This window comes from Bufo bufo, chromosome 2 (assembly GCF_905171765.1).
Source record: "Bufo bufo chromosome 2, aBufBuf1.1, whole genome shotgun sequence".
Taxonomy (NCBI): domain Eukaryota; kingdom Metazoa; phylum Chordata; class Amphibia; order Anura; family Bufonidae; genus Bufo; species Bufo bufo.
In genome coordinates, this window is record NC_053390.1 from 835690997 (window position 1) to 835763085 (window position 72089).

Consider the following 72089-nt stretch of genomic DNA (forward strand, 5'->3'; position numbering starts at 1 on the left):
TGCAAGGTAAAGGGGCCCCTAATAGGTAATGGCCCTATGGGCCTAGGGGTAAACCCTTGGGTGGACCGTACTGGTCCCGGCATGATAATTGTGGGATGTAAGACAGTTGGTACCGCTGCCGCAAGCGGTCCGGTGGGCTCGGTGCAGCAACTCACAGGAATAACGGGTCTTCCTTGGGGCCTTGACGGAGCAACATTAGCAGACGGTGGTTTACGGGTGGTGACAGGCACCCTTACCTCGTCCTTCTTTGGCGGCGTCTGGATCCTGGCGGTCGCGATCTTGCGCAGCTCCCGCAACTTCTCCTCCAGCCGGACAATCTGTTCACCGATGCTCCCCGTGTCAGAGTCGCTGTCATCTGCTGGCGCCGCCGGCGCAGGTACAGTCAACGATGGCTCGGACTCGGCCTCTGCAGGTTCTGGTGATGCATCGGGTCTCCGACGCCTCCGGATGTTCTCAAAGGTATTGCGAAGTCCTTTTAAGTTTTCCATATCTTGTATGGTCTTCTCCCGACGAGGCAGCTCGGGGGAAGGATAGGGGCTCACCCATTTTTCCAACACGGTTGGCTGCCAGAAGACGTTAGGCCCAATGAAGGAGCTCCGCTCCTGGAAGGCGTGATGGGCCGGCTCTGGAGAGCGTTCCGGTTCCCGCTCGCAGCCAGAGTAGTCTTCTTCTGCCTCCCAGTCCTCAGGTTCTCGCTTGGGACGGGTCACGGCAGTCGCATAAGGGCCTCTCAGGCTCTCGGCAGGGGTGAACTCCACTTCCTCTCCCTCGCGGAGGCTGTGCTGATAGGAAGGGAGGTAGTCTCTCTTGACAGATCTTCTGTTAACATATAGATCTCTGCCAGTCAGGTAATCTTGTATGAACCCGTAGCCACGGGTTTTGTCAAAGGACACCACCAACCCCTTTCTCCTTTCCAGGCGGGGCTGGGTGTCGGTGTGTCGTTCATGGATAGTCTTGGTCAATTCCTCATAATAGATTTTAGTCTTTGTATTCCGCTTTATAGCGGCCTCCCGGATCTCTGCCATTAGTGAAGACCACTTGAAAGAGGGTTAAAAGAAGTCTCTCCAGGAGCCATAGCAGGGCTCCGGTTCTTTCTCCCGTGGCGGGCAGGCGGGTTTCTCCGTTCCCGGAGAGTAGGCCGGTGGAGCCTCCTCTGGCTCTACACCAATATCATCCATTTTTGGGATCTCAGGCGCGGACGTTGCAGCAAAGCTCTGTTCACTCTCCAACATGCTCGATCCTTCTCTGGAGAGCGATAGGGTCGCGTCAATTAGATCAGCCAGCTCCTCCCATTGCACTGGGAGGCCGCCCCCCAGGTATTCCAGTATATGGAAGGCGGAGTCCATGCTAGCCGACATGCAAATGTCCAGATAAGCAGTGGCGCCTGACCTTGAACTCCTTCCCGCTATTTCCTCAGAAAGGCGCCAATTTTTCCCGCCTTTTCGGGACGAAGATGACGCAACAGTTATTTCAGTAGCCTCAGCGGCCATCTTTGGGTATAAACGCTGTCTATTCACTGACAGCAAGCAGGATGATGAAAAGTCCACAAAACCACACTCCGATGTGGCGATTTCCTTCCTCTTGATAGCGCAACACTGCACAGCGCTTTTTGGAGGTTTTAGGCACACTTTGGGTATGTTTTTCAGTCCACAAAGTCCACTTTAATAAAACAGGCAATTTGTCACTTTGGTCACAGGGCAACTGTATAAGACACAAAGTTCACGCTTCTTGCACTGGAAAGCGTGCGTATCCTGTTCGTGACGCCAAAAGAGAAGGTGCAGCGTACTCAAGTTAGGTATAGAAATGTTCCTGGGTGTTGTAGTGCAATAGACACTAACCTGAGACAGCTGACTCTCTGCAAGGGCAGGTGATGATGAGAAATGTTCGTGACGCCAGTGCCAATTAAACGGTGGCACGCCGTTTGCTGATAGCAGGAATAATTGAGGAACCACGTGATGTTAAAGCAGAACTCAAACTTTAGTAGTCATCATATAGGGACATTAACGGAAACGCAGTTCCTTTGCAGACAGTTGATTTTCAATACAGTTGATGCAGGCAATATATATATAGCAAGGTGACTTCAGAGTGTTAAACACAGGACTTGTAGTACAGGCAGCTTGCACTCTATTCCTGACTGATCCTGGAACATATAAACTCTTCTCCAAGGTCCAATGCCCTAGCTCTGGCGTATATCCTTGGTTTTATCTTTATCAAGTACCTCCTCTGTTGTCTTGAGTACCTCTTGCTTTTCTGAGCTTTGCCTCTGTCTCTCTCTCAGCTTCCTCAGACTCTAGAAACTTCTGCACTCGAGGTGTTCCTGCTTCTGCATAGATGAACTCAGGAGGGGAACCTTCTCTTTGAATCTGGAACCCGGTTACAGGGACTGCAATACCCTCTCCTGGTCCGCAGGCTTCCGGCCTGGACTTGACTCTGACATAGTCTAAACTCCAACTGCTGTAGACTGGCTTTAGACTAGACTGACCTTCCTTTCCCTGACTGGGCCTTATATAAACTAGGGCTCCCTAGCTCCCTCTAGTGACTAAGAGCTGAAATGACACCCCTAGCAGGCCTGTACATGCAAGTTTCACAGTAACAGGGAAATACATAGCATTACATTACATTACATTTTATAAAGATAACTTATACCAACTTCCCCATGAATAAGGAGGACGACAGCACACAAGTGACCCTCCTGTAGTGACGGGCATTACAGTCCCCGTACACTACATAACCCCCTTTTTTTTGCAGATTTACAATGCTGGAGATGTGGCACTCCAGCGAGTCGTGCACTCCTGATTAGCCTGTCTGCCCCATAGGCTGATTTTAATTATTTTCAGTATAAAGCTGTAGCCTGCTCTCACTACATTCATTGGAAGCTGTCTAGCACCAGGAAGGGTATAGAGTGGGCTCAGCATGCATGTTTGTAGCTGCATCCCTTGTAATGGAGGCCATTTTGGCACAAAAAATGGAAAAAGGCAGAGTGGATCCAACATGCATGTGGGTCCAACACTCCCTGAATTTTATGGCGGTCATTATGGCGCATAACAGGTAGTATTTAGTGTTAGGACCCGTCTAACAGAGATCGCCTTGACGTTCGGCAGACGGGCTTAGATGGTTTTGTACTGGCTGAACTTACAGGACTGTAAGTACAGATCCAACAGTCATTCATGGTGCCGTATAAAAGCATTGTCCCATTCATCATTCAGTGGACGAAACACTTCTGACACGCTATGGGTCAGAGCCACTGTCAGCAGGAGGACCTTCATCCTGTGGTTCCAAGACTTTCTTGCAGTGAGAAGCGTGTATCTAGTTGGGTTTTCCTTCAACCTTTACAGCGGTGTGGGTGGAAAGGCACCATCGAATCTTGGAACTAGTCCTTTTCTCACATGCCTTTTTATCACCATCCAGTCCCCGGGCTGCAAGTTGTGAGTTCCTACTGAGTCAGGATCTGCAAGTGAAGCAAACACCTGTTTATGGTGTATTCTAGCCTTTTTGTGAGGGCCCGTATGTAACTGGTCAGACTGTCATTATTCATCTGCAGCTGCTGGGAAAGTACAACCCTAACCTGGGGGCACTTCCAAACAGGATCTCAAATGGGGACAACCCTGTCCTCTTGTTTGGGGTAGTCCTTACTGCCTCACTGAATATATAGCCAGAGGCAAGCACTCTGTCCAGGGCCTCTGGATCTCCCGCACAGGTTTTTATCCGTTCAAGTGCTCTACTCGAAAAGCTTGGATCACCCCTAATGCTTGCATAACTTCCCTGATCACTTCAACTGCAAAATGAGAACCTCTATCTGACTCAATAAGTTCAGGAACACCATACCTGCATATCAGTTCACTGACCAGTTTCTTTGCCGTATTCTTGGCATTTGCTTTGGCTATTGGGAAAGCTTCCGGCCAACCTGAAAAGAGATCAACACACACGAGAACAAATTCATACACTCCTACCTTTGGTAGTTGTATATAGTCTATCTGTAGTCTCTGAAACTGGTAAAGTGGCCTGGGGGTGTACTTGCTTGGAGTCTTCACCACTTGACCAGGGTTATTCAGTGCACAGAGAAAATCCTGGAGCAATCCACCCTGTATTAACCACACTTACCATGGCACTTTTCGATAGGTGAGTGGGCCCGTGGGCCTCCTGAGCCATGGCTGGGTACAGAGAGCGTGGTAGACAAATTTTGTCCTTGTTTTTCCATACTCCTTGGTCATCTGGCCTAGCCCCTTGTTTAGTCCACAGTTCTTTCTCTTCAAGTGGGGCCTGTTCAAACAACTTAATTAAAATGTCTTTAGATATATCCAGAGGCTTTAAGGCTCTTACCAGAGTGGCATCAGCATTTATTGGCTGGAGCGCAGCTTGTTTGGCCATCTTGTCAACTCTGCCATTGCCTTTTGCCTCTGCCGTGCAACTTCTTCTGGCAACAGTAAAGAGTTCATCAGTTCAAGCAAAGAGTCTTTGTTTTTAATGGGCTGACCTGCAGAGGTTAGAAAGTCTCTAGCCCGCCATATGGGTCCATAGTCCTGTGCAATACCAAAACCATACCTTGATTCTGTATAGATGTTCACCTTCTTCCTCTGAGCCAATTTACATGCCTCAGTGAGTGCCTTCAGCTCTGCCTCCTGCGCAGACATGTGCGGAGGGAGTGGTTCAGCAACGGCTACCTCATGCTGCGTGACCACTGCATATCCAGTATGGAACCGGACATCCTCTCCCATATTCCTGCTTACATCTACAAAACACTCAAAATCAGGGTTATCAAGAGGTCTTTCATGAGAAAATCCAGAAGTTTCTTGTTGCATCAACTGTATACAATCATGAGGAACATTTTCAGCTAAATCAGACAAAAGGCTACCTGTGCTACCCTCCCCCATTTCTGAATCTGTAATTGGTAACAAAGTAGTAGGATTCGGAGTAGTACATCTTTTGAAAGAAATGAGGAGTGCACATTGGAGTCTGAGTTGTCTAGTCATAGAAATATGTATTGGTTGCACCTGTGTGAGAAGGCCCTGTATGTCATGAGGTGTTTGCACAATTGCATGTTTCCATTCCCCCCCCTCCCTGCACTTCCTGAAACTCAAACTGATTGCTAAAGAGGAAATTGTGGGGAAGGGGGTGCGTGTGGGTGCTATCTATACACAGAAACTGCCATGTCTTCACAGCTGCTCATTAATTTCATTGCCTGCACTGCCACATCTGCCCTGACACAGGAGAGGGCGCCGCGGGCAACAGGGTCTAACCTGGCTGACTGTGACCCTGTATTTCAGAACAGAACAAGTTAAATTCCTCATCATATTTTGGAATACCGAGGGCTGGGGCTGAGGTTATGCACAGCTTCATTGTATGAAAATTATTCACTGCCTCTTCTGTCAGGTGAAATTGGTCAGATAACAGACAATCACACAGAGTCTGCATTAACATGGAGGCATGTCTAATCCAGTATGACACCAGTCCCAAAAACACCCTCAGGCTTTGGCTCCTTTGGGCACTTGAATCCTTTCAAAAGCCTCCCTTCTATCTGGGCTTTTCAAAATTGTCACCTTGTTAACTACTCTAGGAACATGAACCATCCTGTAACTGACAGGCGGCTCCTTAACTGGGTTTCTTCTTTAGTAACAATTGGGTAACAACCGTACTGTCTTATCTTTAGTTTAACTGGCTCAGATTCATGGACAAAAACTGTTTCTCCCATAAATCCTACAGCCGGTACACAACAAAGGGTTAACTGATAAGGCTGCAAGAAACTCTTTCCTACTCTCTCTCTCACTATTTTTCTGGCAGTTCTCCTCTTTTGCTCTCCAGACTTATTTGGTATTGTCCCCATGGTCTGTCTCAGTCCAATCCCAGGATTTGGGTCTGGCTCACAAGGCACTTTAACACCCCAAATCCTGAATTACATAATTTGCCGACCGGGCTTCCCCTAGGTCCTCCTCCCTCGGATCATAATCCTTCTGGTACACCTAGTTAAAACATACCCTAGGTCCTCCCTCCTCAGACAGTCTTTCTAGTTCACCTACTCTAGGTCATCCTCTCTCGGACAGTCCTTCTGGTTCACCTAGTCAGGACTTATGCACAGACCACCTTGGGGACCCACCAGGTCTATAGTTGCACCCCCTCTTTAACAACAAGCAGGGATCACCTCACTGGCAGACATGATTTTTGCCCGGCTTCCACGGTTGGCCTGCAGGTCAGACCACCCCCTCTGCCCCCTCGTCAGGCAATTCCTTCAGACTCTCACAGGCAGAAATCTCTTGTAGTCTCCGTCAGTCCCGTCCCTGCGCTCAAAGCGGAATTCTCTTGCCCTGGCTAATTCATACCTGGGAGGCGCCTGACACACAACACAAACCACAGAAAACACATAGAAGAATATCCACAGTAGAGTAAATTTTCCTTCTCAGTCTGAAGTTCTAAAGACCCAAAATGTCAACACCAGTTACTACTCACAGTATGATCATCGTCCAGCAGACAGACAGCCGTGATGTAACGAAACAAAGCAACTGGAGGCAGGCAAGATTGCTTACCTTCTCATGGGGCCGCGGTCTCCTCCTCAAGTGCCTTTCGTAACGCCCCGGAGGTCATTTATGTTGGCTACCGATGCTTCATTCTCTCTCAAACACCCAGTTTCAACCTCACAAACTACTTTTATTCATATGTCAACACTCCTTTGCAACCATGATCCCTAATCCAACCAACATAAGTTTGGTTGAACTTTTCCCACACTTCCACTAGAGTTTTTGCTGTCTTGTAACCCTCTGGGACACTATGATTATTAGCCATATCTGTCAGTTGTCCACAAGTTTTGTTATTCAACACCAAAGAATACAATTTCCTGACGTCAGTTTCTCCTAGTCCTTACCTAGAGCTTCCTCACTTGTACCAGTGTACTCTAGAAGACTAAAATTATTTTTCCAGCCAACCCAACTCAGTTTTCCACAGAACTTCCCAACTATATACCTAGTGTATTCTGCACTGAGCCTCAGCTTATTCAACCCCTCAGGGGGTTCCAGGGCTCCTGATTTCCCTTTTTGGTGTTCTTAGTTATTTTCCGCAAAACATACCGGACAACAGATATCTATGTCAGCAATCCCAGTCTACTGTCTCAAACGTCATAGTCAAAAGTCTTACCCAATAATAATAGGAATATCATCTCTTTAGAGTTCTTTACCAAAAACAGGCTGGACTGTAAATCAGCTTTTTAGACTCCAACTCCACACCGATTTGGACCGACAGGAGATGAGGCACAGATTTTAGCAAGATAAAGAATCTTACCTTGGAGCGCTGCTTTAAGTGGATCTGTCCGTCCTCTGACCGTCTGACCGTGGTTATTGGGGTGTTTAGGGAGAGCCAGTTAGTCCAGCCCCACGTTGGGGGCCAAGTTTTGTGAGGGCAATTACCACTGCGTCTATGATTATGGGTTCCGAATTAAAATAGCGTATGTGCACAGAGAAGGCTGATACAGACACACAATGGTTGTAATCAGTCATCTTCTTTATTGTAAATTAGCAGACAATCTTATACCATGATTATCGGTAGACGCCCAACAGACGTGCGTCACATAAAACTATGAAGACAGAAGAAATGAAACATCTTTATCAGAAAAGAGGATGTGAACTTAGCGCAGCAGAAGCTAGCATTTATAAAAATAGAACAGGAAGGGGGGGAAGTTGTCAGTTAACCTCTAATTGAACCCTGGTTCAGATATATATAGGATATACAAGATGGAGTTCTATCTCTCACAGTTTACCACCAAAAAGCAGACAGCCTGACCTTTTAAATGTCTGGTTTTCTGTTGTTATGTCTGGAAACTTGTTTTTGTCTGGAAAACCTGCTGTGTCATTGACATTGAGTATCATTGAAGCTCTAATGTAAGTCTATGAGAGACGGAAAGTGTTGCAATGTATCTGTTTGTGCTGAGTTTCTCCATTCCACCCCTCCCACTAGAAGGTTTTAGTCTATGGTCAGAGTAAAACTTAACGTTTAATTAGAGCAATTAGAAAAATAGGTCCCAAGATGACAGATAACAACAAATTATATATATACATTCGGAGCAACACGGCGGTATACCAAACGGATGCAAGAAGTGCCAATATCAGATAAATGATGCTCGGCGGCACCAAATAAGTAACCGGTTGGTCCTACCACACAGATGAGAAGCTCCAGAGTCAGCAATTGTCCGGCCGGTGTTGATTGATGTGCACACCGTTGCTGGCGGCAATTGCGTAACACAGGGTGGTTGGCAGAACTGGCTGGCCCTAGAATTACCCTAGAAACCTACGCTGGCCTATGTGACCGGATGACGGGGACCCGCCACCAGTCACCAACAGGAACCTCACCCTGGAATTATACGCCCTAGAAAGCCCTTGCTTACCTGGTCCCTACATGCATGTTTCGCTAGGAGAGATGAGTAACAAGCTCATCAGGGGAAACACGGGAGCTTGGGCTGAACCTGTGCAGGGTGCACTGACAATAATGTCAATGGTGCGCTCTGCACAGACACAAAATACCCCACAATCCAGATGTAGATCTAAGTGGGCGAATTAGCTATAGGAGGAAAGGAGGGTGTCAAGATATAGAGCCCTCTCCTAACAGCTCACTGAGACGCATGGACTGATGTAGCCTAGGTAGCACTTGAGAGACGCTACCTTTTAAAGTGAAAGCCAGCTTCAAAATGAGGCTTGGCTAAAGACACGCCCACCTCAGTCAGAGCGAGCGGTGGACGTCCGCGCATGCGCGGAACGATGCTACGCACAGAGAGAGGAAGGCAGGGAAGCGGACGTTAGTGACTGGAATGACGTCACCACGCCACAACTCGCAGATGCACGCGAGATGACGCGACGGTTGCCTAGCAAACAGGACGCTATTCCCAGGCACCGTCGGACCGCACAGCTCCAGATATGTTGCTGCGCTTTTGATATAGATAAGGTATTAATGGCATGAAGATAAAACATTATAAGAATCAAGGCTATGTTGGCAGTATACGAACACATGTAAGAGGGGCATAAGGGAAATGACATCAGGAGAAGGGACAGGTAAACGAGGACGGAGGGGGAAGGGGAAGGTAGTGGTATATACCTAGGCTACATCAGTCCATGCGTCTCAGTGAGCTGTTAGGAGAGGGCTCTATATCTTGACACCCTCCTTTCCTCCTATAGCTAATTCGCCCACTTAGATCTACATCTGGATTGTGGGGTATTTTGTGTCTGTGTAGAGCGCACCATTGACATTATTGTCAGTGCACCCTGCACAGGTCCAGCCCAAGCTCCCATGTTTCCCCTGATGAGCTTGTTACTCATCTCTCCTAGCGAAACATGCATGTAGGGACCAGGTAAGCAAGGGCTTTCTAGGGCGCATAATTCCAGGGTGAGGTTCCTGTTGGTGACTGGTGGCGGGTCCCCGTCATCCGGTCACATAGGCCAGCGTAGGTTTCTAGGGTAATTCTAGGGCCAGCCAGTTCTGCCAACCACCCTGTGTTACGCAATTGCCGCCAGCAACGGTGTGCACATCAATCAACACCGGCCGGACAATTGCTGACTCTGGAGCTTCTCATCTGTGTGGTAGGACCAACCGGTTACTTATTTGGTGCCGCCGAGCATCATTTATCTGATATTGGCACTTCTTGCATCCGTTTGGTATACCGCCGTGTTGCTCCGAATGTATATATATAATTTGTTGTTATCTGTCATCTTGGGACCTATTTTTCTAATTGCTCTAATTAAACGTTAAGTTTTACTCTGACCATAGACTACTTCCTCTGTTTGATCCAGGTGGTCACCCACAATATTCAAATTGCTATTTTGTACTCAAGGTTTTAGTCTAGCAAAAACTGTATATAAGGAGAGCAGTCAGAGCCCCTAGTGTTCTGCAGATAGGGACCAGTGCTTGGAAGAGGAGACTCTGCCAGACTACTGAGTGACCAGAAAAAGATGCTGAGATGGGGATTCGCTGTCACAGACCCTGGACCTCCAGCCTTGGACCAGGGTACAAGCCTTCTGAAGAGAAAGAGGGATAGCTAGCTCAGGCCTTTCCACAGCATCAAACCCTTCTTCTGCCAGGAAGGAGACTGGAGAAGCCAGCCCTATGCCTCACCTGTATTGTTTTGTACCTGAATCTCTCCACTAAAGAAGCCCCCTGGTTACTGCAGACCCTGACTCTCTGGACTTATTTCCAGTTATGGTTCAACACACCTTAACATCCCTTCTGGAGAGCAGCGACACGTGGTGACATCTCGACGGTGTCCGGGTGACCCAGCATAGCGTTGGGCCCACCCCAAACCCGGCCACTGCAAAAGCCACCCTCCAAATAGTACACCAGTGGTAATAAGGCTCCCTACAGTGCCCTCAGTACTAATAAGGCTCCCTATAGGGCACCTCTAATAATATATAAGGCACTTCTATAGAGCCCTCAGTAGTAGTAATGCCCCCATCCCTGCCCACAGTATTTATAATGTTCCATTGTAAATAACATCACTCCTTACCCTCCAGTCTTCTATAATAGGCAGTCCCATGTAAATAACACCAGTCCTCTCCCACCCGTCTTCTATACCATGCAGTCCCATGTAAATAACACCAGTCCTCTACCTCCAGTCCTATGTAAATAACTTATCTTCCTTACAGTTCTCTATAACATACAGTCCCATGTAAATAACTTAAATCCCCTCTTTCACAACCCTCCAACAGATAGTCCAATATAAATAACATCACTTCATACCCTCCAGTCTTCTATAATATCCAGTCCCATGTAAATAATACTGGTCCTCTCCCACCAGTCTTCTATATGATATAGTCCCATGTAAATAACCTCTCTTCCTTACAGTCTTCTATACCATGGAATCCCATGTAAAAAAACATATCCCTTTCTTATAGTCTTCTATAATATACAGTCCCATGTAAATAACACCCCTCCCTTCCCTTCAGCCCCTTTAACATACAGTCCCAGTTAAATAATAAGCAGGGAGGAGGTATAATGGGGAGAACCACATCTCCCAGCATTTCTATGGCTCTCACATTCATTTCATGGCATCACAGGTCTCCACTGCTGAGCACTGCCTCTTTCTGCACTAGTCACATGATGGTGAACTCATCACAGGTCCTACCACCACTGCCATTGTTGAAAAGATCACATGATGGTGAACTCATCACAGGTCCTACCACCACTGCCATTGTTGAAAAGATCACATGACTATGATGTCATCACAGGTCCTACCACCACTTCCATGTTGAAAAGATCACATGACTATGATGTCATCACAGGTCCTACCACCATTTCCACCGTTGAAAAGATCACATGACTATGATGTCATCGCAGGTCCTTCAGCTATGGAGTATAGGCAGAACGGGCAGCAGATTCATAGTAAGTCCTAATCAGGCCCCCTAAAACTCTGCCCCTCCTGACCTCCCCCCTAAGGTGCCCAGGTTACCCTGTTGGCAGAGGTAGGGAATGAAAAATATGATAAAATAAAAAAAATAAAAAACCTCTGCTCGTACTGGAAAGGGCCCCCTCCCTTGCTGGGCCCCTGTGCAGGTAAACCAGCTGCACAGGCGGTATATCCGCACCTGGATCTTATAAGTACTGATAGATATTATATTCTGCAGTAACATAAGAAAGTTTATCTTGTGTCTTTTGTCTTCTGTGTGACTAGTGGCATGTAGGTCATCATTGTCTCCTATGTGGGAGAAGGAACGAGTAAGAAGCCCCTAAAAGCCCACCAAATAGTTGCCCATACCAGTCGAAATCCACATGTATTCTGCCTCACATTCTCTTCAACCACGTGTTAGTTCACACACAGATGCATATTTGAAATCCATATGATATAAGACGGTATTGACATGTATCAGTAGTAAAGTCACAGCAAGTGGACTGGCAGTTCTTTCCTTGAAGACACTTTGCTGGTCATCTAACTGGCTTTCTGAGAATAACTAAAAAAAAATCTGGTGACTCATTCTTCAGTCAGCCTCATCAGTTTATCATAATCACTACAAGGTCAGGGACTTCATAGAGGTAATGTGTTGATAGCATTTGTATGATGTGTGATTAAACTGCCTCGGGAGAAGTATTAGAACAGCATGGTAAGTGGCAGAATTAATGTCACACCCCTCTAATAAAGTCCTAGTGGTGATTATGATAAAACAGATTAGGCAGATTGAAGCATGAGTCACCAGTATTTAATGGTGGAGATTTTTTGTACAAGTTATTGTAACTGAGAAAGCCAGTTGGAAGACTAGTAAGGTGTTGTCACGGCCTATGGTGTACGCCGTGACACTGTTCGCCGGTGGCAACATGTTGCTGTTGTAAAAGTGTCAAGGGTTTTGCTGTGTGCGCGCCGTGACTTGCTGGCCACGCATGCTGTTGTCTGTGGCAACCTGTTGCCTTTTTGCTTGTGTGTGCAATTCCCCTTTAAGTAGTGTCTCCCTGCTGTGTGGTGTGTGTGGGGTTAATTCACTGGCTGGAGCAAAGTGGTGAGTTGGGTGTGGTCTCAGGTCTCTTTATATACTTTGGCCTTGAGACTGAGATCAAGTTTTGGTTTCTCTGCCTTGCATGAGAGATGCCTGCTCTGTGCATGGATGAGTTCTGAGGGCCATCCAAGTGTTGGTGTTTGTCCCTGCATGTGTGCAAGACGTCTCTCTTTGTGTGTGTTACCTTCGAAAGGGGGTCCCATTGGTTTCCCGGAGGGGTGAACCTAAAGATATATGCAGCCTTGCATCGGTGTCTGCGTGGGGGTCCAGGTTGTTTTGGTGTTTTTCCATCTTTTCTGAGGCAGGTAAGTGTTTGATGTTCAGTTGTTACACTGTGTTCTTACCTGCTGTGCAGTTGCTGCATTGTCTTTCTCCCTGTCAGCTACTGGGCCGCTGGAGACACCTTTCATCCGTGGTGATGGATGAACAGGAGGTCTCTGCTCTGTCACGATTTTGAGGGCGATGCAGGGATTCCTAGACTTCTAGGTTCGTGGGTATGAGCCCCCTTACCATTGAAGGCGGCTCATACAGCCAGGAGACTAGGACTATTTTAGGGAAGCTATAAGAGGTGACATTGTACGGTGGGGAGTTTCCCCCACTCCCCACCGTGACAGGTGTCTTCAAGGAACAAAATAAAAGTCCAGTTGGTTTGACTTATTACTACTGATATACCATGACCTGGATGATCGAGAACCTTCACACAAGCATTGACATGCCTTGCAATTTCCATGAGATTGGAAGGGGTGAATCAGTGGGTGGATGTGTGACAGTGCACATTGTAAATTAATGGCAGAATCCAAGGCTTAGCTTCTTTCAAACCTGCAATGTGAACATACCCCAAGAGCTCATCTCTAGTTACAGAAAGGTCAAAGCCCAGTACAAGTTTCTGTCCATATAAAATCAGAACATATAAACACCAAGATCTAGAAAACGAGTCAAAAGATCATGTATTCACAGCATTCGCTGTTCCTAGAAATTTGGGGGTACAAGTTATGACTTTATATCATACGTGTAATAGGTGACAGTCACATCTACCAGTCTTCCAAATGGGTCTGACACCGGCTTGGATTTTGTTTTTCTAAACCCCAATTTCAGGTAGAGCTTATGAGCCGCATGTTGTATGGTCGAGGTATTTAAAGTCACGTGTTCATATCCACGTTGATGGGCATAGTCAATGACGTGCATGCAAAGCCTTCTAGCAATCCCCTTGTGCCGGTGCTCCTTGGCCACAGACAGTCGTCTCAGTTCCACTTCATGAGGAGATCCTTGGACAGGTTTGACACCAACCATACCAACAACCCGACCATTGACTTCTGCCACCCAAAAGCAGGAGTTCTGCCCAGACATGTAGGACTCTTCTATGTTCTGTAAGTCCAACTTGTGGGCCTTCTTTATAATCTTATGAAAGAAAAATTCAAGAAGAAGGCGAGCTCCAGCCAAAAGGGCCACCACACCTAACGAAGACACAAGGAAAGAGCTGAAGACCAAGTAGAAGGTGATAAACGACACAAGGATAATCACATGAACCTGATGAAGCCCCAGCAGATACATGCTGGTACTGGGGAGGTAGTCCATTATCCCCCGGGCAAATATCTCAAGTACGACGTCATAGTCTCTGTTCTTGTAAGTTCTTATCAAAACGTTCGCCATCGTCTGTAATAATGCATAAGACACAGAACAGTCAGTACAAGGAACTTGATAATTCAAGGGTAACAAGAAGGATTTAATAGATTGACCTGAAGAGATGAGTCCTGTCTGACAGAAAAAATGTGGATATACATATGAGAGCAGAGCCTGGGGTCAATCATTAACTGTGGTCAGGACGTTCGCGCACATTACAGGGGCCGTTCATAATCTTGGTTGTGATAATGAGGCTTCTATCATCTCTAATCTCATACATGAGCAAAGTCTGTACAAGTCCTACCACGACTCAGTATGAAGAACTCCCACTACATATAGTCTATAACATTATTACTTACCGAATCACTTTTGTATATTTATGTGTCTGTAATAACCCTTCCTCCATCCCCAAAGCTTTATACTGCAGCTTTTCTCTATTAAAGGGGTTGTCCAGCTTTCTTGAGCTGTTTTTCAAACCCCTCAACGTGGCTGGTCCGCAGTGGTGAGGATACTTGCCTGATCCCCACTGCTGGATTCCAGCTCTATCGCTTCCCATTTTGTGCTGCTGGTCCATAGCTACCCGTGTCAACATCCAGTTTGATACAGGTCACATGACCTCTGGATTTCACCCAGGTGTCACATGACCCGTGTCAAACAGGATGTTGATGCGGGTAGCTTTGGGACCAATGGTGCACAAGGGGAAGCAATGGAGCTGGAGGCAAGATGTGGGGATCAGGTAATGTCACGGTGGGAAGTGGGGGGAAACCCCCACCATACAATGTCAGGTATAATGCGGAAGCAGCTAGGCCAGGATACCAGAATCATGGAGCAGGTCACCTCCTAAAGAGTCCCTAATCCCCGCCCTAACTCCTCACCGTATGAGCAGACCTGGATAGTAGGACGGCTCATACCCAGGATACCTAGGACCCTGAGTCGCCCTGATAATCCCTCACATAGGAGCAGGGGAGAGACGACCTGTTCTTCCACGACTCGGATGAACAGGAGTCTCAACCGGCCTAGTTGCAGAGAAATGCCAAGTGGAACAGCAGGTAAGTTTCCAGTGGCGGGGATAACCACTGAACCTAGAACCCAGGAAGGCATGGTAACTTACCCCTGGCAGCTGCTGGACGACAAAACAGAAGACCACACCAAGGTAAACTGGAACCCATAAAAACATACTGCAATCCAAACACCAAACAGATGCAGTATGTACTGACACACAGGAACCAGCACTCCAGCAACAGCTCACAGACTTGACATTTGGTTCACCCCTCCAGTAAACCATGAGACCCCCTTCCGGAGGCCACGACAGACAAACAGGGGAACATCTAGCATCCATGCCGGACAGAATAATACACCAAACACTGACCCGACACTGAATAACAACTAGACGAACAACCACCCCAGAACATATACCCACACCAAACATAACCACAGGTAAGGTAGGGAGAATGGAGGAGACATAAGGAAGACATCACTGGAGACATCGGGATAACATAGATGACCACAAGGGTGGCCCTCACTGGAGAGATGGAACACCCTGGACTGGAGCAGAGCTCCAGCACCAACCACAGCTGAAGTACAACTGACTCCAGCCAGGAAACCACAGAAGATATAAGCCAAGTGACCACACCCAGTCAGGGAGTTAACCCTTACAGCACCAGACAACTTAAAGGGGAAGTGCACACACAAGCATTCTAAACCACATGTTACCACCGGCAACAGCATGCGTGGCAACCATGTCACGGCAATCACCCAGAAGGCCGAGACACTGCCACCGCATGCTCTCACAGCAACACGTTGCCGCGGGCAACCGCAAGTGTGTCAACAGTGTCACAGCGTACACCATAGGCCGTGACAGGTAAGTATGCCCACCACCGCAGCTCTGGCCATGCTGGGAGGCTCTATTACAGCAAAGACAGAATAATTATAAACTACAAATAACCAAAGATTATCAGGAACCAGTGGCATATGGACTGTGGGGAGGAGCCTCGAACTGTGGGAGGGGCCACGCTAAGGAGGAGGAGCCTGACTAAGGTGAGGACCAAATAAGTAGGGGGCTTTCTAACAGCAGTTCTTGTCACCACCATTACTGCCCTTCCAGGATGGTCCTGCTTTCCTCGAGCCCTGAAAAGAGACTGTGGCTATCATGTATCTTATATAATACATAGTGTCAGGAGCCTGGAAAGCTGGGTGAGGAGGTGTTGTGGCAGCCCTTCTGTTGTCACCCAGCCTTTTCAGAAATAATTACGAGGAGGACTGTGTCCTTCATGGCCGGCAGCCCACATCAGAGGGGTAGAGTCCGGTCCGGAGTGTGGGGGGGGGTTGTGAGACCGACCTGCGGTGGAGGTGACATCTTCTCCCGACTCGTCCTGCAGACAATGAGCAGTCACGGTGCGTTCCTTATCATAGTGACCTCTAGAACCTTCCTGACTCCACCTCCACAGCTGAAGGCTCCAGTATAATGTCATCGATGGAGGTGAAGGGTTAATTTCCAACACGTGGGACAGTGGAAAAAGTGAGGGGAGTAGTGGTGGCTTTTACCCCCTTAACCCAAACCACCAGGTACATATTCCCCTCAGGTATCCAGGACAATATTTACACTAGCCTCATAGATTTCCTGCGAGCTGACATGACACAATCACAGTCGTGAGCACCTTCATGCAACTTTGAGACACCATGTGGGCGTCAGACCCAATCAGACGATCCATCTAGGAACAAAACTTCTAAAAAGGTGTTCAAAACCGAACACAAAGTACCAACATGAGAGGCAGTAAGAGAAGAAACAGTGAATAGAAAAGACATTAAAGGGGCTGTCTCATGACAATAGGACAGGGAATAAGTGCATGATCAGTGGGGATCTGACCGCTGGGGTCCCCACCAATCACAAGGGCCCATGCTCTCTGTTCGAATGGAGCGGTGTATGTCTGTCACTCCATGTGGGACTGGTGGAGATAGTTGGGTACAAGCGGACAGGGGGCAAGTTGTTAAAATGGCTGTCGCATTACATATGGAAATCACTCAATTGTGTAGCGTCCGCAGTAGAGCGTCCACAGTAGAGGATCCGCCGGAGAACATCTGCAGTAGAGTGTCCTCAGTAGAGTGTCTGTAGTAGAGCGTCCGCAGTAGAGTTTCCTCAGTAGAATGTCTGCAGTAGAGCGTCCGCATAGAGTGTCCTGAGTAGAGCCCGCAGTAGAGCGTCCTCAATAGAGGGTCCACAGTAGAGTGTCTGCAGTAGAGCGTCCACAGTAGAGTCCTCAGTAGTGCGTCCACAATAGAGCATCCGCAGTAGAGTGTTCTCAATAGAGTGTCCACAGTAGAGTGTCCGCAGTAGAGTGTCCACAGTAGTGCGTCCTCAGTAGAGTGTCCACAGTAGAGCATCCGCAATAGAGCATCCGCAGTACAGCCTCCTCAATAGAGTGTCCACAGTAGAGTGTCCGCAGTAGAGTGTCCACAGTAGAGCATCCGCAGTAGTGTGTCTGCAGTAGAGCGTCCTCAGTAGTGTGTCTTCAGTAGAGTGTCCACAGTAGAGTGTCCACAGTAGAGCATCCGCAGTAGAGTGTCCACAGTAGAGCATCCGCAGTAGTGTGTCTGCAGTAGAGCGTCCTCAGTAGTGTGTCTTCAGTAGAGCGTCCACAGTAGCACTTCAGGACTTCAAATGTCTTGTAGAACTTCAGTTCCTGAGCAATGACCCCAGATCACATCTACACGGAGGGGACTACTTACAGCCACACATAAAAGTAATCAGTATACAGCTTGTGTGCAGCCTGTGCCATGCTGGTAGTCACCTGTAGGTGTCACCGATGTGAAGAAGTTTCTTCCCAGGACACAATATTTTCCAGGACAGCATGAAGAATAAAACCATCACATCAAAGACGCTCCTGAATACAGAAACATTCAATCTGACTTTGTAAAAGTTGCAAAAGGTGAATTACAAGCGAACAGTTAAAGTCTTCGTTAGGGAGGAGAGCCCCTTTAAATCACTGAACTTCTTAATGGAACTGATATGAGACGGAGACCAGAGTTGGTTACTGGAACCTTCTATCATGAAAATAGTACTGACGAATCAGACAACAAGCCAGTGTCTCAGGCCTTCTCCACTCCAGGACCCCGACCTGAAGCCATCAGTGGGGTGCACCAGTTTCTTCTCCACTGGAAGCTGCTGACCCTCAGACCGTCTTCCAGATCGAAGTCTTAAACTGGCCATAAACATAAGATATCTGCAATCTAACAGGAGTCCATCAATCAGTCTCCTCAGGGGAAACAATGATCCCTGTAGGGGAATCAACAAGTTTCTCAGGTCATAAGCTTTGTTCCATTGGAGCTTTAGAAGTATCCCGCAGGGGGAGTGCTGGCATAAGGAGGATGGGAGTGGTAGTGGTGGCACGGAGTGTTAAAAGTTGCTCACGGTGGCTGCCCTTACACTGGCACTCTCTGGGCATTGGATGGAGACAATGAATGGGCTTGTAGATTGCAATAAAATTCACTAAAATTGATGTTGAGGGTTGTAGTATAAGTAGCAGCAAAGGCACAGTTCAGAGATATTTTACAAATCATTTTTTTCCTCAATGGTGTTGCATAGGTAGCGCGTCTGTTGGTGTTAGTAGTCGCCTCGCTCTCTTATACACTTTTCCGTCTCTCCAAGTAACTACGGGCATATACAGTACAGACCAAAAGTTTGGACACACCTTCTCATTCAAAGAGTTTTATTTATTTTCATGACTATGAAGGCATCAAAACTATAAATTAACACATGTGGAATTATATACATAACAAACAAGTGTGAAACAACTGAAAATATGTCATATTCTAGGTTCTTCAAAGTAGATTGTGACGGATGGTGTACAGGAAACAAGACAATGCAATATAATCAATGACTCACTGGATCCACAACTAAGGAACAAAAGGGAGACCCCTGCATGAGACCTGCCACTCTCCCTGACTGCTCAGCCTATGCGAACACCCCAAAGGTGGATGGGCGCATATCCACGTACCTCGGCTATCTAATACCTGAAGACCCTACAATAGTGAGGGGACACGACCACCGGCTCCCTACACTAGACACGGAGGGAGTCAGGGTCTCCTGAAATCCAGCAGACAGAAAATCACAAACAAAGGAACAGCACTTATCTTGCAGAGGACTGAGAAATAGAAACAGCATGCACACACACTCCAGGAAGTTGTATAAGCCGCACACTACTGCATTATGGGGAGGAATTTAAAGGGAAGCAATCAGTCCAACTGCATGACAGCTGAGATAGGCTAACGAGATGAGGAACTGAAACCAAAACAAAGAAAACTCAAGGAGGAGGTTCTGAACGGTTTCTGTCAGAGCTTCTCAGCTGTCTGGTTGTGACATAGATCTTCTGACCCAATCAGAAGATCCATCTAGGAAAAAAACTTCTAAAAATGTGTTCAAAACCAAACACAAAATACCAACATGAGAGGCAGTAAGAGAAGAAACGGTGAATAGAAAAGACATTAAAGGGGCTGTCTCATGACAATAGGACAGGGAATAAGTGCATGATCAGTGGGGATCTGACCGCTGGGGCCCCCGCCAATTACAAGGGCCCATGCTCTCTGTTCGAATGGAGCAGTGTATGTCTGTCACTCCATGTGGGACTGGTGGAGATAGTTGGGTACAAGCGGACAGGGGGCAAGTTGTTAAAATGGCTGTCGCATTACATATGGAAATCACTCAATTGTGTAGCGTCCGCAGTAGAGAGTCCACAGTAGAGGATCCGCCGGAGAACATCTGCAGTAGAGTGTCCTCAGTAGAGTGTCTGTAGTAAAGCGTCCGCAGTAGAGTCTCCTCAGTAGAATGTCTGCAGTAGAGTGTCCGCATATAGTGTCCTGAGTAGAGCATTCGCAGTAGAGCGTCCTCAATAGAGGGTCCACAGTAGAGTGTCTGCAGTAGAGCGTCCACAGTAGAGTCCTCAGTAGTCCGTCCGCAATAGAGCATCCGCAGTAGAGCGTTCTCAATAGAGTGTCCACAGTAGAGTGTCCACAGTAGAGCGTCCTCAGTAGAGCATCCGCAATAGAGCATCCGCAGTACAGCCTCCTCAATAGAGTGTCCACAGTAGAGTGTCCGCAGTAGAGTGTCCACAGTAGAGTGTCCACAGTAGAGCATCCGCAGTAGAGTGTCCACAGTAGAGCATCCGCAGTAGTGTGTCTGCAGTAGAGCGTCCTCAGAGTGTCCACAGTAGAGCGTCCTCAGTAGAGTGTCCACAGTAGAGCATCCGCAATAGTAGAGTACTGCGGACGCTCTACTACCTCTATGCGGACACTCTACTGCAGACATTCTACTGAGGAGACTCTACTGCGGACGCTCGACTACCTCTTGAAGCTCATCAAGAGAATGCCAAGAGTGTGCAAAGCAGTAATCAAAGCAAAAGGTGGCTACTTTGAAGAACCTAGAATATGACATATTTTCAGTTGTTTCACACTTGTTTGTTATGTATATAATTCCACATGTGTTAATTCATAGTTTTGATGCCTTCATAGTCATGAAAATAAAGAAAACTCTTTGAATGAGAAGGTGTGTCCAAACTTTTGGTCTGTACTGTAAATCCATTCTTACTGTTTCTTCCTGCAGTTCCCGAGATGAGGGTGGAGATTTTAGATATGGGTGGCCAGTCTGTCTCCAAGTCTCACAGCAGTAAAGTCTGAATGTCATAAATGAGCAGTATCTTACTGACATGATTGTAAACCTTCTGAAGATATCTCTTCTCCTTCTCTCGGGGTAGTTACTCTTCTCCAGTTCCAGGACTGGTGTTTTCCTGGGAAAGGCTTTGCTTCTTATAGGCCTAGTCATCAGGAGCCCTCCCTCACAGGTCTGGCTCCTAGCTTTGCTTATCTAAATATACTTTATCATACACAAGGGATCTGCAGTGGATGAAGGCGGTGGGCAGCCAGGGAAGCAGCCACGCGGTTACATGACTGATGCTATCTACATTCCTACGGACGTGGAGACTGCCAGGACTAATGCCTACACAGACAGGAGAGGGGCCTCGAAATAAAGAGCTGGGGAAACCACTGAGACGATATACAGTGGAAAGTTCAACAGAAAGTGCACAACCCCTCTACCTGTTATATTGAGCCGCCAGCGCTGATCACCCTCCCTAATCCCTCCCTAGTATTATGCATATAAATAAGGCCAAATTTACACCGGCATCGGCGGCTCCGCTGCATCACAGATCTGTCAAAAAGCCAGGACAATAGGGAAGTAGTTGGGGCCACTGCAGGCCAGACATGCCTCCTGCTGCCATCCTCTGGGCAGGCCACCGGGCTTGCTCTGCCCCTCTGCGCAGACTGTGACCTGCTTTCCAGGTAGGCTTTCCTCCTGTGTCTATAGGTCAGACACGTAGGCCTTTTAGGAGGAAGAAGGATCAGGCATGCCTACAGGCACAGGAGGACGGGCCAAGCTGTCAAGCAGGCCGAAGTCTGAGCAGGTGGATAGAGTGAGCCCAGTGGTCAGACCCCCCCAGGGGATGTAAGAGGTAATCTGTTTGTAAGAGGAGAGTCCCTAGGTTGGCACCCACCTATAAGAGTCCTTTATCTTCTGCATCTCCTGATCCTGAACCTATGCCACTGGACATGGTCCAATTATCTGAGGAGGAAAGTCTGCATAGACACAGTAAGACTTATTGCTTGTTTTGCGGAGCCAAAGCACACTATTTGCACACCTGCCCTCTCAAGACAGGAAACTCCAGAACCTAGGATCAGTCGGGGAGATGACCCAGGGTGAAGACAAGCTCTCTCCAAACTTATCACCTCCTGTGTCCTATGGTGAGATTTGGTTTTCTGTGTAGGCTTTCCTGGACTCTAGCTTATCAGGAAACTTCCTGCATTAACGTGACTGTGTAAAGAGAAATGCTGTTTACAGTGCTTTGAAAAAGTATTCATACCCCTTTAACTTTTCCCATATTTTTTTACGTTACACCCACAAACTTGTATTTTATCGAATTTTTATCTAATCGACCAACACAAAGTACAAGTCTGTGTGAAGTGAAAAGAAAATGATACATGGTTTTCAAAATGTTTAACAAATAAAAATCTGGACAGTGTGGCGTGCATATGTATTCAGGCCCCCTGAGTCAATACTTTGTAGGACCACCTTTCACTGCAACTACAGCTGCAGGTCTTTTGGGGTATGTCTCCACCGGCATTGTACATCCAGAAGCTGAAATCTTTGCCCATTCCTTTTTGCATAATAGCTCATGCTCAGTCAGATTGGATGGAGAGCGTCTGTGAAGAGCAATTTTCCAGTCTTGCCACAGATTCTCATTCGGATTTAGGTCTGGACTGTGACTGGGCTATTCTAACACATGAAGATGCTTTGATCTAAACCATTCCATAGCTTTGGCTGGATGTTGAGGGTTGTTGTACTGCTGGAAGATGACCTCTGCCCAAGTCTCAAGTCTTTTGCAGCCTCTACCAGGCTTTCCTCTAGGATTATCCTGCATTTAGCTCCATCCATCTTCCCATCTACTCTGACCAGCTTCCCTGTCCGTTCTGAAAAGCATCCCCGCAGCATGATGCTGCCACCACCATGTATCATGGTGGGGATGGTGTGTGCAGGGTTAGGTTTCTGCCACGCATAGCATTTTGCATTTAGGCCAAAAAGTTCACCTTTGGTCTCATCTGACCAGATCACCTTTTTCTATATGTTTGCTGTGTCCTCTACATGGCTTGTGTTAAACTGCAAATGGGACTTCTTATGGCTTACTTTCAGAAATGTCTTTCTTCTTACCACTGTTCCATAAAGGCCAGATTTTTTTAGTACATGACTAATAATTGTCCTGAGGACAGATTCTCCCACCTTAGCTGTGGATCTCTGCAGCTCCTCCACAGTGACTATGGGCCTCTTGGCTGCTTCTCTAATTAGTGCTCTCCTTTTGGGTGGTCAGTTTAGGTGGACGGCCATGTGTTGGTAGGTTTGCAGTTGTGCCATACTTCTTCCATTTTCAGATGATTGATTGAACAGTGCTCCGTGAGATGTTCAGAACTTGGGATATTATTTTATAACCTCACCCTGCTTTACACTTCTCCACAACTTTATCCCTGACCTGTCTGGTGTGTTCTTTGGCTTTCTTGATGTTTCATCACCAATGTTTTCTAAGAAACCTATGAGGCCTTCACAGAACAGCTGGAGTTATACTTAGAAGACAATACACACAGATGGACTCTATTTACTACTGAGGTAACTTCTGAAGGTGATTGGTCACACTGGATTTTATTTAGGGGTATCAGAGTACGGAGGATGAATACAAATACATGCCACACTTTGCCAATCATTACAGACAATTAATTCCTCACTTTTCCACTTTACTGCCCCTATTTCTGCCCTTAACTGGAACAGGGTGAATGCCAAAGTGTGGTGTCCTAAAGCTGCATGGGCTTTCCGGTCTCCCAAGCAAGCCTTTTCCTGTGGAACAATACTTCATGTAATGTAACGTGAATTCAAAAGTTTAAGAATTAATAAGCTTATGCAGGCTAAGTGAATAAATATATTCACTAAGTGTGATTACATATAAGAATAATAAAAAGTAAATATATCACTAGCCCAATTATGCAATATTATGGGGTGAGGTGTTATAACACATGGCTGTCTACCACGTTATAGCACATGGCCGACAACCCAGGGTGTAGAAGAGATAGGGCAAATCAATACTTACATCCTACCTAGAATGAAGTTCTAGGTGGAGTCCCCCGAATGTATGTGTGTCACAGAGTTTAAACCTTTTAACCCCTCCTCCAGTGTGCAGCACGCGTGTGTCTTCACTCAGGAATGTGGCATTATCAGCACAATGGGGGATGGGTACTACATTACAAGGCACATCATTACACAGAATCTACAGGTGAAACAAAAAAAATATGAATATTGTGCAAAAGTTCATTCATTTCAGTAATGCAACTTACTTAGAACATTCTGGACACAAGTTATGTCCTAATATCATACGTGTAATAGGTGGCACATCTGCCAGTCTTCCGATTGGACCTGTGACCGGCTTGGATTTAGCTTTCCTAAAGCCCACGTTCGGATAGAGATTATAAGCTGCATGTTGCATGTTTGATGTATTTCAAGTCACACGTTCATATCCACATTGACGGCCAAAGTCAATGACGTGTGTGCAAAGCCTTCTAGCAATCCCCTTGTGCCGATACTCCTTGGCCACAGACAGTCGTCTCAGTTCTATGTCATGAGGAGATCCTTGGACAGGCTTAACACCAACCATACCAACAACCCGACCATTGACTTCTGCCACCTAAAAGCAGGAGTTCTGGCCAGACATGTAGGACTCTTCAATGTACTGTAAGGGCTCATGCACACGACAGTATGTATTTTGCGGTCTGCAATAAACTGAACCGCAAAAAATACGGATGACATCCGTGTGCATTCTGTATTTTGCGGAATGGAACAGCTGGCCCTTCATAGAACAGTACTATCCTCGTCCGTAATGCAGACAATAATAGGACATGTTCTTATCAAGACGTCCACCATCGTCTGTAATGCATAAGACACAGAACAGTCAATATTTGCACCCAGTGATCCCCAACCATGTAGTGCATGGGCACCAATGCCAGAGATGGGGCAGTGGTCAGCAGCGCGGAGTGGGGGGCGCGACTGGTGGAGAAAACTGAGCGTAGCGATGGCAATGCCCCACTTGCATTAATAAGCTTTTACATAACAAATGTGAATGTCCCCCCCCCCCCCCCACTTAGTGCTTCTGGCCTGTATTATAATGTCTCTCCCATAGTTCCCCATGTATTATAATGCCCCCACTTGTATGCCCCCTGCTTCATAATGCCCCCACTTGTATGCCCTCTGCATCATAATGCCCCGTGTTATAATTTCTCCTTGTAGTACTCCCTGTTTTATAATGCCCCCACTGTAGTGCCCCTTGTATTTTAATACCCCCTGTAATATAATATCTCCAGTAGTGTCCGTCCAGCATTATGATGTCCCTCCTCTGGTACTCGCTCCATTATAATTTCTCTCCTGTTGTGCTTTGGCCTGTATTATAATGGCAATACAGTCGAAGACTGAGGCGGCTACAAGAGCTAATTGCTGTTCATAATGGGAGAGATCGATGCAGCAGAAAGGACACATCCCCAGTTGTGATAGGGATATAGCAGCAGCAGAAAGGACACATCCCCAGTTGGGATAGGGATATAGCAGCAGCAGAAAGGACACACCCCAGTTGTGATAGGGATATAGCAGCAGCAGAAAGGACACATCCCCAGTTGTGATAGGGATATAGCAGCAGCAGAAAGGACACATCCCCAGTTGTGATAGGGATATAGCAGCAGCAGAAAGGACACATCCCCAGTTGTGATAGGGATATAGCAGCAGCAGAAAGGACACAGACCCTGAGCTGTCAGTTCGAAATAAATCTAGCAGAGAAAATGGAGCAGTGAATGTGGAGATCTCTGGATCCGTGTGAGGTGCAGGGCCGGTTGTAGCTTTGTTAGACGGAGATTGTCATATCCTATGTGATGTCTAACATTCATTTTTACCCCGGTTAGGGGTGAAATCTGTCGTTTAAATCCACAGCACTTCCACAACATAATAGGCACGCAGCAGATTTGAAATCCACAGCATGCTGTTTTTTTTCTGCAGATTTTTGACAGCGTCCCCCGTCCCCCCCAGATACTCCAAAAATGTTATTATTCAACCCATGACAGCGGTAGGTATACAAAGTAAAGTCATCATCTGACTGTGAGACTAGGCTTCACCGAGGGCATGATCTGACTGACTGACTGATCTGATGACTGAGGGTGTCACACGCAAGGACTCATCACTACAACCACCGTGACTACAGCGTCCACCCGGACACACATTTTGACTACACAGTCCTTATCTGGAGATTTACGCGTGTTCACACCTGCGCTGCCGACATCGTCAAAAATCTCCATATGGGTCATATCTGATGGGAAACATAGCGCAGCATGCAGAGTTTTTCTTCTCGTCAGACTGATGGAACTGTGGTGGACTCTATAAAGCCAATAGGAGTCCATCATATGACAAGAAACCAAAAATGGCCGTACATGTGACCTCAGCCAGACAAATTACATAAACATATCGGGGGTCATTAATCAAAGACCACCAGCGTATTTCATAGTCCCTCTGCTGAATTTGCCGGGTCGATGGTCGCCCCCACCGCGCCCTAGTGGTGACAACAGCATAAATACACAAAATATGTCACATAGGCATCCAAAAAGTCAAAAACAAGACTGAAAAACATGACTACACTGTAGTGTACAGTCATACATGGCACAGGATTACATACATACATTACACACATATATGACACAGGCATACATACATGTAACACACACAGATACATGGGCAGTATGGTCCATCAGTCTACCAGACAAAATTTTTTGATGGAATCTGCAGTGGAGGCCCCTCAACGGACCCCCTGAAGCAGATGTCAACAAGCCCGTACACAAGCACAGACGTATATACACACACAGATTACACAAGCAGTCATAAATATATACACACAGATTACACAAGCAGTCATACATATACACACACAGATTACACAAGCGGTCATACATATACACACACAGATTACACAAGCAGTCATACATATACACACACAGATTACACAAGCGGTCATACATATACACACACAGATTACACAAGCAGTCATACATATACACACACAGATTACACAAGCGGTCATACATATACACACACAGATTACACAATCGGGCATACATATATTACACACACAGATTACACAAGCAGTCATACATATACACACACAGATTACACAAGCGGTCATACATATACACACACAGATTACACAATCGGGCATACATATATTACACACACAGATTACACAAGCAGGCATGCATATATACACACACACACAGAATACACAATCGGGCATACATACAGTTGCAAGAAAAAGTATGTGAACCCTTTGGAATGATATGGATTTCTGCACAAATTGGTCCTAAAATGTGATCTGATCCTTATCTAAGTCTCAACAATAGACAATCACAGTCGGCTTAAACTAATAACACACAAAGAATTAAATGTTACCATGTTTGTATTGAACACACCATGTAAACATTCACAGTGCAGGTAGAAAAAGTATGTGAACCCCTAGACTAATGACATCTCCAAGAGCTAATTGGAGTGAGGTGTCAACCAAGTGGAGTCCAATCAATGAGATGAGATTGGAGGTGTTGGTTACAGCTGCCCTATAAAGAACACACACCAGTTCTGGGTTTGCTTTTCACAAGAAGCATTGCCTGATGTGAATGATGCCTCGCACAAAAGAGCTCTCAGAAGACCTACGATTAAGAATTGTTGACTTGCATAAAGCTGGAAAGGGTTATAAAAGTATCTCCAAAAGCCTTGCTGTTCATCAGTCCACGGTAAGACAAATTGTCTATAAATGGAGGACGTTCCACACTGCTGCTACTCTCCCTAGGAGTGGCCGTCCTGTAAAGATGACTGCAAGAGCACAGCGCAGACTGCTCAATGAGGTGAAGAAGAATCCTAGAGTGTCAGCTAAAGACTTACAAAAGTCTCTGGCATATGATAACATCCCTGTTAGCGAATCTACGATACGTAAAACACTAAACAAGAATGGATTTCATGGGAGGACACCACAGAGGAAGCCACTGCTGTCCAAAAAACCATTGCTGCACTTTTACAGTTTGCACAAGAGCACCTGGATGTTCCACAGCAGTACTGGCAAAATATTCTGTGAACAGATGAAACCAAAGTTGAGTTGTTTGGAAGAAACACACAACACTATGTGTGGAGAAAAAGAGGCACAGCACACCAACCTCAAAACCTCATCCCAACTGTGAGGTATGGTGGTGGGGGCATCATGGTTTGGGGCTGCTTTGCTGCATCAGGGCCTGGACGGATTGCTATCATCGAAGGAAAAATGAATTCCCAAGTTTATCAAGACATTTTGCAGGAAAATTTAAGGCCATCTGTCCACCAGCTGAAGCTCAACAGAAGATGGGTATTGCAACAGGACAACGACCCAAAGCATAGAAGTAAATCAACAACAGAATGGCTTAAACAGAAGAAAATACGCCTTCTGGAATGGCCCAGTCAGAGTCCTGACTCAACCCGATGGAGATGCTGTGGCATGACCTCAAGAAAGTGATTCACACCAGACATCCCAAGAATATTGCTGAACTGAAACAGTTCTGTAAAGAGGAATGGTCAAGAATTACTCCGGACCGTTGTGCACGTCTGATCTGCAACTACAGGAAACGTTTGGTTGAAGTTATTGCTGCCAAAAGAAGTTCAACCAGTTATTAAATCCAAGGGTTCACATACTTTTTCCACCTGCACTGTGAATGTTTACATGGTGTGTTCAATAAAAACATGGTAACATTTAACTCTTTGTGTGTTATTAGTTGAAGCAGACTGTGATTGTCTATTGTTGTGACTTAGATGAAGATCAGATCACATTTTATGACCAATTTGTGCAGAAATCCATATCATTCCAAAGGGTTCACATACTTTTTCTTGCAACTGTATATACACATAGATTTCACAAGCAGTCATACATACACACACACACACACACACACACACAGAATACACAATCGGGCATACATATATTACACACACACACACACACACAGATTACACAAGCAGTCATACATAGATACACACAGATTACACAAGCAGTCATACATAGATACACACAGATTACACAAGCAGTCATACATAGATACACACAGATTACACAAGCAGTCATACATATATACACACACAGATTACACAAGCAGTCATAAATATATACACACAGATTACACAAGCAGTCATACATATATACACACAGATTACACAAGCAGTCATACATACACACACACACACACACACACAGAATACACAATCGGGCATACATATATTACACACACACACACACACACAGATTACACAAGCAGTCATACATAGATACACACAGATTACACAAGCAGTCATACATAGATACACACAGATTACACAAGCAGTCATACATATATACACACAGATTACACAAGCAGTCATACATATACACACACAGATTACACAAGCAGTCATACATAGATACACACAGATTACACAAGCAGTCATACATATATACACACACAGATTACACAAGCAGTCATAAATATATACACACAGATTACACAAGCAGTCATACATATATACACACAGATTACACAAGCAGTCATACATACACACACACACACACACACACACAGAATACACAATCGGGCATACATATATTACACACACACACACACACACAGATTACACAAGCAGTCATACATAGATACACACAGATTACACAAGCAGTCATACATAGATACACACAGATTACACAAGCAGTCATACATATATACACACAGATTACACAAGCAGTCATACATATACACACACAGATTACACAAGCAGTCATACATAGATACACACAGATTACACAAGCAGTCATACATATATACACACACAGATTACACAAGCGGTCATACATATATACACACACACACACAGAATACACAATCAGGCATACATATATTACACACACATACACTTGTATACACGTAGATTACAAAGACACACCATAGGGAGAGGGTCATCAATCTTCTTCATCTACGTCAGGATGGTGCATGCAAGGGGTGCACCACCAATGAGGCCAGGTGAGGCAACGAGGTACGGGCAAGAGAGGGCAGCCGAAAGGCCATGGGCAATGAGCGCTTTCATTGTGACAAAGGGGTTATGTTAAAAAACTGCCATGGGGGGGCAGCCTTTTTAAGTTTTCACCTCAGGTAGCAGAAAGGCTATGAACACCCCTGGGTCCATGATGGAGTAGTCTTTGGCAGCCCTGGGAGGATATCCTCTCCCAGTTCCTGTATATAGCATGTTACATAAGCATACGTACATATACACACACATATATTACACAGTTACACACTCACCTTCTGTGCAGACTAGACTCCAGCGTAGGTCAATCCATAGAAGAGCTACACGGGAGGACATCTTCTCCTCAGCCCAGCAGTGCAGACTCTCTTCCCCCTTTCTCTGTTCCGACTGCCAACGTACCAGGACAGGTAAGAGGAGCTCAGCGGGGGAAGGGGGCGTTATTAAGGAAGCACTGGGGAGGCTCCTTAAAGGGGTTGTCTCACCTCCGTAATCCACTTTATATCCATTCCTTGGCCTCCAGTAAACATTTCTTGAATATACTTTAATTTTCAAATGTGGATGTAACTCCTGTAAATGTCATGTTTATAACCGAAAATCAGTGAATGAAGAGGTCAGATCTGGGTGTGTCTGCGCTCTGGATTATCTAGAGTATAAGCAAAATTCTGAGAGAATAATCCTAAAACATAACATTTATTATTATATGCTAAATAAAATCCTAAATAAAGTGTGCAAAAGTTGGTATACAAGGGATGAATAAAGGTGTAGACCACTAGGTAAAGTGGTCCATGGTCACCCCAGTATCAAATATGATTAAAGTGCACGGCGGCACTGAGTAGGTAACCAGTGTGTCCTACCTTTTCTGGATGTCCGCATTTCCAAAAAATCTGATGGTGAACTCGCTACAACTGTATTTCGCAAGACCACGGCCACCAACTCGGTCCTGCATTGGCAGAGTAGCCATCCCCTACCACTTAAGAGAGGTATACCCTATGGACAATACCTGCGTTTACGCAGAAACTGCTCTGATGAGGAAGAATATTTACATCAGGCAGCTGACCTTAGACAAAGATTTAGGGCCAGGGTTTCCCCGACAAGGTTTTGAGAGGGGCCTTTCAGAGGGCAACTAACACCCCCAGAGAGACTTTGCTTACTCCAAAGACTAGACAGGAGGGTGACAGGAAGGTGAGATTCATTACTACTTTTGACGGCTCTGCCAATGAATCAAGGGAGATTTTGGCACGACACTGGCCTATTCTACTTATGGATCCAGATGTCCGAGAAGTACTGCATGAACACCCACAGGTGACGTTTAGAAGAGGCCAAAGCCTTAAGGACTTATTGGTGCACAGCCATCTTGCACCTCCAGCTAGACCAAGTACGTGGCTGAGTCGTCGCCCTGTGGGCTGTTTCAGATGCAGTGGCTGTGTGGCCTGTGGCAACATAGACCAGGGAAAAACCTTTTACAGTACCAATCTCCAACGCAGTTTTGACATTAAAGATTTCATCTCATGCAGAACTGTTGGTGTAATATATAAAATCACATGTATCTGCCAAAAAGAATATATTGGCAAGACTAAGCGCGAGCTACGTAGACGCATAGGAGAACATCTCCTGGATATTGAGAAGCCTCGCGACACCCCAGTGGCCCGCCATGTCTGTGATTTACACCAAGGCAACCCCAAGGCCATTAGAGCCATGGGTATTGAGGCTGTCAGCCCCCCCAAGAGAGGGGGTGACTGGGACAAGATCATTTTACAACGTGAGTCACGGTGGATATTTCTTCTAAAGACTGTCGCACCAAATGGCCTTAACGAGCAGCTGAATTACAGCTGCTTTCTGTAGAATGATTTTTTGGTCTTGTCACCGTCACAACTTGTCCTTGGGGTGGTATCTGATTAAACCATCACGTTTATGCATCAACTGTCATTCCTTAATGCATTTACTGTCACCTCCCTGTCATTATCAATTCATTTTGCACATCTATGTCTAGTATGAATTTTGTATGGGTATCACCCGCTAGTACTATTCTTTTGTGTCAGTTTCTAGATCAATAATTAATACTGACTAAGACCCTATATGAGATATTAATTTATCATCCATGACCACCTGCTTTGACCTGTCTCCCCGTTTGTATCTCTATTCTTTAGCTGTACCTATCCAACATAGGATAAATGGCCGCAAATATCTTTAAATTAGAACCGATTGTGGTTCATCATATTCAGCTATACTCTCGTTTGTCCGATCGATTGTATTTCGCTGAATATTAAGAAGTAATCGACACTTGAATTGCTTCTCATTTCTTCTGCTGTTCTGTACAGCCTCCGCGATCTCGCGATATCCAATGCGAGCTCGCGCATGCGCAGGAGTGCGTTCTGTATCAGGCACTCTTTCTGCGCCCCAAGCCTCGTTTCCATTCCGCGATGTGCGCATGCGCTACGCTCACGTGCAGGCGGATAAGCACGCTCATTGGCCTTCATTACCGACGGCAGTGGCGGGAATCAAGGTGTATTTAAACAAGGAGGGTACACCAGGTTAGTTGGCGTCCCATATGCAGTCACTCTCATCTGAATACTGCATTTCTCTTTAACCTCCTACCAATGAGGTAGCCCATGAAGGGGCCAATTATCTTTGTGCACCTTATGACCATTTGACTGACTGTGTCAATTTTGGTCTGTTGGCTTGTCTGCTTTACCTAGGATTGACTTGCCTTTCTTTTCATCATCTCCCCTGATGAGCTGCCCTTTGTCCCGGCAGCGAAACGTGCATGTAGGGATTTGCCTATGCATATATAGGGACATATAGTATTGTAGAACCAGGGACAGGTTCCGGACGGGGTCGTCCTTTTAAGGACGAGTGCCCTGTGGTCAGGTTGCTACCACACCTTTAGTATCAGGGTCTACGGTTAGACAGCTATAGGGTTTACTATAGGGACCCTACATGCATTTGTCTGACTGCACCTACCTTTCTTTTCCCTGCGATTCATCCGACCATCTATACAGGATGAACCACTACTAAAACATCGTGTGGAGAAGCTTCAGACGACCTTCCCTGGGTACCGGTAGGACACACTGGTTACCTACTCAGTGCCGCCGTGCACTTTAATCATATTTGATACTGGGGTGACCATGGACCACTTTACCTAGTGGTCTACACCTTTATTCATCCCTTGTATACCAACTTTTGCACACTTTATTTAGGATTTTATTTAGCATATAATAATAAATGTTATGTTTTAGGATTATTCTCTCTGAATTTTGTCATGTTTATAACCCCAAACTCCTCTTTTTTAGGGGTTATGGCCACTGCTGTAATGTCAGGAGTGGTGGCCGCGAAAGCGCAGTTATCATCTATCCTCCGGCTGCAGAGATAGCCGGGTTTCGTGGGAGCGAGTGCGCACAAATTCTCGCGCATGTGCCTTCACTCCCGGCCCCGGCCACCTCACATGGATTTTTTTTTATATATCTGTCTGTATATAGGGTGGAGAGCGGCTATGTCAGTGTGAGGAAGATTTACTGGCAGCCCTGATTGTCATTTGATTCACCTTTTCGCATGTTCAGCAGTGTACATGCAAAATAAGTCCCCCCCTCAGCCATCTGAGTGTCAGCTGGCAAGGAAGTAAGCCCCAGGGGTCCAGGCTTCAAGGAGGCCCCAGGTGGAGAAGGTCACACCTCAATCAGCTAGTTTGGAGGCAAGCTAAATCCTGCAGGAAAACTCCCCAGCAGGAGGTATCAGCCCTTGCCAGCATCAAGGATACCTTCCAGACATGTTGGCACCTACATTTCATAAGGAATTATGAATTGCCCGGCCATCGCAGGCGCAAACCGGATACATATTTGTGTCCCGGTGGCCACGATGTAGGTGCCCATGGTCTTTGTTTGATGGGGAGATGCCAGGGAAAGGAGATATCCATATCTCCCCACAGAAACCAAATACCGGTACCATGTTTGGACTCTAATTGTAGCCGGAACCCAGGCGAATTAATTGTGCCCGGAATCATCTTCCTGCGACATTCTGGTCTGGAGCTATGAGCCCTATGGGTCATTTGCTCCCAGCACCAGAGAAGGAGGGGTGGACCCTACCCATAGGCGGGGAGGGGAGCGGCCGGCTACAGGTCATAAGCCCATGCAAGCCAGAGGGCGGTGTCTTTCTCTGAAAGGGGGTCACATCGTGTAATGTGTTTGGAGAGACCTGGAAACCGCTGACATCACCGCCCCCACGTGACTGAAGCTAAGGACTATTCCACCATCATAGAACTTTCATCTACCCGGTAACTGACTTTTGCTCTGCTCAACCCTATTGTACCCATATAACCTGTATCTGTAACCTCAGACCACTGTATATATTCTCTGTGTATATTGTGATCAAAAGTTTAAGACCACTTGAAAAATGGCAAAAAATCCCATTTAGCATTACTGGATCTTAACAAGGTTCCAAGTAGAGCTTCAACATGCAACAAGAAGAAATGGGAGGGAGACAAAACAGTTTTTGAGCATTCAATTTAATGAAAATAACGAATAAACTGGAACAGGCTGTTTTTTAGCTGATCAAAAGTTTAGGACCACACCTCCCAAAAAAAAACTAAACCCCCCAAAACAGAAATCCAACTTCCAAACATGAACTCAGTAATGAGTAGCTCCGCCGTTATTGCTTATCACTTCCAAAATTCATTTCGGCATGCTTGATGCAAGCGTTTCCATGAGGTGAGTGGGAACATTTCTCCAAGTGGTGAAGACGGCCGCACGAAGGCCATCTACTGTCTGGAACTGTTGTCCATTTTTGTAAACTTCCCTTGCCATCCATCCCCAAAGGTTCTCAATTGGATTTAGATCAGGGGAACACGCAGGACGGGCAAAAAGAGTGATGTTATTCTCCTGGAAGAAGTCCCTTGTCCTGCGGGCATTGTGTACTGTAGCGTTGTCCTGTTACCACCCAGATGAGGGCCCTCAGTCATGAGGAAGGCTCTCTGCAGCATCTGGACATAGCCAGCGGCCGTTTGACGCCCCTGCACTTCCTGAAGCTCCATTGTTCCACTGAAGGAAGAAGCCCCCCAGACCATTATGGCGCCCCCTCCACTGTGGCGTGTAGAAAACATCTCAGGTGGGATCTGCTTGTCATGCCAGTAACGTTGGAAACCATCAGGACCATCAAGGTTACATTTTTTCTCATCAGAGAAAAAAACTTTCTTCCACCTTTGAATGTCCCATGTTTGGTGCTCTCTTTCAAAGTCCAAACGAGCAGTTCTGTGGCGTTCAAGGAGACGAGGTCTTTGAAGACGTTTTTTGTTTTTGAAGCCCTTCAGTCTCAGATGCCGTCTGATGGTTATGGGGCTGCAGTCAGCACCAGTAAGGGCCTTAATTTGGGTCGAGGATCGTCCAGTGTCTTGACGGACAGCCAATTGGATCCTCCGGCTCAGTGCTGGGGAAATTTTTTTGGGTCTTCCACTTGACTTTTTTTGTTCCATAACCCTCAGGATCATTTAAGAAATTCCAAATGACTGTCTTCCTGCGTCCCACCTCAGCAGCGATGGCGCGCTGTGAGAGACCCTGCTTATGCAGTTCAACAACCCGACCACGTTCAAAAAGGGAGAGTTTTTTTGCCTTTGCCATCACAACGTGTGACTACCTGACAGAGAATGACAATGAATCCACATCTTTGCACATTTGGCCTTTTAAAGGCATGTGGTCCTAAAATGTGGATTAGATGAAAAACAGCCTGTTTCAGTTTAATCGTTATATTCAATTAATTGAATGCTCAAAAAATGTTTTGTCTCACTCTCTCATTTCTTCTTGTTGCATGTTGAAGTTCTACTTGGAACCTTGTTAAGATCCAACAATGTAAAATAAGATTTTTTGGAATTTTTCAAGTGGTCTTAAACTTTTGATCAGGACTGTATATATAATTTAATCTTGTGCTATCTTGTATCTCGATCACAAATGCCCACGTCCGTGTTTCGGCCTAGTTATACGCTACTGCAGGTTGGTTTCTCATCCTATATAATCCCGTTAGCGGACCGGGCTTATATTAAACGAGAAGCTGGTGGCAGATACCCGGGCTGAGACAGCGCTGGTATCACTGCGGCAGTGAAAAGGCTCTCTCAGCTTGTTGACTCTCTCTGCCCGCGTGGACAGGAGGTGTGTGTGTAAACTGTACCAAGCTGACCTTACCTGCTCCTCTGGAGGGCGTAACGTCACGTTTTTGGTAATCCGTGACCATTTATGTACCCATCCGAAAATGGCATAGGATGTATTTTCTTTTAATGTAAGATACCAACACTAAGGGCTCATGCAGACAGCCGTTGCCCGGCCATGCCCGCATTGCGGCCCGTACACAGCAGGTACACAATATATGGGCATCAGCCGTGTGCACACCGTATCACGGATGTGGACCCCTTCTTAAATCCATGAAGGAGCCCGCAATCCGTTAGATACGGTGTGTGGGGTGGAACAAAGGAACTGATCAGAAGCCCAAGCACTGGATTTTCTGTCTGTGCTTCCGCAGTAGAGTATTCACTACTTTTTTGTGGTGCAGATCGCGAACCCCATTCAAGGGAATGGGTCCTGCGTCCGCATACAGTGGCTCTACTGTCAATGCCTGTGAATTGCGGACCCAATTTTGCGCTCCGCAGCACCAGCCCAGTCGGCACCTAAGACCTTTTTCACAACAGAGTGAGTTTTCTGTCTGGTTGGAATGCGTAAATTGAAGACATTGCACCCGCACTGGATCCTGATCCGTCCATTTCGATGGGTCTGTGCACACGACCATTGTTTTTTACGCATAATTTCTGAGTTGCTCGAGAATCGCAAGCTGTTCTATATTCCGCGTTTTGGACACAATTTGCTCTTGTTCCTTGCGAGAATCACGCTCCTTGTGAGAGAGATTGTGCGGTCTGGACTACAGAAGCGCACGCCATTATAACGACAGATAATACTGGTTGCCTCTGCCTGACCTTTACAATAAGTATTATCAATCGTAATAATTGCGTGCGCTTCTCTCTCTCACACGGAGCGCGATTCCCACAAGGGACACGCTTGTGAGAAACAGTCCAGTGACTGTGGCTTCATAGAAAAAACATTCTCCTCTGGAATTCTATCTGGATGCAATACGTTTTCTAATGTCTGGTTGTTTGTAAACCTTGGTGCTTCTTCCATAGTTTCACACTTTTTTTTCACGTTTTTTGCTGGATCCGGCAGGGTTCACCAAAACGCTTCCATTACTGACAATACAACCGTCTGCATCCGTTATGAACAGATCCGGTTGTATTATCTTTAACATTGCCAAGACGGATCCGTCATGAACAGTCATGAACAGTATTGAAAATCAATGGGGGACAGATGCGTTTTCTATTGTGTCATGGGATCCGTCCTCATTGACTTGCATTGCGGGTCATGACGGATCAGTCTTGCTCCGCATCCCAGGATGGAAAGCAAACCGCAGCTGCTCGTTCAGTGGAGGAGACCACTCAATTTACATGCAGTGATCTCCTCCACTGTAGGAGGACAAGGGATTGCTATTGCAATCGCTAGTTCTCATGGAGCAGCATTGTTTCTGGGCAGCAGAGCGTGCTGTCTAAACAGAAATGATGATTGATGCACGAACTACAGGATCACCTGATGAATGAGCGTTTCTCTCGTTCATCGGGTGATCAGCAGCACCTTTGCACGGGCAGATTGTTCCCGTATAAATCCACTTTTAGTTAAAGCCATTTGTTGCATTTATTTCTCCAGAATATTATCTGCAACAGGAAACGTATGGAGATTTATGGATCATGGAAAGGAGTTGGAGGCAAACAAGCACCAAGTTCTCCTGTCCCGAGTGGTGAGAGGAGTGATAGAGTCAACTAGCACCAGCATGGGGCTTCATGTTATGGAGGAACTTCATCTCTAAGTATGACCCTGTTCCAACCAAAGCCTAAATTCTTAGTGCATTTTTGGAGATAGTCTTTAATAATAGTAAAACCACCTAATCAGGGAAGATCTGAGCTTTACAAGAACTGTTGTCTAAAGATGTAGAAACTATTGGGCACCAAGTACTGAATGTCTACTAGAGACCACTGGGTAACTAGAGCTTCTTCTGCAACTCACAAGCTTCTCCAACGCTATATACATGAAGGCATCTCTTGATCATCCCTAATGGGGTCATCCAGGATTTTAATGTTGATGGCCTATGTATTGATATCAGCAACATTACTGAGGTTGTAATTATCGACATGACATCATCACTGCAGCACAGAACATGGTGGCAAAGGTTTCCTTTATTGATTTATACAATGAAATTTCCTTGGTAACCCTTTATGTTGACCCTGGACAACACCTTTGAGGACCTGGAGTCACATAAGAAGATTAGTCTATTAATATCTCAAGATCATGTAAGACAGTCCCCTTGTGGATCTTCACTTTCCTGAACGCTACTGATTATATAACTATGATGCCTACAGATCAAGGGTGGACATACCAAAAACAAAGGACAACTCAAAACTCCATTGCATGAATCACATGAGAAACCAGAAACAATACCAAAAGTGACATAATCAAAGAGTATCATCTACTGGAGGGGATATCATATCTGTAACCAACCCAAGGCATGCCAACGAGGTTTAGTACTGGGTTGTATGGAGCTAGGTCTGCACTCTTGAACCCCATCTTCTCATAGAGTCGCCTGGCGTCAACCTGTATGGCCGTGGTGGTTAGGATGACCGCATGATGCCCACTCTTCCGTGCAAAGTCAATCACTGTACTGCATAATAATTTGGCGAGCCCTTTGCCTCTGTGGGCACGAGATACAAACATCCTCTTCAGCTCCACGCTCCTCTCATGAGGGGTAATGTATGGGATAGCGGCCACCATGCCCACAGCTTCTCCTTGTAACTCCACCACCCAGAAGCAATAACCTTCCCTCTCTAGATAATGTTTACTAATGTTCTTCAAATCTCCGGCCACACCATGCCTAAGATGATAAAGGAAAAACTCTCTACCGGGGAGCCATAAAATGAGCAACAGAATGACCCCAACCAAGATGGAGAACAGGATGGATCCATTAGTGACCAGTGGAAGAACGAGTCCCACCAAGAGTAGAAGCGAGTTGTGAGGTTGCTTTAAGGCGTTGTAGAAAGCTGGAGAGATGTGTTCATGACAACCGGATGAGAAGATCTCATGGACCGTACGATGGTCAGATTCCTTGTACAAACGCACTTTGTAAGAGGACATATTGGCTCCCTGAAGAAACAAAAATTAAACGAGGCAAAATGTGTTAAGACACATCAAAAAATTCTATGTTCTTATAGTAATATGCCAAAAATATTATGTTTTTTTCTATTTTTTTAATTATATTTTTAGTACATGATTATGGGGACGGCCATGTTTGCTGAGATTATATTGATAGCATTCAGAGACTTGCTCTTCAAGAGCCGCATGGATCATAGAAATGTTTGGTGACTCATTGACTTCTATAGGGGAGTGTTGTGGGCATGCTATGTGACCTGTGCAGTTGACATTGGGCAGGGAAGAGGAGGAGATAAGTTGTAACTAACTATTACCTGTAGACTTCTATGGGACAGTGTTGTAGGTATGTTCTGTGATCTGTACAGAGGTAATTCTGTAGGGAAGGGGAGTAGATAGGTTATGACATCAGCTATAGTAAATGGTAGACCTTTGTTATACAGAGGTGATACTTATTATTGTAATCCCACCTGTGATGATAATGAGATGACTGCTGAGAAGTGATTGCTACAGAATAGGAAGTGTCAGCTTATTATAAGACTCTGTGTAAAACTGTAAGATCTCGAGATTTTATTTATAAATAAATCACAATTTCATTGATAAACAGAAAAAGAAATTGCAAAAAAAATCTTAAAAAGTACGGTATATTTAAAGGGGTGTTTTGGGATCAGACTATTGACAGCCTATCCTCCGTACCCTGCACTACCACTAGAAATGAGAAGATACAGAGGTGCAGATGGACCTGTGCAAACAATGAAAAGGCCTCAACACTTGCACTAACCCTGCAGCACCTACAAGCAGCTGTGGAGCCCGGAGTCGGACACATTCTGAAATCGGAGAACCCCTTTAACATAAAACTAACTTTTTCCATGTGAATAGAATTGGGTTGATACAACTTAACCCTTTCAGGACTGGGGGTCTTTTGATCATATCCAGAACACTGGTCCGGGTGCTGTCGTCAGATCCGATGTAGTAACCGGACCGCAGGCTATTAATTACAACTAGAAGGAAGAACCCCACCATCCCTGGCAGCTCTGTAGATTGGGAAGGACAGGAGGGTAATGCAGGACTGAAGGCATGCACCAAACACCCCGCAGCCTCCGGTGTCAGTGTAGTTGCCCCTCAGCTACTGGACCCACCACCACTATACCTACCCTGGACCTTCTCCTACCTACATCCTAGGGGCCACATACTGTGTACTCAGCCCAGAGACCCTCTTACCCCAACTTCAAGATCACAACGAGGTCAGGTCCGCTCAGCCCCCGGGTTACATATGGTGTATAGACATGACAGACCTGCTACTGCTGGTGTTCAGCTCTCGTCTGTAGACTCGGGGAGAGGATGACAAATCATACTGCCATGAGTGATATAATCATTAACCAGGAAGGGTCCTGTCCTGTATTAAGTAATAATAAGGTCACATACCAGCCCTGTCAGCCAAGTCCTATGGCAGCACACTAATGGTTAATGCTGATGGAGGCAGGAGAGGCACAGGTCCCACACAGACAGGCTGTAATCCAGGGAGGAGGCCCACAGCCACACGTAGAGGCTACTTACCTGCAGGATCGAGCCTCCAGCTGTATTCAGGAGTGGCCCACCCGCAGCTTCGGCTGTATTCAGGAGTGGCCCACCCGCAGCTTCAGCTGTATTCAGGAGTGGCCCACCCGCAGCTTCAGCTGTATTCAGGAGTGGCCCACCCGCAGCTTCAGCTGTATTCAGGAGTGGCCCCCCCGCAGCTTCAGCTGTATTCAGGAGTGGCCCCCCCGCAGCTTCGGCTGTATTCAGGAGTGGCCCATCCGCAGCTTCGGCTGTATTCAGGAGTGGCCCACCCGCAGCTTCGGCTGTATTCAGGAGTGGCCCACCCGCAGCTTCAGCTGTATTCAGGAGTGGCCCACCCGCAGCTTCGGCTGTATTCAGGAGTGGCCCACCCGCAGCTTCGGCTGTATTCAGGAGTGGCCCACCCGCAGCTTCAGCTGTATTCAGGAGTGGCCCACCCGCAGCTTCGGCTGTATTCAGGAGTGGCCCACCCGCAGCTTCGGCTGTATTCAGGAGTGGCCCACCCGCAGCTTCGGCTGTATTCAGGAGTGGCCCACCCGCAGCTTCGGCTGTATTCAGGAGTGGCCCACCCGCAGCTTCGGCTGTATTCAGGAGTGGCCCACCCGCAGCTTCGGCTGTATTCAGGAGTGGCCCACCCGCAGCTTCGGCTGTATTCAGGAGTGGCCCAAGAAGGATAAGGAAAGACTTAACTTCAAAGGGGCAATAAAAGCACCAGGAACTCCGCCGAGATCCACACACCAGCAATCCAAAGGTCCAAACTGAAGCTATAAACTGCACAGCATTGTGTGAGAAGGAACAATAAATAAGGAAGGTTAAATGACCACATAAGCAACACCTGAGGCAAGAGGTGAGGCCATTACCAGAAACAACACAGACGCCTATTGATCCACATGGAAAACCTGTCAGATCAAACCACGTGTTGCCAGTCTCACCGATCTCCTGCCACCTGTCGCGGGAACGTCCGTGACAGTTCCCCCTCCACAATGTAAGGTAGTGACACATCTGGCTGCACCAATATAGGGCCAGAAGAGAAGCACTCCTTAATCGCAGAAAAGGCTCGTAACGCCGAATCAGACCACACTGAGACGTCCGTCCCTTTCTTAGTCATGTCAGTTAAGGATTTCACCACTGTCGAATAGTTCTGAATACATTTTCGGTAATAGTCCAATACAACACGGACTTTCACTAGATCCATTCGAAAACCTGAAGATGACAGCAGGTAGCCCAAGAATTGCACCTCATGTACAGCAAAAACAAACTTCTCTAATTTTGCGTACAATTTATTATCTCTTAGGATCTGTAACACCTGTCTAACGCGATCCTGATGAGTCTCCACGTCTGGAGAATAGAGACGATTACTCTTACCGGTAATTGGATTTTCCAATAGCCTCCACAACGGCACTCCAGGAGGGTGTCCCCGCATCCCCAGGACAGGAAACAACGTAGAAGCTCAGACTTAACCCCTTAAGGACTCAGCCCTATTTCACCTTAAGGACTTGGCCATTTTTTGCAAATCTGACCAGTGTCACTTTAAGTGCTGATAACTTTAAAACGCTTTGACTTATCCAGGCCGTTCTGAGGTTGTTTTTTCGTCACATATTGTACTTCATGACACTGCTAAAATTGGGTCAAAAAAGTTTTTTTTTTTTACATAAAAAATACCATATTTACCAAAAATTTTGAAAAATTTGCAAATTTCAAAGTTTCAGTTTCTCTACTTCTGTAATACATAGTAATACCCCCAAAAATTGTGATGACTTTACATTCCCCATATGTCTACTTCATGTTTGTAGCATTTTGGGAATGATATTTTATTTTTTGGGGATGTTACAAGGCTTAGAAGTTTAGAAGCAAATCTTGAAATTTTTCAGAAATTTACAAAAACCCAATTTTTAGGGATCACTACAGGTCTGAAGTCACTTTGCGAGGCTTACATAATAGAAACCGCCCAAAAATGACCCCATTCTATAAACTACACCCCTCAAGGTATTCAAAACTGATTTTACAAACTTCGTTAACCCTTTAGGTGTTGCACAAGAGTTATTGGCAAATGGGGATGAAATTTGAGAATTTCATTTTTTTGCCTAATTTTCCATTTTAACCCATTTTTTCCACTAACAAAGCATGGGTTAACAGCCAAACAAGACTGTATCTTTATGTCCCTGACTCTGATGTTTACAGAAACACCCCATATGTGGCCGTAAACTACTGTACGGGCACACGGCAGGGCGTAGAGTGAAAGGTGCGCGGTTTGGTTTTTGGAAGCCAGATTTTGCTGGACTGTTTTTTTTACACCATGTCCCATTTGAAGCCCCCTGATGCACCCCTAGAGTAGAAACTCCATAAAAATGACCTGATTCTAGAAACTACACCCCTCAAGGTATTCAAAACTGATTTTACAAACTTCGTTAACCCTTTAGGTGTTGCACAAGAGTTATTGGCAAATGGGGATGAAATTTGAGAATTTCATTTTTTTGCCTAATTTTCCATTTTAACCCATTTTTTCCACTAACAAAGCATGGGTTAACAGCCAAACAAGACTGTATCTTTATTTCCCTGACTCTGATGTTTACAGAAACACCCCATATGTGGCCGTAAACTACTGTACAGGCACACGGCAGGGCGTAGAGTGAAAGGTGCGCGGTTTGGTTTTTGGAAGCCAGATTTTGCTGGACTGTTTTTTTTACACCATGTCCCATTTGAAGCCCCCCTGATGCACCCCTAGAGTAGAAACTCCATAAAAATGACCTGATTCTAGAAACTACACCCCTCAAGGTATTCAAAACTGATTTTACAAACTTTGTTAACCCTTTAGGTGTTGCACAAGATTTAATGGAAAATAGAGATACAATTTCAAAATTTCACTTTTTGGGCAGATTTTCCATTTTAATATTTTTTTTCCAGTTACAAAGCAAGGGTTAACAGCCAAACAAAACTCATTATTTATGGCCCTGATTCTGTAGTTTACAGAAACACCCCATATGTGGTCGTAAACCGCTGTACGGGCACGCGGCAGGGCGCAGAAGGAAAGGAATGCCATACGGTTTTTGGAAGGCAGATTTTGCTGGACTGGTTTTTTTGACACCATGTCCCATTTGAAGCCCCCCTGATGCACCCCCAGAGTAGAAACTCCAAAAAAGTGACCCCATTTTAGAAACTACGGGATAGGGTGGCAGTTTTGTTGGTACTAGTTTAGGGTACATATGATTTTTGGTTGCTCTATATTACACTTTTTTGTGCGGCAAGGTAACAAGAAATAGATTTTTTGGCAGTTTTTTTTTTTGTTATTTACAACATTCATCTGACAGGTTAGATCATGTGGTAATTTTATAGAGCAGATTGTCACGGATGCAGCGATACCTAATATGTATACAATTTTTTTTATTTATGTAAGTTTTACACAATGATTTCATTTTTAAAACCAAAAAAATGTTTTAGTGTCTCCATAGTTTTTTCAGTTTTTGGGCGATTATCTTAAGTAGGGTCTCATTTTTTGCGGGATGAGATGACGGTTTGATTGGCACTATTTTGGGGTGCATATGACTTTTTGATCGCTTGCTATTACACTTTTTGTGAAGTAAGATGACAAAAAATGGCTTTTTTTACACCGTTTTTATTTTTATTTTTTTACGGTGGTCATCTGAGGGGTTAGGTCATGTGATATTTTTATAGAGCCGGTCGATATGAACGTGGCGATTCCTAATATGTATACATTTTTTTATTTATTTAAGTTTTACACAATGTTTTCATTTTTGAAACAAAAAAAATCATGTTTTAGTGTTTCCATAGTCTGAGAGCCATAGTTTTTTCAGTTTTTGGGCGATTATCTTGGGTAGGGTATGATTTTTGCGGGATGAGATGATGGTTTGATTGGTACTATTTTGGCGTACATGCGACTTTTTTGATCACTTTTATCTTTTTTGGGAAGTAAGGTGGGCAAAATGAAAAGTTTCTAATTTTTTTTTATTTTTTTATTTTTATGGCGTTCACCGTGCAGGGAAAGTAACATGACCGTTTTATAGATCAGGTCGTTACGGATGCGGCGATACCAAACATGTGTAGGGAATTTTATTTTTTTCATTTTTAATCAGTGATAAATGTGTTTTTTGATTTTTACTTTTTTTTCACTTTTTTTCACTTTTTTTTTACCCAGACCCACTTGGTTCTTGAAGATCCAGTGGGTCTGATGTCTGTATAATACAGTACAGTACAATATATAGTGTACTGTACTGTATTTTACTTACACTTTGTCTTGGGTAGGGTATGATTTTTGCGGGATGAGATGACGGTTTGATTGGTACTATTTTGGCGTACATGCAACTTTTTTGATCACTTTTATTACCTTTTTGGGAAGTAAGGTGGGCAAAATTTCAATTTTCTCATAGTTTTTATTTTTTTATTTTTATGGCGTTCACCATGCGGAGAAAGTAACATGACCGTTTTATAGATCAGGTCGTTACGGACGCGGCGATACCAAACATGTGTAGGGAATTTTATTTTTTTCATTTTTAATCAGTGATAAATGTGTTTATTGATTTTTACTTTTTTTTCACTTTTTTTTTTACCCAGACCCACTTGGTTCTTGAAGATCCAGTGGGTCTGATGTCTGTATAATACAGTACAGTACCCTATATAGTGTTTTGTACTGTATTTTACTTACACTTTGTCTGAACAGATCTCTGCCTTTGGCACAGATCTGTTCAGCACCATGGACAGCAGGATGCCTGAGACAGCGTCCTGTTGCCATGGGAACCTTCCCCGTCTGCTTAGTACTGGTCAGAACTTTGCAGACGGGGAAGGGTAAGGACGGGGCTGTCGGGGGGCTGTCCGGGGGCTCTCTCCCTCTCCATCGGGGGGCTGCAAAGGCACTGCAGCCCCCCGATGGGAGAGGGAGGGAGCTCCCTCTTACTGTTAACTTTTTCCATACAGCGGTCCGTAAGGACCGCTGTATGGAAAGGGTTAAACGGCTGACATCGCATCACCGATGTCAGCCGTTTATACCAGGGTGTCAGCAATGTGCTGACACCCTGGTATACCCACTCTACACCAACGAATATTCAAGGGGAGGCGGGCGGGGGATCGCGATCCCGCCTGCCGTACCGCCCGCCTCCCGCACCGCCCCCACCGCTTACAACTCCCCCCCCTGCACCACCCGCCGGCAAAAAATCATGCAGGGGTGCAGGGGGGGTGTAAAATCTATGTTTTAGGGACACTAAAGTTTCTGACCGCGGGGATCAGAAACTGCAAAAAGCGCAGCAAACCGCAGGTCTGAATTGACCTGCGGTTTGCGGCGATCGCCGATAGGGGGGGGTCACATGACCCCCCCTGACCCCCCGTTCCCATTTACCCCCGCGGCGCCGGAATCTGCATTTAAAGTTAGGACGTACCGGTACGCCCTGAGTCCTTAAGGGGTTAAAAGGCCCCCTCCCCTTAGCTGCTTCAGTTAATGATATAGGACTCGGTTAGCTAGTTCAAGAACTGTATTGTATAATGATAACATAACATAACAACTCCCACAATAATTACACAACTTGGGTAGGGAATCCAGTGCCGTTGTGGAGGCTATTGGAAAATCCAATTACCGGTAAGAGTAATCGTCTCTTTTCCCCGGCGCCTCCACAACGGCACTCCAGGAGGATTAATAGAGAAACAAACTCTAGGGTGGGACTACTGCAGATAAGACTTTTCTGCCATACAATAAATCATGATTTTGGAGTACATGTAATTTATAATGTTTACAGAAAGTATTTGGATTCTTCCACGTAGCTGCTCTGCATATTTGCCCTACTGAGGCAGAGGCATTTTCTGCCCATGAAGCCGACACGGCTCTGGTAGAGTGCGCTTTGATCTCTTTAGGTGGGGTCAAGCTTCTCTGCAGGTAACAGAACTCGATGGTGTTTCGGATCCATCTGGATATGGTACTCTTGCTTGCCGCTGATCCCTTATGCTGGCCCTGATACTGAAGGAGGAGATGGTCTGATTTTCTGAATACTCCTGAGACTTCCAGGTAAGTTAGCAGATATCTTCTGACATCCAAATTATGGTATTTTCTCTCTAAGTCAGAGGCTGGATTTTCACAAAAGGATGGAAGCGACAACTGTTGTAATTCTTTGCTTCTGGTACCCCCCTGTCGGTTTAAGTAGGCTACTGTGGTAGCGTTGTCGGACAGCATCTTTACGTGATGGGATTTTACATACGGAAGAAGATACTTAAGAACTTCCAGCACTGCCGACAGCTCCCTTATATTTGAAGAGGCTGCTGACATCTCTGGGCTCCAGGTGCCCTGAACTACCTGATTTCCTGTATGGCCTCCCCAGCCTCGGCTGCTGGCATCTGTTGTTATGATTATCTGATCCGCCGGTCGCCAGAAAACTCCTCTTTGGAGATTTTTCTTTATCTTCCACCAGAAGAGAGACATCTTCACTCTTAATGGAACTTCTATTCTTTTGTTTAAGGAGCTTTGATCTCCGTCCCAGGATTCCAGGAGAAATTTTTGTAATGTCCTTGTATGATGCTGGGCCCATCGCACTGCAGCACTGTAGCTATCCCGTCACCTCGGCCATAATCTTGGAAAATATTCTTGGGGCTGATGATATCCCGAAGGGAAGTGCCTGAAATTGAAAGTAGTACTCCTGACCTCCTAGGAGTATTGCTATTCTGAGATATCTTTGGTATGCTCTGTGTATGGGAACATGGTAATATGCGTCCGAAAGGTCTATAGTTACCATGTAACAGTTGCGAGATAGGAGATTCACTGTGGATCTGATCGATTCCATTTTGAATCTTTTGTAGGTCATGTATTTGTTTAGCTTTTTTAAATTGATTATTAGTCTGAAGGACTTGTTTGGTTTTTGAATAAGGAATATGGGAGAGTAAAATCCCTGCCTTTCCTGATCTTGCGGAACTGGAACAATTACGCCCTTCTTTAGGAGAGATGATATCTCCATCTCTAAGGCCTGCTCTTTTTCTGATCTTTTTAACGGCTTGTTGATAGTGAAGTGCTCCGGAGGAGGCATATTGAACTCTAGTTTGTACCCCATGCATATGGTATTTATAACCCAAGGGGCGGAAGAAATCTTTTCCCGTCATTGTCCGGGTTTAGAAGTGGATTCGGGGTTGAATAGAAACCCCCTCCCTCTTCCTCTGGAGGACTGCCATCTTCCGGTACTGTCCTTTCTCTTCTGGTCTGGTCTATTTCTCCTTTGATTCCGAAAGGACAGACGCTGCTGATAAAACTTTGATTCTGAAGGAAATCCCTTCTTTTTGTCTGATTCTTTTTCTAAAATGACCTCAAGGACTGACCCGAACAGCTTATCTCCCTCACACGGAATAGAGCATAGCCGACTCTTTGAACTGGCGTCACCGGACCAAGATCTAAGCCATATAGCTCTTCTTGTAGAATTGGAGAGGACTGAGGATCTAGCAGAGAGTTTCACCAGGTCTGCGGATGCATCTGACAGGAAATTACAGGCATGTTTTAAGGTAGGTATTGAGGCCAGGATCTCTTCCCTTGGAGTCCCTGCCGCTAGGTGTTCTTCAAGCTGTGTTAGCCATACTGACAGGGATCTTGACGTGCAGGTAGCGGCTATACTGGGCCTAAGCATGGCTGTGTTTATCTACCATGCACGTTTTAACAGACCCTCGCACATTTCTTATCCATAGGATCTTTTAAAAGGCCCATGTCTTTGAAGGAAAGAGAAGTTTTCTTAGATATCCTGGCGACAGGCGCATCAATCTTAGGCGTCTTGTCCCACAGAACCGAATCCTCCTCAGTAAATGGATATTTCCTTTTAAAGGAGGCAGGGATTAAATTATTTTTCTCTGGATCTTTCCATTCCTTTTTAATCAACGTTTTAATGTTACTATGAACAGGAAAGACCTTCCTCTTCTTTTCTCCCAGCCCCTGGAACATTCTGTCCTGCACGGACTGAGGCTCCTTAGTCTCTTCTATTTTCATTGTAGCCCTAATGGTCCTTAACAGCCTTTCTGTATCTTCTGGGCTACAAAGGGGTCTCCCTGATTCCTCATCAGAGGATTCAGTTTCCTCAAGGGATAATACTTCTCCCTCCTGAGAGTCAGGCTCCGGCTGACGGTCCTACAACTGAGATCTTTGAGAGGTAGAGGGTTGAGGAGAACATGGAGGGAGCCTTGTGTCAATTGCTGATTTAACCTCTTCCTTAATCATGTCTCGGATTGATTCAAGGAAAGAGGGCAATTCCTCCGAAACTATTTTGTCCGTACATTTTGGACATAGTGACTTCTTTGATTTAGAGGGCAGGGATTTTCTACATATTGCACATCTTTTCTTGGATAATGACTCCTCAGATCTTCTGGTGCTGGTGTCCTTGCCCTGTAAGATAATATTTGAATCTTTTCAGGGCTCTGTAATACGGTTACACTATTAACACCAGCACCACACCAGTGAGGGAAATAGTAATGTGTCCTTCCCCCCCCCCCTCCCAGCAGGGTCAATATCAGACAGAAAGGAGGCTTACCGGGCTCTGGGCGGCAGGATCCACAGGCTTACGGGACTCGGGAGCTTCCACAGGAGCCGACATGTCACCGGTCAGCGATGCAGGACGCCGAACTCCGCGCTCCCAGCCCTATATCCGCCAGTCCTCTGACGTCACCCGCCATCGGAAGTGACGCCGAGAACTGGCAACTTAACTTCCGGCCTGTGCGCACGCGCGCGATCCCTCGTTCCCGCAATGAGCCAGGGAACGGAAGCCCGGGGCTGCCTTCACCGATGGACTTATGCCGAAGGAACGGGGACAAGACCTGTCAACTCCCGACCTCTGCACGGCCCTCCAGGATGGGGCAAGTTATCCAGGCCGTGCGTCGATGAACCCCTGACGTAGCAGGAGCGGCTTCCACACTATCCCGAGGACAGGAAACCACAAACTGAAGCAGGTAAGGTCTGAGCTTCTACATTGTTTCCTGTCCTGGGGAGGCGGGGACACCCTCCTGGAGTGCCGTTGTGGAGGAGCCAGGGAAAAAATTTGTATGTCATCCAGATACACAACTACAAACTACAAATTTGTATGTCATTCACAAAATGCTGGAAAACCGCTGGGGCATTGGTCAACCCAAAAGGCATGACCAGGTTCTCAAAGTGACCCTCTGGAGTATTAAAAGCCGTCTTCCATTCATCCCCTTCCTTGATCCTGACCAGATTATATGCCCCCCTTAAGTCCAACTTGGAGAACACCTTGGCATCAACAATCTGTTTAAACAAATCAGGAATCAAAGGAAGAGGGTAAGGATCACGGACAGTAATCAGATTGAGTTCACGGAAATCCAGACATGGCCGAAGACCTCCGTCCTGCTGCCGCTGGAGATTTGGAAGGTCTTATGTGTCCTTTAGCCAAACTCTCGGTAATATATTCTCTCATGGCGTGTCTTTCCGGTCCAGAAAGGTTATTCAACCTAGATTTTGGCAACTTAGCTCCGGGAAAAAGGTTGATAGGACAATCATATTCCTGATGCGGAGGTAAATCCTGGCATCCACTCTCAGAAAATACATCGGCAAAATCAGATATAAAAGAGGGTAATGTTTTAGTGGTTAAAACAGAAAAAGATTCAGACAATTGTCAACGCAATAATCACCCCAATCCAGAATCTGTCTAGCTTGCCAATCAGTGGTTGGATTGTGTTTGCTTAACCACGGTAAACCCAGAACCACCGGAGCAGGGAGACCCTCCAACATAAAACACGAGATGAATTCTTGATGAAAGTCACCCACTCTTAATCTGATATCATGCACCATCTGAGATAAACACTTAGAGGTGCAGAATCAATAGCAAAAATGGAAATGTTCTTCTCTAATGCTCTCGGTGACAACCCGTGTATACAAACAAACCTAGCATCAATCAGATTCACCCCGGCCCTGCTGTCGATAAACACCTCAATCCCCACAGTTCTTTACTCTAGCGCCACCTCAGCAGTCAAATGCACATTTTCTGACTCTCCTCTCATCCCTCCAAGAGTCAGATGGGAATTAAAAGTCCCTCTTTTTTCTTTTTGCCGTTGAATGCATGGATATACTCTGATAAAATGTCCCTTTTGTCTGCAGAAAAAACACACTACCTTCCTGTGGCGAAACCAACCTTGCCACTGGGTTTTGGAGGGGCCTGTTTACCAGCCTCTTGCCCCAGGATTATGGGCCCTCTCATCAGCCAGGCCTCATTTGTTCACAAAGGACTTGGACTAACTTGAAACCCTGGTCTAATTCGTGCCCTTTTGGGATGTTAAATGTCTGTGTATTGAAAAGGTTGGGACATTGTATACGTTGAGTAGGGAGGTCTGTTCCATTGTCTCTCTGTGTGTACTGGCGATGTCCTTTGTCCTGAGAGATAATTGAATTACATCTCGGTTGTCTCCAGGACAGAGGATTTTGTGTATTCGCCTGCCTGTGATGATTGCATCAACCCAGTGTGAGGTAATTCTATCACGGGCAGAGGGGAGGATTTTGGGTGGGAGTGTCTGAGTGTATTGTACGTGGTTATTGGCTGTTTTTACAAAACCCTGTGGGTGGTAACCTTGTTGGAAGATGTGTATAAAATGCTTGTGTGTTAAAAATAAAGAGTTCCTGTTTTTATACCTTCATGAAGTTTTGGCTCATGTTTGGGGAATGGGATAACTACTACACTCTTGGGGATTGCTATATCACAATACTCCCCTGAGTATAAGCTCTTGTAAGAGCTTGTTCCTGGTTCCTGTCTCTGCATTTAGGAGAGGTTCACCCACTGGAGCCTGGAGCCTTGTCGTAGGTCCAGGGTGGGTAGGAGACGGCAAGACCTCCACCAAGCTTCGGCGGTTCGTGGGGTCTGCAGTGCTGACGGTGTCAAGTGGAGTGCTTGGAGTCCTCTGGAAGCACTAGGAGCAACTATCAAAGGAGGTACCCGGTCGGGGTGCTAGGTGTTCCGTTACATTGGTGGCAAGCAGTGGAATGGCGTCCTAGTGTGAGGAGAAGCAGCTCGGAGACACCGTTCGTGGAGTATATTGGGGGCAACGCTAGTATCCGCACAGCGCCCCTGGCTACAGCAATATGGATGCCGTTGGTTCCTGCACAGCATTCCATGAGGAAGATCACCCGGATTACAGGGATGCCGAGCGGAAAGGCGTATGGCACCAGGCCCTGGAGGACGTGCAGCATCGGAGGGGTGAGAGTCTTCCCAGTGAGGAGCAGAGATTGCAAATGCGATTGACGCTGCGACTACCTCTACTGGGAGAGCAACCATTGACGGAGTGGGTGTCAGAGATTAAGACACTAGTATGGCAGGAAACCTGGCTGGATGACGCTTACCAAGCACTATGGTGGGACACAGTACGACAGTCTCCATGGATGGAGGAGTACGCCAAGCCCGAAGGTGAGGAATATAATTGCCCTGGTTTATTGTGGGAGTCTTTTGAAGACATTGACTTTGAGAGCACAGAAGAGTCTAGATTTTGGGACATTACTGACTACAGGTGGGACTTGCACAATTGGCCTACAACTAGTGGGGTGAGGGCAGATCTGACCTTTCTGGTCCAAAGGGAGTGGGAGCTGGAGCAAGATTATCAACAGTTGTTTCGCTCCATTCAAGCCCAGCGCAAGATACAAGACAGTTGGATACCAGGCCCAGACCTGCAGCCCTTCCCCTGGCAAGTCACAGCTGAGGTATCCCCTACTTCCTCACCAACTGTGGAGGTAGGGGACTTCATAGACTGGTACTGGGAGGAACCCCAGTCGGCAGGTGGAGATGGGACCGTAGTCACTCCACCGGCCCAACAGGGTGGCTGGGGAGGCGGCCCAGATCCCCAACTGCCACTGGGAGTCCAGGGAGAGGAGATTGTTGGTCCCTCATCTCTGCAACAACTAGAATCACTGGTAGTGGAGACAGCCGGTCTCACTACCCAGTGGCAGTATACTCTACAGGGAGAGGAGACAGTTGGTCTCTCTCCCCAGCGGCAGATGGGGTATTCAGAGGAGGGGGTAAGTGATAGCCCCCCTCCACAGCTCTCTCCCAGCCCAATACTGAGGGTAGTGGGTAAGGCTTTAAACCCCACTGACCCCTCTCCAGCAGAAGAGCTGGCATCAGAGCAGAGCGCCGCTGGCCTCTGCCCTAACCGTTCATTTACTACCCAACAGGAGTTGGCACCATGCACCCCAGCTGAAGCGCTGGCATCAGGGCAGAGCGCCGCTGGCCTCTGCCCTCCCCTATCCTCTTCGCCAAAGCCGGACTTCCCACAGGCTACCCCAGCGGAAGAGCTGGCATCTGGGCAGAGCACAGTCGGCCTCTGCCCACCAAGTACCTATAGCTCCAAGCTAGAAGACAACAAGGAAGCAAGGAGTCGCAGATGCCCACTCAACAGCTGGGGACATACAGAACAGAGCCAGGCCCCAAAATTCAACAGGTCCAGTATGGGGTTATGGTTGGACTGCCAGACTAACTCAGGTACTGACCGTGAGGTCAGGTACCTGGTTAGTCTTCCCTGGGAGAGGGAGATGTGTGGCGAAACCAACCTCGCCACTGGGTTTTGGAGGGGCCTGTTTACCAGCCTCTTGCCCCAGGATTATGGGCCCTCTCATCAGTCAGGCCTCATTTTTTCACAAAGGACTTGGACTAACTTGAAACCCTGGTCTAATTCGTGCCATTTTGGGATGTTAAATGTCTGTGTGTATTGAAAAGGGTGGGACATTGTATACGTTGAGTAGGGAGGTCTGTTCCATTGTCTCTCTGTGTGTATTGGCGATGTCCTTTGTCCTGAGAGATAATTGAATTACGTCTCGGTTGTCTCCAGGACAGAGGATTTTGTGTATTCGCCTGCCTGTGATGATTGCATCAACCCAGTGTGAGGTAATTCTATCACGGGCAGAGGGGAGGATTTTGGGTGGGAGTGTCTGAGTGTATTGTACGTGGTTATTGGCTGTTTTTACAAAACCCTGTGGGTGGTAACCTTGTTGGAAGATGTGTATAAAATGCTTGTGTGTTAAAAATAAAGAGTTCCTGTTTTTATACCTTCATGAAGTTTTGGCTCATGTTTGGGGAATGGGATAACTACTACACTCTTGGGGATTGCTATATCACAATACTCCCCTGAGTATAAGCTCTTGTAAGAGCTTGCTCCTGGTTCCTGTCTCTGGTTTTAGGAGAGGTTCACCCACTGGAGCCTTGTCGTAGGTCCAGGGTGGGTAGGAGACGGCGAGACCTCCACCAAGCTTCGGCGGTTCGTGGGGTCTGCAGTGCTGACGGTGTCAAGTGGAGTGCTTGGAGTCCTCTGGAAGCACTAGGAGCAACTATCAACGGAGGTACCCGGTCGGGGTGGTAGGCGTTCCGTTACACTTCCTATTACCAGTATGCTTAAAAGCAGATCCACGAGTAGCTCCCCCGAATTGCATGGGTCCGTCCCCAGACATAAACCCAGGAGTAGCTTCACCCAAAGTATCAGAGGAGGACGATACATCATGTGATAGTTCGTTCTGAGAGTGATAGTTCGTTCTCTCAGGCGTCTAGTGATAGTTCGTTCTCTCAGGCGTCTATCCAGGCTTATAGCCAGAGACATAGCAGCCTCCAGAGTAACTGGGGTTTCATGAAAGGCCAAGGCGTCCTTCAGCCTCTCTGATAACCCTTGACAAAACTGGCTACGAAGGGCAGGATCGTTCCACTCCTTATCCGTAGCCCACCTCCTAAAATCAGAGCAATAAATCTCAGGGAACGATAACCCTGACAAAGACCTCGCAGCTTGGGTTCAGCTAGAGAGGTCCAATCTGTATTATTATTATTATTAAAGCGCCATTCATTCCATAGCGCTGTACATATGATAAGCGGTGCACATACATAATACAGAAAATTGCACTAAGCATGAACAGGACAAATTACAGACTGGTGCAGAAGGAGAGAAGGCCCTGCCCGTGAGGCTTACAATCTACATGGTATGGGAGAAGGACACAGTAGGTGCGGGTGAAGCTGGTAATGGCAGTATAGAGGCAGCAGGGGCACTGGTTGTAGGCTTGTCTGAAGAGGTGGGTTTTTAGGTTTCTGTTGAAGGATTCCACTGTAGGTGAGAGTCTGATATGTTGGGGTAGCGAGTTCCAGAGTGTGGGGGGTGCATGGGAGAAATCTTGGAGCAGATTATGAGAAGAGGTGATAAGAGGAGAGGAGAGAAGGAGGTCTTGTGAGGATCGGAGATTATAGGTGGGGATGTATCGGGAAAGTACTCAGAGATGTAGGGAGGGGACAGGTTGTGGACGGCCTTGTATGTAATTGTTAGTACTTTGAAGTGAATTCGCTGGGCAAAGGGGAGCCAGTGAAGGGATTGGCAGAGGGGAGAGGCAGAGGAGTAACAGGGTAAGAGGTGGATTAGTTGGGCAGCAGAGTTGAGGATAGATTGGAGGGGTGCAAGAGTGCTAGATGGGAGGCCACAGAGGAAAGTGTTGCAGTAATCTAGGCGGGAGATGATGAGGGCAGGTACAAGCATTTTCGCAGACTCCTAGTTGAGGAAAGCGCGGATGCGGTAGATTGTTTTTAGTTGGAGGCAGCCGGTGGTGGTAAGGGCTTGGATGTGCGGTCGGAAGGAGAGGGTAGAATCCAAGGTCACTCCAAGGCAGCGGACTTGGTTGACCAGGGAGAGTGTGCAGCCATTGATGATGATAGATTGGTCTGTGGGGAGGGGGGGGATCAGGATGGGGGAAAGACGATTAATTCTGTTTTATCCATGTTAAGTTTTAGAAAGCGAGAGGAGAAGAAGAACGATATGGAAGATAGACATTGTGGGATTCTAGATAATAAGGTGGTGAAGTCTGGACCAGAGAAGTAGATTTGTGTGTCGTCAGCATAAAAGTGATACTGAAAGCCATGGGACTCTATGAGATGTCCCAGGCCAAAAGTGTAAATAGAGAAGAGCAGAGGTCCTAGGACAGAGCCTTGCGGGACACCAATAGAGAGGGAATGAGATGAGGAGGTGGTGCTAGGGTGGGTGACGCTAAACGTCCGCTCTGTGAGGTATGATGTGATCCAGGAGAGGGCCAGGTCAGTGATGCCAAGAGATGAGAGAATTTGTAACAGAAGGGAGTGGTCGACAGTGTCAAAGGCAGAGGACAGGTCAAGGAGAAGGACAGAGTAATGGATAAGGCAGAGGACAGGTCAAGGAGAAGGAGGACAGAGTAATGTTTTTTTGGTTTTGGCTGTCAGTAGGTCATTGGTGACTTTGGTAAGGGCAGTCTCAGTCGAGTGGTGGGGTGGGAAGCCAGATTGTAGGCGGTCAAAGAGGGAGCAGGAGGAGAGGTGAGAGGACAGGTCTGAATGGACATGTTGTTCAAGTAACTTTGAGGCATACGGAAGAAGTGATATGGGGCGATAACTGGACAAAGAGGATGGGTCAAGTGAAGGCTTTTTGTGGATGGGTGTAATGGTAGCATGTTTAAAACCAGAGGGGAAGACACCAGAGGTTAGTGATAGGTTGAAGAGATGAGTTAGGGCTGGGATAAACACTGTGGTGAGGTTAGGGATTAGGTGGGATGGGATTGGGTCAAGTGCACAGGTGGTGAGATGTGATCTGGAGAGTAGAGTGGAGAGTTTTTCTTCTGTAATGGTGGAGAAGCGGGTTTTGAGAGAAGAGGACTGAGCAGTTGTGTAGAGGTTCTGTGGTGACTGTGTACTGAAGCACTCTCTGATGTTGACTATCTTTTGTTTGAAGTATGTGGCAAAGTCCTCAGCTGAGAAGAGAGGAGAGGGTGGGGGCGCTGGGGGACGGAGAAGGGAGTTAAAAGTGCTAAAAAGTTGTTTAGGGCTGTGGCACAGGTAAGATATGAGGGATGAGAAGTCGCCTGTTTTGCATCAGCGAGTGAGGATTTGAATATGAGGAGGGATTGCTTGTATGCGGTGAAGTGATCCTTAGAATTGGATTTCTTCCATCGCCGCTCAGCAGCCCTGGAAGCTTGACTGAGTTTTTTGGTCAGGTTGGTGTGCCAAGGTTGTCTGTTGATTTTTCGGGTTTTGTTGTGTGTGAGGGGGCAACAATGTCCAGAGCTGTACTTATTGTGGTGTTATATAGGGTGGTGGCAGCATCTGGATCTTATAGGGAACAAATTGTAGAGAGTGGCAGAAGAAAGTCAGAAAGCAAGCGAAAGACGAGATGTTTAAGGTTCCTGCAGGGGTGTGCTAGTGTGTGGACCGGGGGAGCAGCAGAAGAGACCAGTGAAGAGAAGGTGAGTAGGTTGTGGTCGGATGGGGGAGAGGAGTATAAGAAAGGTTAGATAGGGAGCAGAGGCAGGTAAAGATAAGATCCAGAGTGTGACCATCTGTGAGGGTTGGAGCATAAGACCACTGTGAGAGGCCGAAGGAGGAAGAGAGCGATAGGAGTTTAGAGGCAGCTGAGTGGCAGGTGTCAATAGGGATGTTGAAGTCGCCCATGATGATAGTGAGGATGTCTGCAGAAAGAAAGTGTAGTAGCCAGGTGTTAAAGTGGTCAAGAAAGATGGTGGCTTGGCCTGGGGGGCAGAAAATGACAACTACTTAGAGGTTGGAGGGAGATTAGATGCGAAAAGAGTGTACTTCAAATGAAGTGAGTGTAATGGAGGGTGGTGGTGGAGTTGGGCTGAAGGAGCAGGTGTCTGATAGAAGACTAACTCCTCTACCGGGGTTAAAAGGAGCGCTGACACAAGCACGCATTTGACGCACAGCCTGATGAAGCGCAGATAGCGCGAAACTGCAGCCGCTGTTAGTTGCGTGCTTGGATTGTCTGCCCCCTGCCTTAGTTTGTCTTTGAAATAAAGCTGCTGACGCACACCGGTGAGTGCCGCTGTTTCATTTCTTACATACCGGAGTTTAACTCCTCTACCATGTTTGCTGCCAGGGCGGGGGGTGTGAGCGAAATGAAATCTGCTATAAGAGAGCGCAGCAGGGGAGGAGAGGAGGTGTCAGAGGGTGTCAGCCATGTTTCTGTGAGACCCAAAAAAAGGAAAGTTTGAGAGATGAAAAGGTCATGAATGTAGGAGAGTTTGTTGCAGACAGATCGTGCATTCCATAATGCTCCTGCAATACCAACCAAAGGAGAGGAGGTCAGAGGAATGGTTATTAGGATTAAGCGGTTGCAGAAATTTGTAGAAGGAGATTTGTAATAGGAGGTAGAGGTGATAGTGGGGATTTGCTGAGGGGGGCCTGGATTTGGAGAGATATCACCAACAATAAGGAGAAGCAGAAAAAGTGTTAGTAGGTGAGAATAAGAGAGGGTAGGAGATATCTGTGTGTGTTTGGGAAGGAAGTGTTTTACGTTGCCAAACAGGTTTGTGCAAGCTGTCAGATGAAATGGTAAGATGGAGGGACAGATGAGTAGTTCCTTGCTGGGTGAATGGATGTGGGGGTATTTCAGAAGGTTTTGGAAAAGTGGGAAGAGTAAGATGAAAGATTGAAACTGTTTGCTGTAATTATTTCTGTAATTACCTTTGGTCCCCTTCTGGTTACATTCTGGTTTAATTCGGTCTGTGCACTTAAAGAGTTGCACTTGAAAGATGTTGCATTGAAAAGACCAAGGCCTGAAAAGCATCATAGATGAGATCCAAAGCTTCGAAAAATTCATCTACCGACCGGAGAGACTGCGATTCGGTCGGCAGAGAAAAATCCCATGACTGCGCATCCCCCTTAAGCAAGGAAATACCCACACCGACTCGCTGTTCCTCATCCCCAGATGAGTGTGGACGTAGCCTAAAATACAGTTTGCACACCTCCCGAAACAAAATGAAAGGATCACGTTCCCCAGAGAATCTGTCGGGGAGGGCAACTTTAAGTTCAAGACAGGCCTGGTAACCACCACCACCACCAGGACCAGCAGCCTGTGGTCTCTGAATCTGCTAGACGGTCGTGCGGATGTCAGCTACCTCCAAAGACAGCCCCTGCAGCTGACTTGCCAGTGCAGCAAGAGGATCCATGGCTGCACACAAGCAAAAAATAATAATGTTACGCTTCGGTGTGGGGGGGAAACACCACACCGAGCAAAGGAGAGGGAAGGGGGGGGGGGGGACAGTGAATCAGGTTCTGAGAACTAGGGAATGAAGATGGACACAATATGGGCATGGCCGGGCAACGGTCACATGTATTGGGCTATATGGAGGGTAAAAACGCACACACGGACCAAACACGGATGCTGCACGGACATCCACAGTTATGTTTTCTTGGACATTTCTTCTACACATAAATGTAAATGAGGTCTTAGGGCTTATGTACACGAGCATGCGCGCCCGCTTCTATGGACAGCCAAGGAACGTGTAACGGGTGGATGCACAACATTTGCATATGCGGAGCCCTTCAATACAATGGGTTCCGTGATCGGCAAGATAAGTTTCGCTCCCTATAATAACTAGCACTAGTTTAATTTTTTGGATGTACGTCAGCAGGTTCTAAAATCTAAGGAAAGCGCTTCATAGAGCATCCTTGCTTTTTGATCTGCTCCGTATTGTGCAGAATGATCAACCATTGAAGTCAGTGGCTCCGCACCACAGCACACGGTTCACGCGGTTCACGCGGCCGTAGCACGGTTTTAGCATGTTATTTGTTGTCCACATTATGGGCACGGGGCACAAACGCTCTTGGAAATCGAAAAGCTTGCAAGCCATCCATGGCCATGTGCTTCAATTCACGGGCTACGGCGGTGCGATTTCTGTGCTGTGGTGCGGAGCCACGGACGTGATCATTATGGAGTGGATCAGAAAGCAAGGAAGCTCTAGAAGGCGCTAACAGGAGATATCAAAACATCCCAACGCACAACCAAAAAATGTAACTAGTGCTCGTTATTTCAGGAAGCAAAACTTCTCCTGCCGATCATGGTCCCAATGTGAACTGCGTCCGCATACTCAAATGGCGCGCACCTACCCGTCCGGTGTGCTTTACTGTCCACATAACTAGGCACACACGCTTGTGAACATAAGTCCTGAAACTAATATGCAGCAAGCTTACTGCTAGTGGGATTAACAGAGGGACATAATCTGATCAGAAGTAATAATCTGCAGACTGTGATAATACATTGTGATCTGACAGCTTCATAGGAAAACATGGCAGCAGAGGGAGGAGGATGGCAGAGCATTATACAGACATGAGCAGTGGGGGAGGGGCGGAGCATAATACTCATAGGAATAATGGAGGAGGATGGCAGAGCATTATACAGACATGAGCAGTGGGGGAGGGGCAGTGCATAATACTCATAGGAATAATGGAGGAGGATGGCAGAGCATTATACAGACATGAGCAGTGGGGGAGGGGCAGTGCATAATACTAATAGGAATAATGGAGGAGGATGGCAGAGCATTATACAGACATGAGCAGTGGGGGAGGGGCAGTGCATAATACTAATAGGAATAATGGAGGAGGATGGCAGAGCATTATACAGACATGAGCAGTGGGGGAGGGGCGGAGACCATAATACTAATAGGAATAATGGAGGAGGACGGCAGAGCATTATACAGACATGAGCAGTGGGGGAGGGGCAGAGCATAATACTAATAGGAATAATGGAGGAGGATGGCAGAGCATTATACAGACTTGAGCAGTGGGGGAGGGGCAGAGCATAATACTAATAGGAATAATGGAGGAGGATGGCAGAGCATTATACAGACATGAGCAGTGGGGGAGGGGCAGAGCATAATACTAATAGGAATAATGGAGGAGGATGGCAGAGCATTATACAGACATGAGCAGTGGGGGAGGGGCAGAGCATAATACTAATAGGAATAATGGAGGAGGATGGCAGAGCATTATACAGACATGAGTAGTGGGGGAGGGGAGGAGAGCATAATACTAATAGGAATAATGGAGGAGGACGGCAGAGCATTATAGAGACATGAGCAGTGGGGGAGGGGCAGAGCATAATACTAATAGGAATAATGGAGGAGGACGGCAGAGCATTATACAGACATGAGCAGTGGGGGAGGGGCAGAGCATAATACTAATAGGAATAATGGAGGAGGATGGCAGAGCATTATACAGACATGAGCAGAGGAGGAGGGGCAGAGCATAATACTAATAGGAATAATGGAGGAGGATGGCAGAGCATTATACAGAGATGAGCAGTGGGGGAGGGGCAGAGCATAATACTAATAGGAATAATGGAGGAGGATGGCAGAGCATTATACAGACATGAGCAGTGGGGGAGGGGCAGAGCATAATACTAATAGGAATAATGGAGGAGGATGGCAGAGCATTATACAGACATGAGCAGTGGGGGAGGGGCAGAGCATAATACTAATAGGAATAATGGAGGAGGACGGCAGAGCATTATACAGACATGAGTAGTGGGGGAGGGGAGGGGAGCATAATACTAATAGGAATAATGGAGGAGGACGGCAGAGCATTATACAGACATGAGCAGTGGGGGAGGGGCAGAGCATAATACTAATAGGAATAATGGAGGAGGATGGCAGAGCATTATACAGACATGAGCAGTGGAGGAGGGGGCAGAGCATAATACTAATAGGAATAATGGAGGAGGATGGCAGAGCATAATACTAATAGGAATAATGGAGGAGGACGGCAGAGCATTATACAGACATGAGCAGTGGGGGAGGGGGCAGAGCATAATACTAATAGGAATAATGGAGGAGGATGGCAGTGCATTATACAGACATGAGCAGTGGGGGAGGGGCAGAGCATAATACTAATAGGAATAATGGAGGAGGACGGCAGAGCATTATACAGACATGAGCAGTGGGGGAGGGGGCAGAGCATAATACTAATAGGAATAATGGAGGAGGATGGCAGAGCATTATACAGACATGAGCAGTGGGGGAGGGGGGGCAGAGCATAATACTAATAGGAATAATGGAGGAGGATGACAGAGCATTATACAGAGATGAGTAGTGGGGGAGGGGCAGAGCATAATACTAATAGGAATAATGGAGGAGGATGGCAGAGCATTATACAGACATGAGCAGTGGGGGAGGGGCAGAGCATAATACTAATAGGAATAATGGAGGAGGATGGCAGAGCATTATACAGACATGAGCAGTGGGGGAGGGGCGGGGAGCATAATACTAATAGGAATAATGGAGGAGGACGGCAGAGCATTATACAGACATGAGCAGTGGGGGAGGGGCGGGGAGCATAATACTAATAGGAATAATGGAGGCGGACGGCAGAGCATTATACAGACATGAGCAGTGGGGGAGGGGCAGAGCATAATACTAATAGGAATAATGGAGGAGGATGGCAGAGCATTATACAGACATGAGCAGTGGGGGAGGGGGCAGAGCATAATACTAATAGGAATAATGGAGGAGGATGGCAGAGCATTATACAGACATGAGCAGTGGGGGAGGGGGGGCAGAGCATAATACTAATAGGAATAATGGAGGAGGATGACAGAGCATTATACAGACATGAGCAGAGGAGGAGGGGCAGAGCATAATACTAATAGGAATAATGGAGGAGGATGGCAGAGCATTATACAGACATGAGCAGTGGGGGAGGGGCGGGGAGCATAATACTAATAGGAATAATGGAGGAGGACGGCAGAGCATTATACAGACATGAGCAGTGGGGGAGGGGCGGGGAGCATAATACTAATAGGAATAATGGAGGCGGACGGCAGAGCATTATAGAGACATGAGTAGTGGGGGAGGGGAGGAGAGCATAATACTAATAGGAATAATGGAGGAGGACGGCAGAGCATTATACAGACATGAGCAGTGGGGGAGGGGCAGAGCATAATACTAATAGGAATAATGGAGGAGGACGGCAGAGCATTATACAGACATGAGCAGTGGGGGAGGGGCAGAGCATAATACTAATAGGAATAATGGAGGAGGATGGCAGAGCATTATACAGACTTGAGCAGTGGGGGAGGGGCAGAGCATAATACTAATAGGAATAATGGAGGAGGATGGCAGAGCATTATACAGACATGAGCAGTGGGGGAGGGGCAGAGCATAATACTAATAGGAATAATGGAGGAGGATGGCAGAGCATTATACAGACATGAGCAGTGGGGGAGGGGCAGAGCATAATACTAATAGGAATAATGGAGGAGGATGGCAGAGCATTATACAGACATGAGCAGTGGGGGAGGGGCAGAGCATAATACTAATAGGAATAATGGAGGAGGATGGCAGAGCATTATACAGACATGAGTAGTGGGGGAGGGGAGGAGAGCATAATACTAATAGGAATAATGGAGGAGGACGGCAGAGCATTATAGAGACATGAGCAGTGGGGGAGGGGCAGAGCATAATACTAATAGGAATAATGGAGGAGGACGGCAGAGCATTATACAGACATGAGCAGTGGGGGAGGGGCAGAGCATAATACTAATAGGAATAATGGAGGAGGATGGCAGAGCATTATACAGACATGAGCAGTGGGGGAGGGGAAGAGCATAATACTAATAGGAATAATGGAGGAGGATGGCAGAGCATTATACAGACATGAGCAGTGGGGGAGGGGCAGAGCATAATACTAATAGGAATAATGGAGGAGGACGGCAGAGCATTATACAGACATGAGCAGTGGGGGAGGGGCAGAGCATAATACTAATAGGAATAATGGAGGAGGATGGCAGAGCATTATACAGACATGAGCAGTGGAGGAGGGGGCAGAGCATAATACTAATAGGAATAATGGAGGAGGATGGCAGAGCATAATACTAATAGGAATAATGGAGGAGGACGGCAGAGCATTATACAGACATGAGCAGTGGGGGAGGGGGCAGAGCATAATACTAATAGGAATAATGGAGGAGGATGGCAGAGCATTATACAGACATGAGCAGTGGGGGAGGGGCAGAGCATAATACTAATAGGAATAATGGAGGAGGACGGCAGAGCATTATACAGACATGAGCAGTGGGGGAGGGGGCAGAGCATAATACTAATAGGAATAATGGAGGAGGATGGCAGAGCATTATACAGACATGAGCAGTGGGGGAGGGGGGGCAGAGCATAATACTAATAGGAATAATGGAGGAGGATGGCAGAGCATTATACAGACATGAGCAGTGGGGGAGGGGCAGAGCATAATACTTATAGGAATAATGGAGGAGGATGGCAGAGCATTATACAGACATGAGCAGTGGGGGAGGGGCAGAGCATAATACTAATAGGAATAATGGAGGAGGATGACAGAGCATTATACAGACATGAGCAGTGGGGGAGGGGCGGGGAGCATAATACTAATAGGAATAATGGAGGAGGATGGCAGAGCATTATACAGACATGAGTAGTGGGGGAGGGGCAGAGCATAATACTAATAGGAATAATGGAGGAGGATGGCAGAGCAATTTACAGACATGAGCAGTGGGGGAGGGGCGGAGCATAATACTAATAGGAATAATGGAGGAGGACGGCAGAGCATTATACAGACATGGGCAGTGGAGGAGGGGCAGAGCATAATACTAATAGGAATAATGGAGGAGGATGGCAGAGCATTATACAGAGATGAGCAGTGGGGGAGGGGCAGAGCATAATACTAATAGGAATAATGGAGGAGGATGGCAGAGCATTATACCGACATGAGCAGAGGAGGAGGGGCAGAGCATAATACTAATAGGAATAATGGAGGAGGATGGCAGAGCATTATACAGACATGAGCAGTGGGGGATGTGCGGGGAGCATAATACTTATAGGAATAATGGAGGAGGATGGCAGAGCATTATACAGACATGAGCAGTGGGGGAGGGGCGGGGAGCATAATACTAATAGGAATAATGGAGGAGGATGGCAGAGCATTATACAGACATGAGCAGTGGGGGAGGGGCAGAGCATAATACTAATAGGAATAATGGAGGAGGATGGCAGAGCATTATACAGAGATGAGCAGTGGGGGAGGGGCAGTGCATAATACTAATAGGAATAATGGAGGAGGATGGCAGAGCATTATACAGACATGAGCAGTGGGGGAGGGGCAGAGCATAATACTAATAGGAATAATGGAGGAGGATGGCAGAGCATTATACAGACATGAGCAGCGGGGGAGGGGCGGGGAGCATAATACTAATAGGAATAATGGAGGAGGATGGCAGAGCATTATACAGACATGAGTAGTGGGGGAGGGGCAGAGCATAATACTAATAGGAATAATGGAGGAGGACGGCAGAGCATTATAGAGACATGAGCAGTGGGGGAGGGGCGGAGAGCATAATACTAATAGGTATAATAGGAGGAGGATGGCAGAGCATTATACCGACATGAGCAGCGGGGGGCAGAGCATAATACTAATAAGAATAATAGAGGAGGACAGCAGAGCATTATACAGACATGAGCAGGGGGGGAGGGGATGACAAGCAAGCAGACAACCTCCAGAGTTCCAGGACGAAAGCATTCCCTGAGAGCCTATCTGTGAGTAAAGTCCAGAGACCTAGGAGAAGCCATATCCCTCCTCAGCTAGTCAGTCCCCACTAAGCAGAAGATATAGAGAAGTGCAGAAGTTACATATCTGCCACAGTTACAGAGCTACTAAGCAGACGTCTTATCCTGCAAGCTCCAGATTTATAGTGCAGAAGATTTATTCCTGCCAACCATTGTTAAAACCTGCTGGGACCAGAGACCAAAGCTGTATTCTGTTTGGATTCAAGTTATCCTCAGTAAAGAAAAGTTTGACCCGTATCTAAAGGTCTGGACATCAATTTCTGCTCCAAAATTCCTCTATTACTCCTACTATCACTACACTCAAATTTATTGCAAGTGAGCCAGGAGTCCGGCCGTACCCAGGTAGGAGACACTGTGACACAATTATCGCCACCATACAGAGACATTACAGGACAATACACCACTCTGGCATTCCTAACCTGGGACGGCCGTTATAACACCTTGGAAGGGCCCTGTGACAGTACCCTGCGCACGCTGCAATTGGCGTCACAAACAAAACATAGACCGTCATCTACACCTGACCCAGTCATTGCATAATTTGGCGTCAGCGTATACCCGTTTCCTGCTCATTGCACATGCCATGTATCGATCTAAGGCCTCATGCACACGACCGTTATTTTGGTCCGCATCAGAGCCGCAGCTTGGGTGCGGACCCATTCACTTCAATGGGGCCACAAAAGATGTGTGCTGTCCGCATCTGTTGCTCCGTTCCGCGGTCCGCAAAAGTAATATAACATGTCCTATTCTTGTCCGTTTTGCAAACAAGAATAGGCAGTTATAGTAATGGCTGTCCGTGCCGTTCAGCAATTTGCGGAACGCAAAACACACAACGGTCGTGTGCATGAGGCCTTAGTGATATATAGAAACTTTATAGAGGCACTTCTTACCAGAAGCCACCTTGGCATGGGGGTTGGTGCCTATGCATTTTGGTCAAAAGGTGTATTAAAGGGGTTGTGTGAGTTATTTTTTTAATCTTTCTATCTTTCTATGTTTCTAACGAGGCAAATGTAACAGCTTTCCAATTAACTCAATTTATCTCCAGTGGCTGGTTTCTCAGATTTTACTGAGGGTCACATGACCTGTGATGTCAGCTTCTCTCCTTGCTCTGATAAAGTTTGTGCACAAGCCTGAGAGAGCTGATCTGTGTCTGTACAAGAGACGTCACTGTGCTGGCCACGCCCCCCTGCACAGCCATCACTGTGCTGGCCACGCCCCCCTGTACTGCTGGCTGCTGCTTATTGCTCTCTCCCAGGATTCTAAACCCCTTCAGCTGCACAGACTCAGGGCTGAAATGTTTACTGTTTAGCTGTAGGCAATGAGGAGACAAATGCTGGGCACAGGAGCTGAAGGAGGTAGGGGGAAGATCCTGTGTGTATTAGCAGTGTCATTATACAGCTGGGACTTGTAGTCCTACACATACAACATGCTGCAGAGTCTCCCAGCAGGCAGACATGTCACTCAGGGCAGCTCTTGTATCCACTCCCTTAGCAGTGTCATTATACAGCTGGGACTTGTAGTCCTACACATACAACATGCTGCAGAGTCTCCCAGCAGGCAGACATGTCACTCAGGGCAGCTCTTGTATCCACTCCCTTAGCAGTGTCATTATACAGCTGGGACTTGTAGTCCTACACATACAACACGCTGCAGAGTCTCCCAGCAGGCAGACATGTCACTCAGGGCAGCTCTTGTATCCACTCCCTTAACAGTGTCATTATACAGCTGGGACTTGTAGTCCTACACATACAACATGCTGCAGAGACTCCCAGCAGGCGGACATGTCACTCAGGGCAGCACTTGTATCCACTCCCTTAGCAGTGTCATTATACAGCTGGGACTTGTAGTCCTACACATACAACATGCTGCAGAGTCTCCCAGCAGGCAGACATGTCACTCAGGGCAGCTCTTGTATCCACTCCCTTAGCAGTGTCATTATACAGCTGGGACTTGTAGTCTTACACATACAACATGCTGCAGAGTCTCCCAGCAGGCAGACATGTCACTCAGGGCAGCTCTTGTATCCACTCCCTTAGCAGTGTCATTATACAGCTGGGACTTGTAGTCCTACACATACAACATGCTGCAGAGTCTCCCAGCAGGCAGACATGTCACTCAGGGCAGCTCTTGTATCCACTCCCTTAGTAGTGTCATTATACAGCTGGGACTTGTAGTCCTACACATACAACATGCTGCAGAGTCTCCCAGCAGGCGGACATGTCACTCAGGGCAGCTCTTGTATCCACTCCCTTAGCAGTGTCATTATACAGCTGGGACTTGTAGTCCTACACATACAACATGCTGCAGAGTCTCCCAGCAGGCAGACATGTCACTCAGGGCAGCTCTTGTATCCACTCCCTTAGCAGTGTCATTATACAGCTGGGACTTGTAGTCTTACACATACAACATGCTGCAGAGTCTCCCAGCAGGCGGACATGTCACTCAGGGCAGCTCCTGTATCCACTCCCTTAGCAGTGTCATTATACAGCTGGGACTTGTAGTCCTACACATACAACATGCTGCAGAGTCTCCCAGCAGGCGGACATGTCACTCAGGGCAGCTCTTGTATCCACTCCCTTAGCAGTGTCATTATACAGCTGGGACTTGTAGTTCTACACATACAACATGCTGCAGAGTCTCCCAGCAGGCAGACATGTCGCTCAGGGCAGCTCTTGTATCCACTCCCTTAGCAGTGTCATTATACAGCTGGGACTTGTAGTCCTACACATACAACATGCTGCAGAGTCTCCCAGCAGGCAGACATGTCACTCAGGGCAGCTGTTGTATCCACTCCCTTAGCAGTGTCATTATACAGCTGGGACTTGTAGTCCTACACATACAACATGCTGCAGAGTCTCCCAGCAGGCAGACATGTCACTCAGGGCAGCTCTTGTATCCACTCCCTTAGCAGTGTCATTATACAGCTGGGACTTGTAGTCCTACACATACAACATGCTGCAGAGACTCCCAGCAGGCGGACATGTCACTCAGTGCAGCACTTGTATCCACTCCCTTAGCAGTGTCATTATACAGCTGGGACTTGTAGTCCTACACATACAACATGCTGCAGAGTCTCCCAGCAGGCGGACATGTCACTCAGGGCAGCTCTTGTATCCGCTCCCTTAGCAGTGTCATTATACAGCTGGGACTTGTAGTCCTACACATACAACATGCTGCAGAGTCTCCCAGCAGGCGGACATGTCACTCAGGGCAGCTCCTGTATCCACTCCCTTAGCAGTGTCATTATACAGCTGGGACTTGTAGTCCTACACATACAACATGCTGCAGAGTCTCCCAGCAGGCAGACATGTCACTCAGGGCAGCTCTTGTATCCACTCCCTTAGCAGTGTCATTATACAGCTGGGACTTGTAGTCCTACACATACAACATGCTGCAGAGACTCCCAGCAGGCGGACATGTCACTCAGTGCAGCACTTGTATCCACTCCCTTAGCAGTGTCATTATACAGCTGGGACTTGTAGTCCTACACATACAACATGCTGCAGAGTCTCCCAGCAGGCGGACATGTCACTCAGGGCAGCTCTTGTATCCACTCCCTTAGCAGTGTCATTATACAGCTGGGACTTGTAGTCTTACACATACAACATGCTGCAGAGTCTCCCAGCAGGCGGACATGTCACTCAGGGCAGCTCCTGTATCCACTCCCTTAGCAGTGTCATTATACAGCTGGGACTTGTAGTCCTACACATACAACATGCTGCAGAGTCTCCCAGCAGGCGGACATGTCACTCAGGGCAGCTCTTGTATCCACTCCCTTAGCAGTGTCATTATACAGCTGGGACTTGTAGTTCTACACATACAACATGCTGCAGAGTCTCCCAGCAGGCAGACATGTCACTCAGGGCAGCTCTTGTATCCACTCCCTTAGCAGTGTCATTATACAGCTGGGACTTGTGGTCCTACACATACAACATGCTGCAGAGTCTCCCAGCAGGCAGACATGTCACTCAGGGCAGCTCTTGTATCCACTCCCTTAGCAGTGTCATTATACAGCTGGGACTTGTAGTCCTACACATACAAAATGCTGCAGAGTCTCCCAGCAGGCGGACATGTCACTCAGGGCAGCTCTTGTATCCACTCCCTTAGCAGTGTCATTATACAGCTGGGACTTGTAGTCCTACACATACAACATGCTGCAGAGTCCCTTAGCAGGCAGACATGTCACTCAGGGCAGCTCTTGTAGCCACTCCCTTAGCAGTGTCATTATACAGCTGGGACTTGTAGTCCTACACATACAACATGCTGCAGAGTCTCCCAGCAGGCAGACATGTCACTCAGGGCAGCTCTTGTATCCACTCCCTTAGCAGTGTCATTGTACAGCTGGGACTTGTAGTTCTACACATACAACATGCTGCAGAGTCTCCCAGCAGGCAGACATGTCACTCAGGGCAGCTCTTGTATCCACTCCCTTAGCAGTGTCATTATACAGCTGGGACTTGTGGTCCTACACATACAACATGCTGCAGAGTCTCCCAGCAGGCAGACATGTCACTCAGGGCAGCTCTTGTATCCACTCCCTTAGCAGTGTCATTATACAGCTGGGACTTGTAGTCCTACACATACAACATGCTGCAGAGTCTCCCAGCAGGTAGACATGTCACTCAGGGCAGCTCTTGTATCCGCTCCCTTAGCAGTGTCATTATACAGCTGGGACTTGTAGTCCTACATATACAACATGCTGCAGAGTCTCCCAGGAGGCAGACATGTCACTCAGGGCAGCTCTTGTATTCACTCCCTTAGCAGTGTCATTATACAGCTGGGACTTGAAGTCCTACACATACAACATGCTGCAGAGTCTCCCAGCAGGCAGACATGTCACTCAGGGCAGCTCTTGTATTCACTCCCTTAGCAGTGTCATTATACAGCTGGGACTTGTAGTCCTACACATACAACATGCTGCAGAGTCTCCCAGCAGGCAGACATGTCACTCAGGGCAGCTCTTGTATCCACTCCCTTAGCAGTGTCATTATACAGCTGGGACTTGTAGTCCTACACATACAACATGCTGCAGAGTCTCCCAGCAGGCAGACATGTCACTCAGGGCAGCACTTGTATCCACTCCCTTAGCAGTGTCATTATACAGCTGGGACTTGTAGTCCTACACATACAACATGCTGCAGAGTCTCCCAGCAGGCGGACATGTCACTCAGGGCAGCTCTTGTATCCGCTCCCTTAGCAGTGTCATTATACAGCTGGGACTTGTAGTCCTACATATACAACATGCTGCAGAGTCTCCCAGCAGGCAGACATGTCACTCAGGGCAGCACTTGTATCCACTCCCTTAGCAGTGTCATTATACAGCTGGGACTTGTAGTCCTACACATACAACATGCTGCTGATTCTCCCAGCAGGCAGACATGTCACTCAGGGCAGCTCTTGTATCCACTCCCTTAGCAGTGTCATTATACAGCTGGGACTTGTAGTCCTACACATACAACATGCTGCAGAGTCTCCCAGCAGGCAGACATGTCACTCAGGGCAGCTCTTGTATCCACTCCCTTAGCAGTGTCATTATACAGCTGGGACTTGTAGTCCTACACATACAACATGCTGCAGAGTCCCCCAGCAGGCAGACATGTCACTCAGGGCAGCTCTTGTATCCACTCCCTTAGCAGTGTCATTATACAGCTGGGACTTGTAGTCCTACACATACAACATGCTGCAGAGTCTCCCAGCAGGCGGACATGTCACTCAGGGCAGCTCTTGTATCCGCTCCCTTAGCAGTGTCATTATACAGCTGGGACTTGTAGTCCTACACATACAACATGCTGCAGAGTCTCCCAACAGGCGGACATGTCACTCAGGGCAGCTCTTGTATTCACTCCCTTAGCAGTGTCATTATACAGCTGGGACTTGTAGTCCTACACATACAACATGCTGCAGAGTCCCCCAGCAGGCAGACATGTCACTCAGGGCAGCTCTTGTATCCACTCCCTTAGCAGTGTCATTATACAGCTGGGACTTGTAGTCCTACACATACAACATGCTGCAGAGTCTCCCAGCAGGCAGACATGTCACTCAGGGCAGCACTTGTATCCACTCCCTTAGCAGTGTCATTATACAGCTGGGACTTGTAGTCCTACACATACAACATGCTGCAGAGTCTCCCAGCAGGCAGACATGTCACTCAGGGCAGCTCTTGTATTCACTCCCTTAGCAGTGTCTTTATACAGCTGGGACTTGTAGTCCTACACATACAACATGCTGCACAGTCTCCCAGCAGGCAGACATGTCACTCTGGGCAGCACTTGTATCCACTCCCTTAGCAGTACCATTATACAGCTGGGACTTGTAGTCCTACACATACAACATGCTGCAGAGTCTCCCAGCAGGCGGACCTGTCACTCAGGGCAGCTCTTGTATCCACTCCCTTAGCAGTGTCATTGTACGGCTGGGACTTGTAGTCCTACACATACAACATGCTGCAGAGTCTCCCAGCAGGCAGACATGTCACTCAGGGCAGCTCTTGTATCCACTCCCTTAGCAGTGTCATTATACAGCTGGGACTTGTAGTCCTACACATACAACATGCTGCAGAGTCTCCCAGCAGGCAGACATGTCACTCAGGGCAGCTCTTGTATCCACTCCCTTAGCAGTGTCATTATACAGCTGGGACTTGTAGTTCTACACATACAACATGCTGCAGAGTCTCCCAGCAGGCAGACATGTCACTCAGGGCAGCACTTGTATCCACTCCCTTAGCAGTGTCATTATACAGCTGGGACTTGTGGTCCTACATATACAACATGCTGCAGAGTGTCCCAGCAGGCAGACATGTCACTCAGGGCAGCTCTTGTATCCACTCCCTTAGCAGTGTCATTATACAGCTGGGACTTGTAGTCCTACACATACAACATGCTGCAGAGTCCCCCAGCAGGCAGACATGTCACTCAGGGCAGCTCTTGTATCCACTCCCTTAGCAGTGTCATTATACAGCTGGGACTTGTAGTCCTACACATACAACATGCTGCAGAGTCTCCCAGCAGGCAGACATGTCACTCAGGGCAGCACTTGTATCCACTCCCTTAGCAGTGTCATTATACAGCTGGGACTTGTAGTCCTACACATACAACATGCTGCAGAGTCTCCCAGCAGGCAGACATGTCACTCAGGGCAGCTCTTGTATTCACTCCCTTAGCAGTGTCATTATACAGCTGGGACTTGTAGTCCTACACATACAACATGCTGCACAGTCTCCCAGCAGGCAGACATGTCACTCAGGG

The 72089-nt window shown here is 46.9% G+C and overlaps 2 protein-coding genes across 4 annotated transcripts; both read right to left on the reverse strand.

Moving 5' to 3' along the window:
• Positions 1-13413: 13413 nt before the first annotated feature.
• On the reverse strand, positions 13414-30329 carry LOC120990545 (probable N-acetyltransferase camello). The gene is made up of 2 exons (XM_040419426.1): positions 30024-30329; positions 13414-14102 (listed from the first exon to the last, which is right to left on the reverse strand). The coding sequence occupies exon 2, from the start codon at positions 14097-14099 to the stop codon at positions 13440-13442; it is 660 nt and encodes a 219-aa protein (XP_040275360.1). The 5' UTR covers positions 14100-14102; positions 30024-30329; the 3' UTR covers positions 13414-13439.
• A 7572-nt stretch (positions 30330-37901) lies between these two features.
• On the reverse strand, positions 37902-40502 carry LOC120991854 (putative N-acetyltransferase 8B). 3 transcript variants are annotated; one of them, XM_040420603.1, is made up of 3 exons: positions 40389-40406; positions 40185-40285; positions 37906-38960 (listed from the first exon to the last, which is right to left on the reverse strand). In XM_040420603.1, the coding sequence occupies exon 3, from the start codon at positions 38949-38951 to the stop codon at positions 38286-38288; it is 666 nt and encodes a 221-aa protein (XP_040276537.1). In that variant the 5' UTR covers positions 38952-38960; positions 40185-40285; positions 40389-40406; the 3' UTR covers positions 37906-38285. The 3 variants fall into 3 exon arrangements, with proteins under 3 accessions (XP_040276539.1, XP_040276538.1, XP_040276537.1); XM_040420605.1 differs by lacking the exon at positions 40185-40285 and having other exon boundaries at positions 37902-38960; positions 40389-40502; XM_040420604.1 differs by lacking the exon at positions 40389-40406 and having other exon boundaries at positions 37902-38960; positions 40259-40301.
• Between the last annotated feature and the right edge of the window lie 31587 nt (positions 40503-72089).

Excerpts from the sequence above, each read along its gene's own strand:
- LOC120990545 (XM_040419426.1), bottom strand. The coding sequence starts at position 14,099 with ATGGCGAACGTTTTGATAAGAACTTACAAGAACAGAGACTATGACGTC.
- LOC120991854 (XM_040420605.1), bottom strand. The coding sequence starts at position 38,951 with ATGTCCTCTTACAAAGTGCGTTTGTACAAGGAATCTGACCATCGTACG.